This window comes from Juglans regia, chromosome 8 (assembly GCF_001411555.2).
Source record: "Juglans regia cultivar Chandler chromosome 8, Walnut 2.0, whole genome shotgun sequence".
NCBI lineage: Eukaryota > Viridiplantae > Streptophyta > Magnoliopsida > Fagales > Juglandaceae > Juglans > Juglans regia.
Window position 1 is genome coordinate 4,021,616 of NC_049908.1, and position 70,817 is coordinate 4,092,432.

The 70,817-nt window shown below is 35.3% G+C and overlaps 3 protein-coding genes across 7 annotated transcripts; 1 reads left to right on the forward strand and 2 right to left on the reverse strand.

The window, feature by feature from the left end:
• Positions 1-20,640: 20,640 nt before the first annotated feature.
• Positions 20,641-25,963, forward strand: LOC109004624 (glutamate receptor 2.8-like). Of its 2 annotated transcripts, none has more exons than XM_035693262.1 (5): positions 20,641-21,066; positions 22,525-23,846; positions 23,947-24,256; positions 24,366-24,775; positions 24,999-25,963. In XM_035693262.1, exons 1-5 carry the CDS (start codon positions 20,808-20,810, stop codon positions 25,428-25,430), a joined length of 2,733 nt encoding a protein of 910 aa, XP_035549155.1. In that variant the 5' UTR covers positions 20,641-20,807; the 3' UTR covers positions 25,431-25,963. The 2 variants fall into 2 exon arrangements, with proteins under 2 accessions (XP_035549155.1, XP_035549154.1); XM_035693261.1 differs by having other exon boundaries at positions 23,944-24,256; positions 24,999-25,962.
• A 5,501-nt stretch (positions 25,964-31,464) lies between these two features.
• Positions 31,465-43,057, reverse strand: LOC108981498 (conserved oligomeric Golgi complex subunit 3-like). 4 transcript variants are annotated; one of them, XM_035693265.1, is made up of 19 exons: positions 42,919-43,057; positions 42,545-42,737; positions 41,984-42,079; positions 41,459-41,536; positions 40,192-40,279; positions 39,985-40,070; positions 39,643-39,709; positions 39,440-39,502; positions 39,174-39,275; positions 38,850-38,948; positions 38,451-38,543; positions 37,673-37,758; positions 36,868-37,087; positions 33,783-33,869; positions 33,145-33,261; positions 33,012-33,044; positions 32,648-32,734; positions 32,495-32,529; positions 31,465-31,893 (listed from the first exon to the last, which is right to left on the reverse strand). In XM_035693265.1, exons 6-18 carry the CDS (start codon positions 40,041-40,043, stop codon positions 32,527-32,529), a joined length of 1,116 nt encoding a protein of 371 aa, XP_035549158.1. In that variant the 5' UTR covers positions 40,044-40,070; positions 40,192-40,279; positions 41,459-41,536; positions 41,984-42,079; positions 42,545-42,737; positions 42,919-43,057; the 3' UTR covers positions 31,465-31,893; positions 32,495-32,526. The 4 variants fall into 4 exon arrangements, with proteins under 4 accessions (XP_035549158.1, XP_035549157.1, XP_035549159.1 ...); XM_035693264.1 differs by having other exon boundaries at positions 41,454-41,536; XM_035693266.1 differs by lacking the exon at positions 40,192-40,279.
• Positions 43,058-43,476: 419 nt separating this feature from the next.
• LOC108981505 (diacylglycerol kinase 7-like) lies at positions 43,477-57,382 on the reverse strand. The gene is made up of 12 exons (XM_018952702.2): positions 56,930-57,382; positions 55,151-55,273; positions 54,848-54,985; positions 54,679-54,764; positions 53,783-53,870; positions 51,736-51,811; positions 50,723-50,805; positions 48,386-48,456; positions 46,208-46,285; positions 45,837-45,924; positions 45,053-45,169; positions 43,477-43,923 (listed from the first exon to the last, which is right to left on the reverse strand). Exons 1-12 carry the CDS (start codon positions 57,263-57,265, stop codon positions 43,765-43,767), a joined length of 1,443 nt encoding a protein of 480 aa, XP_018808247.1. The 5' UTR covers positions 57,266-57,382; the 3' UTR covers positions 43,477-43,764.
• Positions 57,383-70,817: the final 13,435 nt, after the last annotated feature.

A 70,817-nucleotide genomic window follows, 5' to 3' on the forward strand; every position in this document is an offset into this window, starting at 1 on the left:
TCCTTCCTCCTCCTCCGACAAATCCCGCAACCCCTTCTCCAATCTCTTCCGTTTTGTTTTCTTTGGCACCATCGTCAAACCCTTCCAGTTCTTGAGCCAATTCCTAGGCGGCCTCAAGAGACTGTCTTCTTCCGAGTCATCCACTTCCTCATCGTTGTTCCTCGCTGAGGATGGTGAGGTCGACCAGTGTGGCGTCACCCACCACTTCCCGACCTAGGTTCTCAAAAACTTCAACGACGTTTCGGTTCCTCCGCATTCATTGTTCCTCGAGGAAGAAGAGATGATTGTTAAAAGAAAACAAAGTTGAAATGTGCAGAGGGAATAAAATATTAGAAATGAGGAATATATGGTAATAAAATATTAAAAATAGGAATAGAATATTAAAAATATCAGGCTGTCGAAAGTGAATGAATAAAAAAAAGAAAGAAAGAAATGCTACAGTAGACTGTACACGTCAAGTGGGACTAAAAAACGGTGTCTAATAGCAGTGACCATAGCATTTTCCTTAAGTAAAACTGCAAGACATTTTCATAAAAGTGTAGTTAGAGTTATCCTTCTGGCCAGGCTGTGGTCTATCTGACAAAATCTAGATCTGAGATACGCAACGCATGGTTCCCATATATGCCATATCCGTGGGGCACGAGCTTATGCTTCTCCTGTGAGCAATGCCCAAACCTAACATGACCAGTACTCTCCCTCAAACTATGAGACATGAGAAATATACAAGTAACTTTTATTTAGTAAGAATATAAAAACTCACTTTAAAAATATAAAACCTCACTTCTTTTTTATAGTTCAGATTTTTACAAAAAAATTTATATAAAATTTGAGAAGTATTATTAAGTTTATGACTTATTTTATTGTTATTTTAGAATATAGTTTATGTGTGTGTGTGTGTGTTTATATATATATATATAATTTATCCTTGTATACACTATTCCGAAAGGATACACGAAACAGTACTGGTATCAAAATATTTCATTTCAGTGTCTTGACCGAAACGGTATTCAAAACATTGGTTAGATCACCTGTTTTAAAAAGAAAACTTGACAAACTAGTCTTTTATGTTCTACCGTAAGGCCACAAGTGGGAAGGACTGCCATGTGCACCATATCCCCTTCGTCTACTCCCACCACCGTAATGAAGATGTGCTTCAACCACCTGGAGCATTGTCTGTGGTGGGCGAGAGCCACCCACAAGAAGATGAATTTTTAGTAGCCATATTGCCACCGATAGATATTTACTTCTCCTACCGATACACAAGTTTCTGAATATCATCTGCTTTAGTACAAAATCAGAAATCATAAACTGATTTTGATCAGGTTTTTGTCTTGATCTGCATCATGAGCTAATGTTTTTGCCTTCTCTACATCAATTCACTTGTAGGAATAATTCTAAGCATACTGCTAACAATATCATTTTGTAGCTAATAAACTCTGTTGCCTGCCCCATGATGGGCCTAGGCATGCATGCTTTTCTCCACATTGGAATGAGCAAGTTAATTTTTGGTTTTGGCGTGCCGGGAAGTCTTCTCAGCTTCAGATTATTTTTGGACTTCTCCCTTCTATTGTTTCTTGGCAGCTTTGGAACAGGCGCTGCAAAGCTCGTTATAAGGATAGAACTGATACTATTGATTTTGTTTGGCATGTCATTAAATTTTGGATTTGTAAGATCTTGGAGTCGATTATGAAAATTTCTTAGGTTTCTCATCAGGATGTCATTGTTTTGAATAGAATGGACATTCATGTTGTCCTTCCTAAGCCTAAGATGGTCCGTATGGTGAGGTGGTCTAGACCTCCTCAGAGTTGGGTGAAGCTGAATATTGATGGTAGTAGTTTGGGTAATCCTGGTCCGGCTGGTGCTAGTGGTGTTATTCGTGACAGTTTGGATCAGTTTCAAGTGGCTTATTCTGTTTTTTTGGGTCAAGGTTCTAACAATTTTGCTAAATTGAGAAGTTTGTGGGAGGGGGTTAAGAGGTGCTATCAGTTTGGTTTCTTCTGGGTTGAGATTAAGATGGATTCTCAGCTTCTTTTTAATTGGCTTACTAAAAGTGTTTGTCGTCTTTGGTATCTTGAGGATTATTGGGAGGATTTACTTGGTTATTTAGGGTGCATGGAGTTTCGTGTGAATCATGTTTATCGTGAAGGAAATGATGTGACTGATTTTCTTGCCAAGAGAGGTGCAGCGGGTTCTGATATAGATTGGTACAATGATAGTGATCATCTGCCTAACCAGTTATGTGGCCTTCTCAGAATGGATAGAATTAGTCTTCCTTATCAATTCATTTCGTAGCTTCTATCCCAGGTACGGGTTTTGGTTTCAGTTAGACTAACTTTCTATCATTATTTACCTCTGTGGTTTTTTCTTCTTGTTGGCTTGGGTTTTGTCTTGGTTTTGTCTTGGTTTTGTATTGGTTTTGTCTTTCTGAACATTTAATTTGTAGCTTGTTGTTTGTTGATTTTGATGTCTGGGAGTTGGGTTTTTTTATTTTGCTTATTTGTACATCCCAGGCATCTAAAGTTTGTAACCACGATTTTCCTCCCCCATAAGTGATTGCTATCAATAAAATTACGGTATCGTCCTCTCAAAAAAAAAAACATATATAAGAATTAAATAATATTATAACCAAGTGCTTGATATTTTACTTGATTGTCATTGTAATTGTGATCACTACTCAAATTCAATTATTTATTAAGATAATTAAGGCCCCGTTTGAAACTTAGACGAATTGAGATTAACTAAGTTTGATCTAATATTAAACTGAGTCTGGCATTCAAACACCCAACTCTCAAATCACTAAACTAATCTTAACTCAAAACCTCTTTATACAGGGGACCCACAACCTTTTTTAACTCAACACCTCTTTATACACGAGATCCACAACATTGTCAACTTCTCATAAATACATCTAAACTCATCTTAACATTCAAGCATATCTAAATTCATCTTAGGTGGGCTCCACAAAATTTACTCCACCATTTTAACTCACTACTATTCATAAAGAATTCAACTCATCTTAACTCAGCTCAATATCCAAATGGGACCTAATTGATTTCAAACTCAAACAAACCCCAAAAAACTCAACTCGAGTACTACTCCACGACTTTAGTTTGATTTCTTTAGTGATAAAACTACTACTTACTTGAATCTGACCCATAATTTGTATTTTATTTCTATCTAAAGTCAAAGAAAAATGAGATCAATATTGAATTTCGCTTTTTTTTTTTCTTGACCTCTAATTATATAGGATGAATCACCAAGATGCTAAAATTTCCAATCTTGGTAAACAAATAAGTTTGAAGAAGGAAAATGAACTTGACCATGCCGTTGTTAGAAATTTAGAATGTATTTTGTTTTTTAAGAAGAGGATGGTACCCCGATTTTATTGATAGCCCTCACTTATGGCGAAGGAAAATCGTGGTTACAACCATAGATACCTAAGGAGTACAAACATTCAAAAAATTCCAAAACCAAGTATAAAAAAATCTAAGACTCCCAACCAGACTACAATATACCAAAAGGAAAATGCTTAACAATAAATATATATATATATATATATATATATATATATATATATAACCAATCTAACAACCTGCAAGAAAAAAAGACCAAAGAATCCACAAGCATATAAAGTAAATAAAATAGATAAAGCAAATGCATCTTACCAAGAAACACCTTACAAAATCCGCAAATAAGGAAGACCAAGTTTATCCATGTGAAGAAGGCCTCTTAAATTGCTGGGTAGTCTATCTCTAGCACTTGTCCAATTCATATCTAAAACCGCAGCTCCACTCTTGGCAAGAGAATCAGCCACCGCATTTCCTTCCCGAAAAATATGTTTCACACAGTACTCCATAGACTCAAGATAAACAAGTAGCTCATCCCAGAAATCCTCTAAATACCAAATATTACAGTTATCCCAAGTGATCCAATCCACAAGAGTTTGGGAGTCAATCTCAATTTCTACCCTATGAAAGCCTAGTTGATAGCACCTCCGAACCCCTTCCAATAAACTCCGCATTTAAGCAAAGTTTTTAGAGCCCTGACCCAAGAAGACAGGATAAGCTACACACAAATTACCATTCTCATCCCAAATAAAACCACCTGCTCTTGATGACTTAGGATTACCAAAACTACAACCATCCGTATTAAGTTTAACCTATCCCTGTTGAGGCTTATGCCATCTCACCACACAAACCTTCTTAGAAACGGGAAGTAAAACCGGGATCTCTAACTGATTTAAAATAGCCACATCCTGATTAGGTAACCTCAACACTTTCATGATCATTTGCATAATCTGGCAAAACCATAATTTTATAACATGCCAAACAGACTCAACTGTTTCAATCTTATCTTCAAACCTAGCTTTGCAACGCCTCTGCCAAAACTTCCAAGAAACTATCGACTGAAGGAGACCAAAAATAGTCTGTAATTGAGAAGACTTTCAAGCACGACGAAACCAAAAATTTATTTGCTCCTTCCAAGTGCGAAAGATACCCATATGCACCCCTAACTGAGTCGCAACCAGACACCAAATTTGACGAGCAAATTCACCAGTACAAAGAATATGATTAAGATCTTCAATGTGACCTGTAGCACAACAATTACATTTAGAAACAATGGAAATACCAACCATTTTAATCTTATCATCAACACTCAAACAGTTATTGGAAGCCTTCTACATCATAATAGAAATTTTCTTAGGAAGGTTATTATGCCAAGTCCACTGAGCCCAAGGTAAAGGCGGTGCTCTAATCTTGATGCAATCCCAAGCACTTTTCGTAGTAAACTTACCATAAGAATCCTGCAACCAAACTAACACGTCCTACCCTCCCTTACGAGAAATTAACCAATTCAGAAGCTTTTAGATGACCCACTAGGCACTCCAAAAGAGGAATATCCCACTCATTCTCAATGCGTCACTCTTTAATCTTAAGCAAAAGGTTCTCAATCACAGGATAATGACCATGCGGAGGGGCCCCCTCCTCCCAATTATCAAACTAGAAGGAGATATCACCCTCTCTCACAATCCACTTAGAACTATTCAAAACATCTGGAATACAACGAACGACTTCCAGACCCGAGTACCTTTATTAGGCACCAAAAGGGATAAATGATTACCCCTAACATACTTACCTCTAAAGAAATCCGTCCATAAACAGTGACCCTTAATGAGACGCCAGGCAAGCTTTAAATGCAAAGCTCGTTGAATGTCTCCAAAATCGTGAATCCCCAACCCCCCTTCATTAGTGGGGCGACATATGTGTTTCCAAGCCACCCATTTTCTCTTACCTTTTCCATCAGACTCACCCCAAAAGAAAGAACTCAAGATCTTATTAAGCGCAGTGAGCACAACCTTAGGAACATGTAAAACGGCCAGAAGATGAGTGGCCACACTGGACAACAAGTGCCTTAACAAAATAGTTCTACCACCAGCAGAAAGCATTTTCATTTTCCATCCCGCTATTTTCTTTTTTAACTTTTCCAAGAAGCTCACAAAAGTCAGAGGCCTTAAGTCTCCCAACCACAATAGGAACACCCAAATATTTAAAAGGAAAATCGTGGCGCCCTCGACCCCCACATGTTATTTTTGTGGAGTTCATGACACCGGAATGATGACCACAAGGATCACGCACCCCAACGACCAGTGCTCATAGTGTGTACATCAAGCAATAAGTGTACAAAATAATATTCGCAGTGGAGAAATAAAAGGTCTTTCTTTATTAAGTATCATAATTGTTCAAAAACAATAAAATAACATTACAATGATTATACAGTCATCCGACAGAATAAATTAAAGACAGGAAATAACATAAGGGAAACAAATCTCATAATGCTGAACAGTTTCTCAGCAACTCAAACCTCCGGTGGAGCTGATCCCTCGAGTTCATACTCGGGCTTTGCTTCAGACTCTACGGCGCCATAAGACGGAACCGTAGGGTAAAACACCACAATGAGATTATGACATCTCAGCAAGTAATTAACCAAAATAACATCCAAGAGATTTATAGCACAATATTGGAATCACGCATCCCCATACTGAAAAATATGCAGAAAAACAACATCTCATTTCTTTTTTTTTTCCCAAAATACCGTTTTTACAACTCACGCCAAAAATTCCATTTTGGTCCAATCATAACCATTAATTAATAAGCATGCACCACGGTCTCCCCTATGGACCGTCCGCATGACCTGGTTCTCATCGTCACACCACGGATAACGTCCGTGCATGAGACTTCATAACGAGCGATGCCCAGTTCCGCGCCCAGCGCATACATGGCCAAGCATCCTCTAATCTCGCCAGCCAAAAGGTCACAGAATCGGTACGAGAGCGTTACCGTTTCGTCCGTTTCCGTCATCACCCAGAGACAACTCAAGGGACGTCACGTCAGTCTGTTACGCTCCCGAGTGACCAGAGGAGCTCCACTAAGATAATGTTCCATCTCGGCTTGGGGTCGTGAAATACACGCACCAACAACAGTCTCATTTTCAAACAGAACAACATGACATCATAGCATAATTTATTAAAGATGATAAAAATACATTTCAACAATTTATTGGTTGAAATAACAAATAACATATTTACATAAAATAGCCCTCTATTTACAATTACTCAGTTTCACAATTACAAGCAAAATCCCGCCCTCCAATCCGCCCAAGGCCCAATTCCAACAACTCCAATTTACATCCAAACACTTCAATGGCCCAAGGCCCAATTTCGAATAGACCAACACAATCAACAATTTATGAAGGATAATTACAACAATATTATTTTAAAACTGAAAAATTACATACAAAAATGGAAAATAAATCTGGAAGATCAAGCGAAAAGGAAGTGTTGCCAAAGGTGACGGCACACGACAGAGCTCACGGCGGAGCAGTGCCAAAAGGCTCTTAACTCACGGGTTTGGGTAAAATACAAGTTGAAACACACAGGTAACTCTCAGGGGTGATCAAACAACCAAGAAAAAATACTATGCACGGTGGTTTGCGGTGGTGCACACGACGAAAAGGTTTACACTTACGGGACAACAATCACAAAATTTAGGAACTAAGATCTCGAGTTTAAGAAAGAGAAACCAACAATTTTCCCATCCTCAAAAAACTGGAGAACTTGGCCTATTTATAGGCTAAGCACAGGTAGAGAAAAGAAAATCGACAGCACAAGCCGTAGAGAAGATGTAGCATTTTGTGCGGACGCGTGGAGCGGCGGCAAGGACAGCACAACCCGAAGCCCACAACAGTCGACACGGAGCTGCTCACGGTGGAAAGAGGTGGCTGAGTGAAGCGATGTCGTGACAGCAAGCCTTCGGAGCCTCCACCGAACGACACGGAGAAGAAAGATGGAAAGAAGAGGTGGTGGTTTGCAAGAGAAATGCGTGACTAAGGTCCAACCAGTGTCGGCAGCAAGTGGCAAGAGAAGAAACCGAAGGGAGAAGAAGGAAATAGAAGAAACCAGAAGAAATGGAAGAAAAGAATAAGATGGAGGAAGAAGAAGCTGAGCGGCGCAGGAAGAAGAAAATAAAACCCTAAGGGGCAATCCTCCAAACGGCGTCATTTCAAATAGTGGGAGGGGCTGGGTTAAAAACGCACGGGCTAGGTTAAACACAAGGCTGGGCGGCTGGGTCATTACACATGGGTTGGGCTGGATCTAAATTAAACACACACACACACGGCCCAGCTAAAATAAAAACACAGTAATTAAAGAAATCCATCCCGGAAACACTCCCAAAATAAAATAAAAAAAACATAAATAAAATACCATAAATAAAATAACACAAACAACATAATTAAAATAACACATTTAAAAACATGGAATTAAAAACACAAGAAAAATTAGAGATCTCACAAAAACAACCTTCAGTAAAGCCAGTAATGTTGAGTAAGGAAATTTTCCTGAAAACTAATTTTTTTTTTTAAAAGAAAATAGTACTTTTATCCTTGTTAAGGAATTGACCCTTCCAACTTTCATAGGTGGTCAAAACCTGCATTAAATCTCTCATAGATCTTTTACTCCCATTAGCAAATATAACTATATCATCAGTATACATGAGATGACAAATAAGAGGAGTATCTCCAGCTCGAGAAAACTTCCCAATTTTACGATTATCGAAGGATTTTTTGAGAAGACAGGAAAGCACCTCTTGCATAATAATAAATAAATAGGGCGAAAGTGGATCACCTTGTCGCAACCCACATTCACCTTTAAAGAACCTCAAGGGAGTGCCATTCATCATGATAGAGTACCAAGGTGTAGAAATACACATTCTAATCAGCTCACAAACTTGCAAAGAGAAACCAAAAGAAGCCATGACATGATAACAAAGTCATAGTTAACTCTATCATAAGCCTTAGACATATCAAGCTTGACTAAAACATTACCACCATTCGAATTTTTATGAATAGAATGAACCATCTCCTGGGTTAAGCTAATGTTCTCAAAGATACTACGACTAGGGATGAACACCCCTTGCTCCTGAGAGATAATCTTAGGAAGCAAATTAGTCAAATGATTCACAATAATCTTAGCACAAATCTTGTAAATCACCAAGCAAAGACTAATACGCCTGAATTTATCAAAAGCAGAGAGCTTATCCACTTTAGGAATCAGAACAATAAAAGAAGCAGTATAAAATCTGGGAACAAAATGAGTTAAGAAAAACTCAGAAATTGCTTCCAGCAAATCCTTCTTAACAATATCCTAACAAAGTCTAAAGAAACCCGACCCAAAGCTATCCGGTCCAGGACTACTATCAATAGGGATACTAAAAAGAGTATCCTTTATTTCTTCAAAGGAATGAGCTCTACAAATCAACAAATTCTCATCACTATTAATCACTGGAGAAATCACATCACTTAAATTTGGCAAATTACAAATGGTACATTGACCCAAAAATTGTTAAAAATAGTACACAGCAGCATTATGAATATCCAAAGGGGTATTTAAGACAGTACCATCGGCCAAGCACATATCATTAACCCTTTTATGTTTCTTAGCATTAAGAATAGCATGAAAAAATTTTGAATTTTGATCCTCATCTTTAAACCAACTTTTCTTAGCCATATGAGACAATCTAGTATCCTCTCTACCCATCCAAGTCGATAATTCCAATTTAGAAACCAACAAATCATTCTCATCTTTAGCATTAGAGCAAACTTGAAGGCTATTTTCCAGTCTATCACTACGTTGCTCTAAATCATTAATAAGGACATGAGTCCTACCAAACACACACCTATTTTACTCCCTTAAAGCCACCTTAACCTTTTTTAATTTAAAAGAAAAATTAACGATCCCATAATCAATCCCCTCTTGATTCCACACCCTCTCCACAATATTAAGAAAATCCACATGATCAGTCCACATAAACTGAAATCGAAATGGGCTAGGCCCATACCTAAAAGGATCCCCACCCATTTGGATTGCCAAATGAGAGATCCGAAGTGGTGCGAGCCAGGACCTGGTAAAAAACATTAGGAAAACAATTAAGAGAATTAAAGCATCTATCTAACATTGCCCAACTCCTAGCCAATCCGCCTTGGCCATTACTCCATGTCATCCTTGGATCTTTAGAGCACATATCCAGCAATCCACAAGCTTGAAGACACAAATTAAAATCTTCCATTTCAGAAACGGGCGGGGATGCCTACCTCTTCTTTCCGAATCATCTTTAATAATGTTGAAGTCCCCACAAAGAAGCCAGGGAAGATTACTATTTCCAGTAGATTCCATGTTTGCCCAAAGGGTTCGTCTCTCTATCTAGTTGCACTTGGCATACACAATGGTCAGAATAAAAACATGCCCATTCTCCTGCACCTTCACAATCACAAATTGATTTGACCTAGCCAACCATTGAACAGAAACATCCGAGTTCCACAACAGCCAGATTTTTCCTTCTATCACTTCATTAGTAATAAAAGAATCACAACTAAACCTGCTCAAAAGATTTGGAATTTTATCTTCCAACAAGAATGGTTCAGTCAATGCTAAAATATTAGGCCTATATTTTGTAATAATTTTTCTCACCCGCAATTGAGATGATCTCACTCCCTGAATATTCCAAAAAAGGATAGGACTAATCATAGATTAAATTTAGAGGGGCGAATTACCGCCCTGGTGGAGCTCCTTCTAGGAAACGGACCAGCTACAATTCTTGGAACTTCCAAATCTGTGCTATATTCCTTTTGCATATCTGCATTTAATTTACCTCTCTCAGCTTCATTTTCGGACTGAACTTCATCAACATTTAGACTAAGATTGTTTTCACCAGCAACATCATAAGCCTCTAAATTAATATGATCAATTTCAACTAGCTCCACGTGAGATTTCAAATTAGGCCCCATCTGACCCACTTCCTCAACCATGAATCCAGGCCTAATTACATTATGTGCTTCCACCAACATAAGTGATGCTGGCCCACCAACGAAACCCGCATTTTCCTCTTCGGCAAACATCATGGACGTAAAACCATCACTTGAAACACCTACCCTCATGTTTTGCACGTTGCAGCCATGGCTAGGAACGTTAATTACGGACTCTACTGGCACTAAAGGCCCAAACCCTACACTCACTTCATTCACTAAAGGCCCATGAACTTGATTTATTTTCTCTGCACCGAACGGACTGTTATCAACCACCACCATCTCCGATTGAACAAGCACGGTATTTCCTGCACCAGCGGCCATATCCTCTGCATTTTTTCCTGAAACACCTTTCGTAGCTTCTTTCAAATCCTCCACAACAACAGCAGATCTCACAACATCCTTCTCAAGTAAATCAACCTCTGGATTCGCACCTTCCTTCTCAGCCTGTGCACCATCATCAACTTGCACACTCGAGGCATTACTCCCTCCTTTTTTAACCCAAACCTCCCTCCTTTCAACTGCTTTTTTTTAGAATCATTTCTAAATCTACAGGTTTTTAAATTGTGTCCCTAAAGTTTACATGAAGAGCAATATGCAAGAAGGGTTTCGTAAAGTACCTCTTGCGTCCTACTTCGGTGCACCCCTGGTGTTGTAATTCTGATTTGCTTGTAGAACCAAGATCAAAATCTTAGATGCCAAGATTTGTCACACAGATTTGTTTAATGTTTGTAAACAGAATGCAGTAAACAAAATAACACAAGAATTACGTGGTTCGATCCTAGTGATTTACATCCACGGCAGCAACAGTCAAGATCTTTATTGATGATCAAAATACAATCTTGAGATTACAAGAACACTCTCTCATTTACACCTCACAAGTTCTTGGAGCCTTTTTCACAGATTGTTCTCTCTATTTCTCTCTTGTATTTCTCAGTACAAAAAGCAATACCTCAAGTACAAACTGAAGCCTCTATTTATAGCCTAAAGTAGTAACAAAAGAAATAAGTTTCTGCTTCCTATAATCAGGCCAGTACTCAAGTCTTCCTTCATGTGCAGACATGTGCACATGTGCTTTCCCTTTAAAAAATGATTGACACCTATCATAACAATTCTCCACCTTGGAAATCATTTAGAGCTTCCAAGCTGCCTTTTCCCTCTTTGACTGTTGCTGCAGGTCCCCTCTAAGTGGCTTGGCAATTTTCCATATTGATCAAGTTCAGACAATGTTTGAACTTGACTGTTGGCAGAGACTTAGTCATCATGTCAGATGGATTTTCTTCTGTTGGGATCTTTTCTACCTCAATCTCTCCAGCTGAAATGATGTCCCTCACAAAGTGTAGCCTAATGTCTATATGTTTTGATCTTTCATGGTATACTTGGTTTTTGGCAAGGTGAATTGTGCTCTGGTTATCACAGTGAACTGTGATATTCCCCTCATACATGCCTAATTCGTGAGATATACCCTTCAACCATATAGCTTCCTTTATTGCTTCAGTCATTGCAATATACTCTGCCTCAGTTGTTGATAAGGCAACTACTGGCTGAAGATCTGCCTTCCAGCTTATGGCACCTCCAAAGGTAGTGAACACAAAACCTGTCAAAGACTTTCTTGTGTCAATATTACCTGCATAATCTGAATCAACAAAACCTTCTAGCTCACTTCCTATTTTCACATTTTCACCAAACTTCAGTCCCAGACTCCTTGAACCAAAAAGGTATTGAAATACCCATTTGATAGCATGCCAATGTGGTTTTCCTGAATTGCTCATAAACCTACTGACTAAGTTGACAGCATAGGTCAGATCTGGTCTAGAGCAAACCATGGCATACATGATGCTTCCTACCATGCTAGCATATGGTATTTTCTGCATAAATTCCTTATCTTCTTCAGTTTCTGGAGCTTGAGTGACTGAAAGTTTTGAGTGCTGCCCTATTGGGGTACTAACTGTTTTCAACTGATCCATACCAAATCTAGTTAAAATTTTGGAAATATATGCCTTTTGAGATAGGTAGAGAAGCCTTTTATTCCTTTCCCTTACTATCTCCATTCCCAAAATTATTTTTGCAGGGCCAAGTTCTTTTATTTCAAATTCTGATTTTAATATGCATTTTACTAAATCAATCTGAATTTTATCCTTACAAGCAATTAACATATCATCTACATAAAGCAGTAGATAAATTGGAGTTTCATCAATTTGCTTGTAATATACACAACTATCGTAATTGCTTTTATTGAAACCAATGTTAATCATATGGGAGTCAAACCTTTTATACCACTGTCTAGGAGACTGTTTAAGTCCATACAGTGATTTTTTTAGTAAACACACTTGACTCTTAGTGGTTTCAGTTGTGAAGCCTTCGGGTGGTTGCATGTATATGACTTCTTCAAGTTCTCCATGCAAGAAAGCTGTCTTCACATCTAGTTGTTCTAAATGCATGTCTTGATGAGCAACAAAAGAAAGTAACAGTCTTATTGAATTGTGTTTAACCATAGGAGAAAAGATCTCATTATAATCCACACCCTCTCTCTGTGTAAACCCCTTTGCTACCAACCTAGCCTTGTACCTAGGTAGCTCAACCCCTAGTATGCCTTCTTTCCTTTTAAAGATCCATTTGGATCCAATAAGTTTCTGTTTTTCTGGATTTGGAACCATTTCCCATGTTTGGTTTTTGTTTAAAGAATCCATTTCTTCTTGCATTGCAAGCTTCCATTTTTCAACCTCTTTACTAGCCATGGCCTCTTTAAAAGACCTTGGTTCTAACTCAATTATATCATCAGCAACAGTTAGTGCAAAAGCTGTAAGTTCAGCTTGCCCATACCTCTGATGTGGTCTTATAACTCTTCTTTCTCTGTCTCTTGCCAGATTGTAAGAGTTCTCCCCACCTTGAGTTTTATGCTCTGTGCTTATACTCTCAGCTTTTATTTTATTATCCTGATGACATGGAGATTCTATTGATTTCTCCACCTCAAGTTGTATATGAGTATTGGTAGGTTGCTGTCCTAAATTTTCTGGTTCAGTTTTAGGTCTAGCCATTTGCCCCTCATTGAAGGTCACATCTCTACTAATGATACATTTATGTATCCCAGGTTCATCTATCCATAGCTTATAGCCCTTAACACCATCTGGGTATCCCACAAAAATGCACTTAAGTGCTCTTGGTTCTAACTTGTCAGTTTTAGTATGTGCATAGGCTACACATCCAAAAACTCTTAGATGGTCATACCTAGATGGTTTTCCAGACCACATCTCTTGTGGAGTTTTAAAGATTAAAGTTGAGGATGGACATCTATTTATCAAGTGAACTACTGTGGTGGTAGCCTCAGCCCAAAATGATTTTGGTAATCTTGAGGTTGACAACATACACCTCACTTTCTCCAAAATGGTTCGGTTCATTCTTTCAGCCAAACCATTTTGTTGAGGTGTTTCTCTCACAGTTTTATGCCTAGCTATACCCTCCCTTTTACAGAAATTATTAAAATCATTAGATAGATATTCTAGGCCATTATCTGTCCTTAACTTTTTAATTTTCCTACCAACCTGATTTTCAACTAGAGTTTTCCATTCTTTGAACTTGGCATAGTATCACTTTTATTTTTCAGAACATATAACCATACCTTCCTTGAGTAATCATCAATAATGGATAAGAAATACCTTGCCCCACCATGTGAGTTGACCCTTGCTGGCCCCCAGCCCCCAGAGATCTGAGTGAATGTAATCCAAAGTTTGCTTGGTTTGGTGTACTGCTGGTTTGAAACTAACTCTTGTTGCCTTTCCAAAAATACAATCCTCACAGAAAGGTAGTTCTCCCAACCTTTCTTCCTCGGGTAGGCCTTGTTTTTGTAGTTCTTGAAGACCCTTTTGACTAATGTGTCACAGTCTCAAGTGCCATAGTCTAACCTTGTCTTCTTTTTTGTTTTGCACAGGTGAGGCCTCACCAATGACAGTCTTGCCTATCAGCATGTACAACCCATTTCTTATAATCCCCTTCATTACAATCAAAGAACCCTTGGAAACTCTCAGTGTTTCAGATTCTGACTTGAAAATATAGCCAGATTTGTCAAGCATTCCTAGAGAAATCAGATTTCTCTTCAGTTCAGGTATGTATCTTACTTCTTGTAATAACCTTTCCATACCATCAAACATTTTTAGCCTAACAGTCCCAATTCCCAGAATCTTACATGTTTTATTGTTACCAAGAATTACATGTCCTTCATTCAATTCTGTGAATGTTTCAAACCATGATCTAGAGGGGCACATGTGGAATGAACATCCTGAGTCTAGGATCCATTCCTTTCTTGAGTCAACTTCTGAAACATTCAAGACCTCTGCACTATCTTACCCATCCAATACCACTGCTGCATTTCCATCTTCCTTAGACTTATTTCCCACGTTTTGTTGTCTTTCAGGGCAATCCCTCTTGAAGTGTCCTTCTTTATGGCATGTGAAGCATTTTAATTTCTTCCCTTTTGATTGTGATCTTTCCTTTGATCTTTCCTTTTTATTCTTCCATTTATAGTTTTGCTTTTCTGGTCTGCCCCTAACTATCAAACTTTCTCTAGTTTCAGTTTTGATCTCTGCCATTTTGTGTAGTTCCCTCGAGTGCAATACAGATTGAACCTCTTCTAAAGACAAACTCTCTCTACCATACATCATGGTTTCTTTAAGGTTTGCACAAGAAGAATCTAAAGAACTTAAAAGTAGAATAGCTTGATCCTCATCCTCAATTTTTATGTCTATGTTTGCAAGGTCCAATATGATCTTGTTAAACTCATCAAGATGTTCTTCCATAGACATACCTGGAGTCATTTTGAAAGTATAGAGCTTGGTCTTCTTGTGGAGTCGATTTGCCAAAGATTTGGTCTTGTATAAGCTTTCTAATTTTAGCCAAACACCTGCTGCTGTGTCTTCTTTGGCAACTTCCCTCAAGACTTTGTCTCCAAGGGACAAGATGATGGTGCTATGAGCCTTCTGCAAGAGTTGTAGTTTCTCTTTTCCAGATAAAGAACTCAAGTTCTTTTCACCAAGAAGTGCATCTTGGAGGCCCTGTTGAACCAGCAGTGCTTTCATCTTTATTCTCCACAAACCAAAATCATTCTTTCCATTAAACTTTTCTACATCGAACTTGGCAGTCCCCATTGGAACCTGGGCTCTTGATACCACTTGTTGTAATTCTGATTTGCTTGTAGAACCAAGATCAGAATCTTAGATGCCAAGATTTGTCACACAGATTTGTTTAATGTTTGTAAACAGAATGCAGTAAACAAAATAACACAAGAATTACGTGGTTCAATCCTAGTGATCTACATCCACGGCAGCAACAGTCAAGATCTTTATTGATGATCAAAATACAATCTTGAGATTACAAGAACACTCTCTCATTTACACCTCACAAGTTCTTGGAGCCTTTTTCACAGATTGTTCTCTCTATTTCTCTCTTGTATTTCTCAGTACAAAAAGCAATACCTCAAGTACAAACTGAAGCCTCTATTTATAGCCTAAAGTAGTAACAAAGAAATAAGTTTCTGCTTCCTATAAACAGGCCAGTACTCAAGTCTTCCCTCATGTGCAGACATGTGCACATGTGCTTTCCCTTTAAAAAATTATTGACACCTATCATAACACCTGGTTTCCCGATCCAAAAGTAATTGATAGGCTCTTTGTAAGAATCGATCTCGAGACACACATGAGCACCATCAGTCTTGGTCGCACACTTCGTAGAATTATCTCTTCGAATGAATCTGCCAATTGGTGCCGTGAGCAACTTTAAAACCGATGAGTGAAAAAAATTGGGTGGGAGCCTGAGAAGGAACACCCAAACCGATACACAGGGAGGTTCAACTTCCTCATCAAAGTCTGGCGTCCAGGCGAACGGCCGATAAGGCACGCCATTCACTTCGCATGACTCCCGAGATAGTGCCTTGTTGAAGTCCAATTCATTTGACAACTGGATGAATACATGTCGTGGTCTTTGCATGGCCGATACAACAAGAACACTGGATAGTCCCCATCGACAACGGATAAAGGCAAGGATAGCATCTAGCAACGGCCGATGTCGAAGGAATTTTAACACCAACGAGAAGCGAAATGGTTGTGCTGTTCGTTCCATCTCCTTCGCAGAGAACATGAAGCATAACTCTCTGTCAATGAGTTTCGACTTCCGGAAAGGGATCTCTATCTCTGGAAGCGGTTGTGGCACGCCAAAACCAACTCAGCAAAGGACCTTAGATGACCTGTCGTGGGCGGCAGGGCCTCACCGACTGCCATACAATGTAAGGCAGCAAAGAAAATAACAAAATCCTAGCAGAGCCTTTTTTTTTTTTTTAATTAAGGAAACTTTTTTTTCGACTGTTCATTAGAATGGATTTCGTTTGTAACACGATTAACCTAGTCCAACTCACCATTAATGATGGTAGCGCTCCCGAATTGACTGACCAATATTCTGCTGTTGACATCTTGACCAAGAAAGTGATAATATTGGCCACATACTTGTTGAAACCAAACACAGCATCTAGTTAACGGTCAGTTAATGAATACACGCGCATAAGAGTCTTTGTATTCAAATCATACGCTCAAAGAGTAGAATATTCTCCTCTCAAAAAAAAAAAAAAAAGAGAGAGAGAGAGAGAGTAGAATATTCTAATATATTGTAATCTTGATTAATATATACGACAAAAGTAGTATTAAGAAATTATAAGAAAATTATTTATTTGTAGTTAATTATTTTTTTTAAAAATAATTATTTTTTATTAAAATAAGTCTGTTTTCATCGTAAATAATTATTCTCGTCACAAATAATTTATCACAAATAATATTTTTCATATAGTGAGTGAGATTTTTATTCTTATTTTTTGTAATAGTTTGAATTATTCTTTTTGAAGTATAACTTCGGCGTTTCTTAAACGATATAAATGATATGGTATTAATATTTGGTTTTACGTGGCCGGTCTGATTGATCCCATGCAACGATGTGGTGCCATCAAAACCAATATTAAATTTATACGGTAGAAGTTTGGTCTACTTCTCGGTGAGATTCAATTCCTTGATCAATAAAAAACAAATCTCATACAAGATACAAAGATGCGTGAATCTCATACGACCGACGTTCATTTTGCACTCTAGCGGGGGAATTAGTCGTATTACCACTCTTTGTTCCCCAAAAACTTTTTTGACATACTTCTAATTTGAAAAATGTATTCTTTTATTTAGTTTCAATTTTGTTAACTCAGTCATGCTTGTTACATAATACATTCAAAACACATAAAATTACTTAAAATATGCTACATCATAACTAATTTATCTCCAGAATTCATTATAAGTCTCAATTTATTGATGGTTCGTGTCCTTTGAAGGGTAGGTTTGGAGGGTGGGATGAGATACAAAATTCTCATCTTATCTCATCTCATCATTATACTTTTTTTAAATCCTCATATAAAATATAATAAACAATTCAACTTTTTCAAATCTCAATTCAACTTTTTCAAATCCCAATACAATAATAATACTAAAACATAATATTTTAAACACTAAAATAAAATACAAAATTCTCATCTCACTCCTCAAACCTACCCTAAATGGCATAAGGCCTAATCTCTAAATGAAAGAATTAGGTTCGAACCTCACCCTTAATAAAAAATTGGGTTCAATATTTTAGATTTGGGGCCTCTGTTTTCCTTATTTTTCAGATTCCGTGTGTTGGCCTTCTCTTTAGCTTCTAATCATTTTCTACCTCTTATGCAATAAAAAAAGAAAAGAACTCTTTTTCATACTTCTAGGAAACACCAAGTTGGGCATTGACAATGCTTCCAAATGTAACTTTAAAAATGCTGATTGTGATAGTATTTTACGTTCTCAAAATTGTTATATTATTATAGGTTTATCTTTTTTTTTTCTCTTTTGGGTACAGATACTAACACTTTTATTGAATTGTTTACTCCGAAAATTGATTTAACTTTATGCTATAAATTGATTATGTTTTATTTGATTGTTGAGATCAATTCCCATATTGTTATTGATTGGATTAATAAAGATTCTTCTCCCATTGAAATTACTCTAAATATATTTGGAATGATATTTTACATTTCAAGATCCAATCCCCTTTTAAAAGCAATCATGTCTGAGAAAGTAATGTGCTTGCTAACAATCTAGCCAATTACAACGCAATAGAAGACATGGTAAGCTTTTATTCTCTTCTTCAACTCTCTGGACATATGATTGCTTTGTTCTATTGAATCGGTGGTCCGTAGGCATATGGTCTCAACGGTGGTAGCAAGAGATAGGCAGTTGGATCACCTGTTTTAAAAAAGCTAACTAGAAAAACTAGTTTCTGATGATCTACCGTAGGGGCCACAAGTGGGAAGGACTGCCACGTGCACCATGTCCCCTTCCTCTATTCCCACCAACGTAATGAAGATGAGCTTCGACCACCAGGACTAGCCATTGTCTGTGGTGGGCGAGAGCCACCCACAAGAAGATGAATTTTTAGCAGCCATATTGCCACCAAGAGATGGTTTCTGAATATCATCATCTGCTTTAGTTCAAAATCAGAAATCAGAAACTGATTTTGATCAGATTTTTGTCTTCTGCATCATGAGCTCATGTTTCTGCCTTCTCTGCATCAGTTCACATGTAGAAATAATTCTAAGCATACTGCTAATAGTATCAGTTTGTAGCTAATAAACTCTGTTGCCTCCCCATAGATGGGCCCATGCATGCATGCTTTTCTTAATTAATAAACTATGTTGGTTATATAACATATATAAGAATTCAATAATATCATAACCAAGTGCTTGATATTTTACTTGATTGTCATTGTAATTCTGATCACTGCTCAAATTCAATTATTTATTGAGATAATTAAGTCCCCGTTTCAAATTTAGATGAATTGAGATTAATTCAATTCGGTCTAATTGTAAATTGAGTCTAACATCCAAACACTCAACTCTCAAATTACTAAACTCATATCAATTCAAAACATTTTTACACGTGAGATTCACAACCTTTTTTAACTCAATACCTCTTTACACGTGAGACCCACAACCTTTTCAATTTCTTATAAATACATCTAAATTCATCTTAACATTCAAATACATTTGAATTCATCTTGGGTGGACCTCACAAAACTCTATTCACCATCTTAACTCACTATTATTCATAAAGAACTCAACTCATCTTAACTCAGCTCAACATCCAAATTGAGCTTAAGTCATTTCAAACACAAAAAAACTCAACTCAAGTACTACTCCGCGGCATTGGTTTGATTTCTTTAGTGATAAAACTACTACTTGAATCTGACCCATAATTTATATTTTATTTCTATCTATAGTTGAAGAAAAAGGAGATCAATATTGAATTCCGCTTTTCTTTTTTTTTTCTGACACATAATTATATAGGATGAATCACGAAGATGCTAAAATTTTCAATCTTGATAAACAAATAAATTTGAAGAGGAAAATGAGCTTGACCATGCCGTTGTTAGAAATTTAGAAAGGATTTCGTTTGTCACACGATTAACCTAGTCCAACTCACCATTAATGATGGTAGCGCTCCCGAGTTGACTGACCATTCTGCTGTTGACATCTTGACCAAGAAAGTGATAATATTGGCCACATACTTGTTGAAACCAAGCACAGCCTCGCAAATGTGATTTTTCCTTTTTGTTTTGTACCGGGAAACATATAGGAACATGGTCTAGTTAATGAATACACAGAGAGTCTTTGTACTCAAATCATACGCTCAAAGAGTAGAATATTCTAATGTATTGTAATCTTGACTAATATATACGACAAAAGTAATATTCAGAAATTATAAGGAAAATGATTATTTGTAATTAATTATTTTTTATAAAAATGATTATTTTTAAAAGAAAATTATTTATTTATAATTAATTATTTCTTGTAAAAATAATTATTTTTTATTAAAATAAATCTATTTTCATCGCAAATAATTCATCACAAATAATCGTTTTTCATATATTGAGCTAGATTTTTATTCTTATTCTTTGTTATAGTTTGAACTACTCTTTTTGAAGTATAGTTTAGTGTAATTTCGACGTTTCTTAAACGATATAGATGATATGGTATTAATTGGTTTTACGTGGGTCTGATCGATCCCAACGATCTGGTGCCATCAAAACCAATATTAAATTTATACGGTAGAGGTTTGGTCTACTTCTCGTTGAGATTCAATTAATTGATCAATAAAAAACAAATCTTATAGAAGATACAAAGATGAGTGAATCTCATACAACCGACGTTCATTTTGCACTCTAGCGGGGGAATTAGTCGTATTGCCAAACATGAGTCAATTCTCAGCTAGGCTGTGGCTCCCATAAATATTGCTTGTAAAGATCAAGACTTCTATCGGCAGCATTGTCATCTGTCCATAACTACAGCTAGCGCGCATTGATCAGACCATTTATTTCTGCAAGCCTTAGCTCGATCGACAATGGCGTGCTACCAGAAACACCTCTCTTTCGTTTCCTTTCTCTTGCTGATCTTGAGCCTCCATGTCGAGCACTCAATGGCAAAGGAGTTCGTACCAGTGGGCGTGGTTCTTGATTTGAACTCCACGGTGGGAGGAATTGCAAAGCGTTGCATGTCCATGGCACTCTCCGATTTTTACGCTGTCAAGGATGATTATAACACCAGGATCACTCTTTTGACTAAGAATTCTGGGAATGATGTCATTGCCGCAGCATCTGCAGGTATATTAAATTAAAGTTCAACGATTAATATCGTGGGAAAAAGCATGATAAAGTTGTGAATTGTCTCTTTCTAGATGCAGCTTAACAGCACGCATGTTTGACACTTGTATTTTCTTATAATTTTGTGAATAACATTAAAATGATTTGAGTGTCGATATAAAATGAGATAAAACTTTAAAAAAATATATTATAAAATTATAAAATTATTTAAGTATAATTTTTAATATTACTTTTGTTTGTAAAGTTTATATTGATTTTTATATTTGAATAATGATTAGATAATAATTATATAAAAAATTTAAAAATTTAAAATTTAAAAGTGTTTGTATTTGTGTTTGAGAATGAACTTATAAAAAGATTTAAAAATTTTGAAAATTTTCAGTACCCAAACATAATTCTTGCTACAGTTGAATCTCAAATCTGGAGAGCTACTCTATCAAGCTGCTAAACCATTCTTTCGAATGTATATATTTAGTTATATTTGTTATTCCTACTCTTTCTTCGAAACTAGAAACAATATTATAAAAATCAAATTTTCTTATTTTTGTTAACGTGAGGCAGAATATATTAATCAAAATTATTTTTATTAAACATTTAACTAATTTTTATTAACAAACACAAATTTTCAGTCGAAATAATACATAATTAAATTATTTTATGGGAGAAGAATTGTTCTTATTTATACTACAGATGAATTTTTGGAAATTAAAAACAGTTAACAAATAGAGTTTTAAAAATATAATTAGTAAAAAGATTAAATAAAATAAATAATATTTTAATAGAGTAAAAGAATAGAAAGAATATTTCAATAGAGTAGGGAAATAATGTAAAAGAATATTTCAAAAGCATATTTCAAAACACCTGCATCTCTTACTTGTAAGATGCAAGTGTTTTGAAAACAAGAAGTATTATAGATATAAATATATATTATATAAAAAGAAACTCATAAATTGATATAGTTTCATGTGATTCGTTAAATTTATTTTATAATAAAAATAACTTTTCAATACGAGGACTTGGTGCCAAGATCATTTGGATCAATTAGCAATATATTGATTTCATATTAAGAAAACTAATGATGGAATCTCTCCTCTATATGTATAAAAAAATAATAAAAATACAAGGTCCTGATAAATCAAAGGGGTAGTGATAGGCTAACAATTCATTTACAACTCATAGATAATTCTAAATATAATAATTATATTTAAAAACATCAAATCAAAATTTAAAATAAAATTAAAATTAAAATAATATTATTTTATTACATAGTTGTATGCAAGCTGTCAGAACTCAGAATACAATCGTCTTTGATTTGTGCCATCTGTGCCATCAAATCTTAACGATCCACATGATAATGATAAAGATTATGGATTATCCTGGTTGTTGTTGTACTTATTGAACGTCTTCAATGAAATTTTTTATCTTCTAATTAATCATTCACTATTTACTGAAATCCAGCACTGGATTTAATGATGAATGAAGAAGTGCACGCCATCGTAGGACCTCAAAGGTCAGCACAAGCTAAGTTCGTTATTGAACTTGGACGAAAAGCTCAGGTTCCCATCATTTCCTTCTCAGCCACAAGCCCCTCTCTTTCGCCTGCTCAAAACCCCTTCTTCATACGCACGGCACTAGATGATTCCGCTGAGGTGAAAGCCATAGCAGCCATTGTTAAGGCCTACGGTTGGCGGGAAATTGTCCTTATTTATGAAGACACAGATTATGGAAATGGTTTAATTCCATACTTGATGGATGCTTTTGAAGAGATTGAAACTCGAATGCCTTACAGAAGTGCAATTCCTCCATTTTCCAATAATAGTGAAATCGCTCAGGAGATTAAAAAGTTGAATGAAACTAATGCTAGGATATTCCTTGTGCACATGACTGCTTCACTTGCCTCGAAGCTCTTTGTACTTGCAAATAAGGCAGGAATGATGAGGGAAGGGTATGCATGGATTATCACAGCAGGGCTATCAGCTTTGGTTGATCCTTTGGGCCCAAAGGTGAAGGAGTCGATGCAAGGTGTGCTGGGATTGCGACCATACATACCCAGATCAAAACAGTTGGAAGAATTCAAAAGAAGATGGAAAAGAAATTTAACCTCAAGCAAACCAAACGTTAAGATTACTGGATTAAACCTCTTTGGATTATGGGCATATGATACAGCTTGGGCTTTGGCTCTGGCAGTAGAGAAGGCTGGCATAATGCATTCTGGATTCTTAAAGAAAAATGCTAGCAAAAGTAACATCAAAAGTAACGTGGATCTTGCAGCTCTAGGCATTTCTGAAACGGGTCAAATACTTCTTGATACGATTCTAACTACCGAATTTCAAGGCCTCAGCGGGAAATTTCATTTGATTAAAGGACAATTGGAACCTTCAGCCTTTGAAATATTCAATGTGATTGGAAAAACTGAGAGAATTATTGGATACTGGACCATACAGAGAGGACTTTCACAAGAATTAGACGATAATAATGAAGTAGCATACTCAATTTCAAAGGACAAACTTAAGCAACCCATCTGGCCAGGTGACAGAACAGAGCAGCCACCAAAGTTGAGGATTGGGGTTCCGGTGAAACTAGGTTTTGATGAATTTCTGAAAGTGGAATGGGATCCTCGTACTAATAAGCCTATCATATCAGGGTTCTCCCATGATGTGTTTCTTGCTGTACTCAAGGCATTACCATTCCCCCTTCCTCATGAGTTTATTCCCTTCATGAATAAAGATAAGCAGAGTGCTGGAACATACGATGAACTTACTTACCAAATCAAACTTCAGGTGATTTTTGGGCCTCAGTATTTGTGTTAACTTATAAAAACTTATTTTTTTCAATACATTGAAAGCAATAACCATGCATATTTTTCTCTAAATGCAGAAGTATGATGCTGTGGTGGGAGATACAACAATTATTGCTAATCGCTCCTCATATGTCGATTTCACTTTACCTTACTCAGAATCTGGCGTGTCAATGGTGGTTCTAGTGAAAGATAATGAGAAGAAAAACTTTTGGATTTTCTTAAAGCCACTAAGCTTGGATCTGTGGTTAACTACAGGTGCAGTATTTGTCATTACAGGTGTGGTGATTTGGGTTCTTGAACACCGAATAAACAGTGAGTTCAGAGGCCCGAGAGTTCAACAACTTGGCACGATTTTCGGGTTCTCCTTCTCAACATTGGTGTTTGCTCACAGTAAATATCCTTTAGCCCATAAAAAGATTTCCTTTCCTTTCCCCCCCCCCCCCCCCAGTTTAACATATTTGATTGTGTATATTGATATCGATATATATAATGGATCCAGGTGAGAAAGTGCTAAGCAATTGGTCAAGATTCGTGATGATCATTTGGTTTTTTGTGGTACTCATCCTCACACAAAGTTATACTGCAAGTTTAGCCTCAATGTTAACTGTACAGAGATTGCAGCCTACCTTCGTTGACGTAAAAGAGATAAAAAAGAATGGTTATTTTGTTGGATATCAAAATAATTCCTATGTTGAAGGGCTTCTAATAAAACAGTTGACATTCGATCGGTCCAAGTTGAAGCCTTTTAACACCTATGACGATTATCATGAAGCATTGTCAAAAGGAATCCAAAATGGTGGGATTGCAGCTGTCTTCGATGAAATTCCTTACATTAAGCTCTTCCTTGCAAAGTACTGCTCCAGGTACACTATGGTTGGTCCGACCTATAAGTCTGATGGATTTGGCTTTGTGAGTATCTCTCTCTCTCTCTCTCTCTCAAGTTTATTATGCTTATGAGTATAATGTCTTAAGTGTCATTTTTATAGTGTAACTGTTGGTGATTCCCTCTATATGTTACATAAGTCTGCAGCAAACTTAAAAAATAGAAATCATTCCCATTATAATAGTCATTTTGTCTATTGTTTTACTTATTTCTTTTAAATGTTGTAGTCTTTCTCGTGTGTTTCTTCAGGCCTTCCCTCTAGGATCTCCTTTGGTCCCATACATTTCAAGGGCAATCTTGAATGTCACTCAAGACACAGACAAATTGGGAGCAATTGAGCGGACCTACTTTTCAAGTCGTGGTAGTACTAATTGTGAAGATCCAAGCACCTCAATCTCATCAAATAGTCCTAGTCTCACTCTGCACAGCTTCGGCGGCCTCTTCATCATCACCGGAACCGTTTCCTTGATCTCACTCTTGGTTTGCTTCTTCAAGTTCTTTGGCTCACATTGGCCAACTTTGAGCAACAGCAATCCTGAGAGCTCCTTTTGGTCCAAGTTGATTGAAATGGCCAAGTATTTTGACCAGAAAGAAGATCCCTCTTCACATCCCAATATTGAAAGACATAAATCTAGGGTACATGCTATATCAAGTCCTGACATAATTGAACCTTCAACCTAATATTTGATCATATGGAGAACCACTCATGAAATTCCGACCTTACAAGTGACGGGTTTGTTGGGAGTTCCATATTAATTATATAAAGTATTTCTTTCCCCTTTCTGATAAAATCTTCAGGCAAAATATATACCGCATCAATTTCTAGTATAGATGGTTTATATGCCATCAATAACATACCATTAATGCGGTAAAAAAATTAATCAGATTTTTTTTTAATTAATCAGATACTGTCTGCTCATTGACATGTAATCATCACCATTACATTTTAATACCGTTCTGTATTATCAATGTCGTCGTATTGTGGGAAAGATTTGGCATTAAGTCATTGGGCTTCCCAAGCACCTAACAGCAGATTATCAAGTTGTGCTTGCAGATCCTGTATTGTAAAACTCACTCCATCATAGTGGAGTTCTCATTATTTTCGCACATTTGAGTGAGCCAAGTTTCCCACCTAGTAAAGTTGGCATTGTCAAAAGGGGAATGGTCTCTTGATGAGTATTGCCCCATTCCTGTGGAGTTTATTTTCACACATAAGCGAGCCAAATTTCCCACCAAAAGTCATCTTAAGAGAGACAAAAAAGAAAAAAGATATATCTGATTCAAGAGAACTAAGCCATAAATTTTCTCATGTCTGTCCCAGGAATTTTCTAAGTCACATCAGGTTATTTATTTATTTGCTTATTTTTTAATAAGTGCACATTAAATGGACTGGACCTTCTCCCATATCAACTATTACTTTGATTTTTCTACTACCTCCATACTAATGACCCAGGGTCTGGTCTCTCAATCTGCTAACTAAAAGTTTCTAGCATGGTATTCTAAAGCAAGTCTAACAACAAAATTAATGTAGAAATAAACAAACCTTGGTAACTAAAGAAAGCATAGGATCCACAATTAGCTTAGTAACTGACATAATGAACTCCTCACAAGTGGCTTTCAGGCTTTTTTTTTTTTTTTATAAGTAAGAGATAAACTTTATTGATGTGAATGAAATAGGCATGTACCTAGTACACAGGAAGTATACAGTTGAACACCTAGATACATTCTAAGAGCGTTAAACTAAAGATAGGAATTCATGAATATCATCCCCATTTAATACAATAGCTGAAAACCAAAGCAATAAAGTGTGCAGAAAATAATTCTTCAGCTCCATCATTGTTCGTTCCTTATCTTCGAAGCAACGCATATTCCTTTCCGTCCAAATACACCACATGATACACAACGGAATCATTCTCCAAACTGCTGCCACTTGATGACTGCCCTGCAATTTTCTCCAACAACCCATCAACTCCACCACTCTCCTAGGCATTACCCAAGCCACACCAACCCGTCGAAAAATCTCATCCCACAACCCTCTTGCTACATCACAATGCAGTAAAAGATGATCTACCGATTCTCCATTCTTTCTACACATGTAACACCAATCCAGCACAACACATCCTCTCTTCCTCAAATTGTCCGTGGTCAAGATCTTCCCAAGGGCGGCATTCCAAACAAAGAAAGCAACTCTAGAGGGCACTCGAGACCTCCAAATGTTCATCCAAGGGAATGAGGTGTGATCCTGTAAAATCAAAATTTTGTAATACGCATTTACTGTGAATTTCTTATGATCCTGGAACCTCCATTTCAAGCTGTCATGTTGCGCCATAGTAGACCCTAAAGAATGTAGCAAGCTGAAAAAATATGAAACTATAGATAATTCCCAATTATGAATATCTCTATTAAACAGAATATTCCACTGATGCGAACCATGAGCAAATAATCGCACTTCCGCCACAGAAACCTCCTTGTTAATTGCAATACAATATAAAGTTGGAAACACCATTTCCAATGCATGATCTCCACACCACACATCCCGCCAAAAATTGATTCGGTTACCCTCACTTGCGACAAAACGAATATGATTTACAAAAATAATCCACCCCTTTCTTATAAACTTCCATAGCCCCACTCCATGCCCCCCTCTCACTTCTTTAGAACACCAACCACCCCAATCAACCCCATATTTAGCATCTATAGTTTCCCTCCATAAAGAACCCCCTTCCATATGATATCTGCAAAGCCATTTCCCCAACAATACTTTATTAAAAGTTCTCAAATTACACACACCCAACCCCCCATACTCAACTGGAGAATATACTGTCTTCCAATTAACCAAATTAACTTTCTTATCCTCCCCATAGAAATGCCTTGAAGAGTTTCTCAATTCTATTCACCACCCCTGTAGGCATAGGAAAAAAGGATAAAAAATAAGTGGGGAGGTTTGTGAGGGTACTCTTGATAAGAGTGAGACGATCCCCTTTCGATAGATACACCATTTTCCATCCAGCCAACCTTTTCTCTATCTTCTCTACCACCCCATCCCATATAGCTCTACTCTTGAAAGTAGCACCTACCAGAAGACCCAGATATTTCATTGGGAACGAGACCCTGCAACCCAGAAGACTTGCTAGATTGCGTATATTAGGGACCACACCCACCGGAACCAACTCAGACTTGTCAAGATTCACCTCAAGCCCTGATACTGCTTCAAAACAAAGTAATAATGCACGCAAAGTTTGGACCTGACTCCTATCCGCTTCACAAAACAACAGTGTCGTCTGCGAAAAGGAGATGTGAAATGATACAAGGGCTACCAGAGCCATTTCCCACCTGAAAACCAGATAAAAAACCCTCACTAACAGTAGCCTGCACCATCTTACTCAACGCCTCCATAACTATGACAAAAAGAAAGGGAGATAATGAATCACCATGTCGCAAACCCCTTGAGCTATAAAAAAAAACCATCATGAGTGCCATTAACTAGCACTGAAAACCGGGTCGTTGAAATACAAAAATGCATTCAAAAAATCCACCTATCTCCAAAACCACACATCTTCAACAAATACAAAAGGAAATCCCAGTTCACATGATCATAAACCTTCTCCATGTCTAGCTCGCAAAGAATACATGGACTTCCCTCCCTCAATCTAGCATCCAAACACTCATTTGCAATGAGCACCGAATCAAGTATATATCTCCCACGAATAAAAGCATTCTGAGGCTTGGAGATAATATTTTCCAGTATTGGACTAAGCCGATTAGCAAGAACCTTTGAAATAATCTTATAGACACTGCTAACCAAACTTATTGGGCGAAAATCCTCAATATTCGACGACCCATATTTCTTAGGAATGAGTGCAATAAAGGTCGCATTAAGTGATTTTTCAAACTTTTGATAAGCATGAAATTCACTGAACACCCGCAAGATATCACCTTTCACCACATCCCAACAAGTTTGGAAGAAACTCATTGAGAAACCATCCGGACCCGGCGCTTTGTCCTTAGCCATACCAGATATGACCTTGAAAATCTCATCTTCCACAAAAGGTCTCTCCAAGACACTCACAAGCTGCGGATCAATTGCCTCAAACGGTAAGTCATCAAGCTTCGGCCTCCAAGTTACTGATTCGGTAAGAAGAGTCTCATAATAATGTGCAATATGACTTTCTAGATCAGCCGAAGAAGATAGCACCTGAGTACCTGAATGTAACAACTCAATCGCATTATTACTCGATGAGAATTAGCCATTTTGTGAAAAAACTTCGTACACCTATCACCCTCTTTCAACCAAAGGGCTCTGGATTTTTGACGCCATGAAATCTCTTCTAACAGCAAAACCCTTTCCAACTCTGCCACAACCGTTACTTTCCTCAATAACTCCTCCTCCGAGGCCCTTCCCAATAATTCCTTACCCTCCAATTCCTGCAACTCCTCCAACAAAATAGACTTTTGATTGTCAGTGTGACCAAAAACTTCCAAGTTCCATTTCTTCAGGTCTTGCTTTAGAGCCTTCATCTTACCTGCAAGAATAAAACTCGGAGTGCCACTAAACTGGTACGAAGTCCACCAAGTTCTCACCATCTCTACAAACCCGTTCACCTTAAATCACATATTCTCAAACTTGAAATACCAGCGACCCCCGTGAATGCCACCACAATCTAATAGAATGAGAAAATGGTCTGAGCTAACTCTAGCTAACCTTTTCTGACTAACTTCAGGATAGTGGGCTTCCCATAACGGCGAGACAAGGAATCTATCCAATTTCGACCAAGCACGGCCGTTAGACCAAGTATACTCACCACCCACCAAAAGGAGGTCCATAAGATCCATATCAAAAATGAACTCAGAGAATTCCGCCATGGCCAAAGTGTGTCGATGATGCCCCGATCGTTCACTAGGAAAGCGAGTAATGTTAAAAGCACCCCCCATACACCACGGCACATCCCATAAAGAGTGTATTCCCGCCAACTCCTCCCACAACCGTCGTCTATCTCTATCTATGTTGGGACCATAAGACCCTGCAAAAGCCCAAATCCACCCATCGCTCACATTTTTGAATAACACCGAAACCGAAAACTCTCCAACACACTCCTCAATCGCCTCAACCACTCTTTTATCCCACATTAATAATACTCCACCTGATGCTCCCTGAGAGGCCAAATAGGACCAACCCATATAAGAACATCCCCAAATACTACGCACAAAACTTCTATAAATAAAACCCAACTTTGTTTCTTGCAAGCATATTACATCACCCTTCCATAATCTCAATAGAGCTTTGATACGAAGACGTTTGTCCCTATCATTGAGACCCCTTACATTCCAAGAAATAATCTTAGGCTTCATTAAAACTTAACTTACCCCTCCCTTTTGATCTAACCCTTCCACTACTCCCATCCTTAACATCATAATTGATGGAGCATGTTAAGCGTTTACGTTCCCTATCTTGTTTTGTAGCTGATTTCGAAAGGCTAGCTTCAATAGCCACAAGAAGGGCCATAAATTGTTCCTCGTAACCTCCAAAAGAGACCCCAAAAATTTTCTGTAGCTCCTCTACCTTTTTAAAAATCCAATTCGTCGAACAACTCCCATAATCACTGGGAGGGAGTGTACATAAAGAAGTAAGAGCCCCCTCTTCCCCAACACTGTTATTGGGAGTCACCGAAACATCCAGCTTATTTGTTTCACCACTTAAAACCATATTATTAAGAGGAATATCATCCCCAGAAAATAACTCATCAGGACTACTCATCACCAAAAGTGGAAGACCACTCTGAACCTCATCACTGTCCCGCGAAACCTCCTCACCGCAAAGAGACGTCTCTCTTTCCCGCGAACCAGATTGCTCGTGCACAACTTCTAGACCTTCGTCCACCATACTCAGTTCCGAAAGTTCGCAGAAACTCCTGAGGACCCAGTGTTACTGCACATTCCTTCACCATAGAACCCAACCAACCCAGAGTTTCCCAATCCACTGAAATATATTTCACACCACGATGACTGCTTTCTATAATCCTCCACCACCTTGCATTCTCCTTTCTGAACTCAAACAACTTCTGATCAATGAATACCTCCTTGCACAACCCCATCTAAACCAACCCACAAACAATACAACCCTAGTGATTCAGAGATACACTAATCCCCTCAAGAAGGAAAAGCCATTAATGAATCACTACCAACAGAAAGGAAAAAACCACAACAAAAACTGAAACTGTACGGAGAGAAAATATACTAGAGAGAGAAACCTTTCAAAAAAAATTTTAGCTTTCAGGCTTTTCTCAAGTTCCTTCAAAAAAATGGATTACCAAAGTAAGGGAAATAGCAGTAGATACAAAGATAAATTGCTAACAAAAAATATCACAGTACTGACAGAATTTGAAACCAAACTGACAACTAATCATCCTCAAAACTTCAGTTATTGTCGAAAATCATTACTTTGAGCAGTCAGGATCATAACTGGGAGAGTAACAAAGCAAAAGCCATGGTCTATGTAGAATTTACAACTTGGTAGTTGCACATTTAATATCCGCAGCACATAAGAGATACTGAGTGAAAAACAAAAGATGCACAAATTAATGACATCAACAGCTTTCAGTAACAGGAGCTTTCATAAAAATCATGGCAGTATCACCATCAATTCTAATAGCATAATAATTTTTTTTATATGTGAAAACAGATTTATTGAATCAAGAGAATAGGCATACCCCAAGTACAAAAGAAATATATGAAAGAGAACACCTAGTTAATTCTAATAGCATAATAATTAAACGCTCAAAGGGAAAGATACAGTGAAATTTGCATATAAAACTTAAATTCCAGAATTGACTTCACTAGAACATAAGTTATATCCCTTCATTTGGGGTACACTTACTCTTTTCAATAACCTTTTATCAGCAAATAATCTATTCTCTTGCTTTCGAAATACAACACAGGCAACCTCAAAACATTGCAGTGTAGTCAAGTCAACTAAGGAGTATCCAGTACAACTCATATAAAGGTCGTGTCGTAAGGCAAACTCACAAACCTTCTTTGCATCTACTTGACTTTCCAAAACTCTGGGAGACAAGGTCCTTGCCAATGAAGTTGATCTTGACCAGTCAAATAGTGATGCTTGGCCTCTAAGAATACGTCTTAAATGTTCCTGACAGAAGATTCAACCAAAATGAGGATTCCATTAAGGAGGTAGATAATAGATATTCCCTAATTAGAAAAAAAAATGTTAAAATAACAAACCTAAATGGTTCCTTTATATCTGATCTTAATGCACCACATTTCAGAAAATAGTCCAAGACACTTTGAATGACTATTATCTAATGATTTCTACGTTCTACCTTTTCCTGCTGGCGTATAATCTAACAACTAAACCAATTTTTTCCATTTTAATTCAAAAATTATTTTAGAGTCAACAAAAAGGATGGCAGCACCCTACTAGAGCCTTTTGTTTGACCTTTCCAATGTAGAAAGTACTCAAAAATTGTACAAGCCAAACAAAATGAAGAGAATCCAGATCGCATGCAAGGTTCAGTCTGAATAGAACTAAGTAGTGGAATCTTTTTGCTACAATGCAGAAGAGCATGTATTTACTTGAGATGGAAAAAAGGAGAAATGGAAAAATATGCAGTTAACAAAAGCAGTGCTTGATACTTATCAAAAAAAAAAAACAAAAGCAGTGCTTGAGCACGTGACTTACTTGCATGCAGAAGCAAGAAACATTAATAATAGTCAGCACTCGAGATACTTACCAGCAAATGAGAGAAATCAAGTTCGTTGTGTGTTACTGAAAATTCGATATCAAAAGGTGCAATCAGGAAGACAAAAATTTAGTATTGATAATTAAATAATATTGTCTAGTAGAATAACAACCAGGGGTAAATTTGAGAGAAAAGAGATATCACCTGCTCCCTTAAAATAAGAAGATGTTTTATGAGGAAGAGCTGGCCATTCATTGGGGTTGATCTCTTTAAAACCAGTTTGCTTGCTTTCTGTAGCGGATAGAAGGAAGCACCAATTACAAAACAACACAGCAAACTGCTACATGTAAAATGTGGTTGCTTGTTGACATGCTTGAATGGGAACCATAAAGAGTAGGCCAAAATATGAAGGCCATAACCCCTCCTCTCCGTAGAAGATGATAACATAGTAACATAAAAACAATCACAACTTCCACCGATAGGGATAATATCACAATGTGTCACACAGTATCAACGCACAAAGTAGTGCATTCTACTAAATAAATAATTATTTCTTTAACATACTCACTTGGATAGACATCGAGCAAACTTCTACAGCTTCCTGATAAAAGTATCAAACCACCAAACTTTCAAAAATAAGCAAGAAAGGGAATTTAAAAAATAAATAGCATAACAAATTGATAATCCAGAGATGAAAATACCTGTGCTAAACCAGTGAAAACTCCAGGTTCTAAGAGGCGATACAACTTTGAAAGCAACGATAAAGTTTTCTCAAGTGGTGGATACCAAGTTTTAAATACATCTGGGTTTTCATCAGCCTACAATTTCATAAGCAAGCATAAATAAATATATGAGATTTTTACTCGAGAAGGATTTATGTTTTATTTCAGGGAGTCAACAAGTGAATATATGATATATGCAGGCAAGAACCACAAAAAAGAAAGGAGCAACTCCTGCAAATTCAGCACAACTAACACTCCGACAAGCTCAACACCCAGCAGATATCTGGTTCAGTTATCTCATGCTGTATTTCTTGATTACGTGAAGAAACCATCTCACATGCCATGTGTGTGTGTGTGTGTGTGTGCGCGCGCGCGTGTGCGTGTGTCTACAGATAGGTCGTCAGCATGCCATAATACATCAGTACATTCTGCTCGAGGGCATTGAAGAATAAATAAATGAATTGTAAAATTTTGAAATTACATCCTCCAAATTAGCAAAAGACACTTTGATGCAGGACAACTGAAGCTGCATGAACAAATATCTACTAAGCGACATAAATCGTAAAGTCATACTTCATTATATAAGCTAAAGAAAGAAGCAGTGTGAGGCACATTACAGCAGTAGTCCCCGATTCATTCTCAACAGATTGTTCCAGCTTCGCAGGGTAATCCAAGTCTCCATCAGAAGGCAAATAGTTCACTATCTACATAAGAAGCAAGCAAAAGCTTCAAAACAAAATCCACATATTTGAAAGAAAAGGTTTTCCGCAAATAGTTAGGACAGAGAAAGAGAGACTATCACAGAGCCCCAGAGGAAGAAAATAGGAATCCATTGTCCAAGGAAGCCTTGAGAAGGTGTCTTGTTAGAGAATTTGAGATAAAAGAACTTGGAAGACTAAAGTATTTTCTGGGAATTGAAGTAGCTCATTCCAAAGAAGGCATCTTTATTTCACAACAGAAATATGTAACTGATCTTCTAAGGGAGACAGGAAAGTTGGCATGTAGACCAGTCTCCACACCAATCGAGCCAAACCACAAACTTGGAGAGGCAAATGAAGATCCAGCTGTAGACAAGGAAATGTACCAGAAACTGGTAGGAAAACTTATATATTTTGCTCACACGCGGCCAGACATTGCATATGCCGTAAGTGTGGTTAGCCAATTTATGCACAGCCCGAGAGAAGTTCACCTACAGGCAGTGTACCATGTACTACATTACCTAAAGGCCAATCCTGGCAAGGGAATTCTATTTAGAAGAAATGCCGGATTGATTCTTGAAGCATACACCGATACTGATTATGCAAGCTCACCAGTTGATAGGAGGTCTACTACAGGTTATTGCACTTTCCTTGGAGGCAATCTCGTGACCTGGAGGAGTAAAAAGCAGAATGTGGTAGCTAGATCAAGTGCGGAGGCAGAATTTAGGGCGCTGGCTCAAGGAGTGTGTGAATTACTATGGCTCAAGATAATTCTGGAAGACCTTAGAATCAAATGGGAAGGACCAATGAAATTATTTTGTGACAACAAGTCAGCCATCAACATTGCTCACAATCCTGTTCAACATGATAGAACAAAGCACATTGAAGTGGATAGACACTTCATAAAAGAAAAGTTGGATAGTGGATTAATTTGTACCCCATATGGGTCAACTAATGGCCAACTCGCAGATGTACTCACAAAAGGGCTTAGCAGTGCAGCATTCCAAGGACTTATCTTCAAGCTGGGAATGAAGGATGTATATTCACCAGCTTGAGGGGGAGTGTTGGAAAATAGATAATTGATTCCCTCAATCTTTGGTATATTAGGAAACCTATATATTTGTATCTTTGACTTCCCTAGGATTAGGGGATAACCATTAAGAATTTCCACTGATATAAAAATCTGTTTTAGGAAGGAAAGTTTCCTATTTTATTTCCTTGTAATTAGCTCTGTAAATCAGTCATGTAATCGCACATATAGTCTGTATAAAGGCTACATTGATAATAATACGATTGATTCATTTTTCCCACATACCATGTGAAATCACCACTTGTCCCAAAAGCTTAAGCTGATGGGAAGAGATAGATTTTATTATTTTATATCTTAACACTCCCCCTCACTTGTGGGCTAGACTTCCCTTCAATGAGTAGGCCCAACAAGTGGAATATTTAATTAAATGGGATATAGAGTGTAGAGTTAGAGTTCGAACTTAGGACCTCTGCTCTGATACCATGTGGGAAAAATGAATCAATCGTATTATTATCAATTGTAGCCTTTACACAAACTATATGTACGATTACATGGCTGATTTACAGAGCTAATTACAAGGAGATAAAGTAGGAAACTTTCCTTCCTAAAATAGATTTCTATATCAGTGGGATTCCTTAATGGTTATCCCCTAATCCTAGGGAAGTCAACGATACAAATATATAGGTTTCCTAATAACCAAAGATTGAGGGAATCAATTATCTATTATCCAACAGCATCCATTGTCAAAATCTTGGGCATTATAAAATTCACCAAAATATGCAAGTTACAAACATAAAGTGACATAAATAGGCAACTCCAGAAGGGTAATACTAATCATTCTAATCACTGCACAAGCACATTTATGGTTTCTAAGCATAAAAGTTTGCAAACTTATTCGTGCATAGTTGCATGTAGGGCTGCAAACGGTCCGGTCCGGTCCAGTCGGTCCGCCCTTTTTTTTTTTTTTTTAAATAATTAATAAAAAAATTTATTTAAAATACTAAATTAAATTAAGTGACTTATTAATGTGGATTATGTAACAAACTTAATAAAAAAATATTTTATATGGTCAATGATAATAAATTAGATGAAAATTATATTATTAATTTATATAATTACTATATAATTATCTAATTGATATTATATATTTATTAATTCATAGAATATTAACAAGTGTTAATAGTATATTTAAAATTTTATATTGTTAATAGTGATAGGTTAAATGAAGATATATATAAAATATTATTAATTTATAGAATATTAACAAGTATTAATAATATATTTAAAAATTTATATTGTTAATTGTACAATTATTATATATAAAAATTTTTTTTTTTTTTAATTTTTCATTCGGTCCGGTCCGGTCCGAAAAAACCGTGGACCGGACCGAATGATTTCGGTCCTCTAAAATATGGACCGGACCGGACCGGTCTAAGTCTCGGTCCGGTCCGGTCCGGACCGAAACGGTCGGTCCGTTCGGTCCGACCAGACCGTTAATCACCCCTAGTTGCACGGCATTCAGATGCTAGTTGCAATCAATCACTCAATCCAGAGTCAGAATTTTTCCCATGCAGAAAAGTGAGGGAAAATGTATGTTCTAAAAAATTATCATAGAGATCGATTTAGCATTCAATTTACCATGATGATTTAATATGGACATGATCATATAGGAAGGAATTTAGTTTTCCATTTCTATTTATTTCCCCACTGATAGCTGAAAGATTTAGTGCCTAAAAAAGGAACCAACACCTGCGACCATCTTCATATTCGATCAAATAAAAAGAGTAGTTGTTAAAGTACAACGTCATTGTAGAAGAAAATCAATGCTGTCTCTGACTAAAAAAGTGAGACAATTTAATGTACTAAAGTCAAGTCAGCAAGCTTTCAGAGCTAGTCAGCAAGGAATATCTTGCAAAATGGCAGGCATATACACAGCATAATTAATATGAGCAGTGGCTCAAGAATTAAACATACCTCATCACGAATATGTGTTCGAACACGAAAAGTCAACCTCTCATGAACATCTGCTAGAATTCTTTGTAAGGTAGGGCGCAGCCCGGCTAACAATTTGTGCCGCCTATTTAGCTGTTCTCCTAAGACTTCAGCTTTGAGGATATCAACAAGTTCACACAGAAAATCGAGATTTGTTTCATGAATAAGTTTTGGGCGGAGTATATCATACAAATATGTAGACCTGCAAGATAAGTTCTCACTGTCATAATTATATGAGCTTATAAAAAAGAATCTATATGACCTTATAATGAGAATAAACAATGAAACATTGGTTGAATGACTTGTACATTCCTACATCTAATACCAAGAAAACCAATGGTGGGGACAAGGAAAGACACTATACAAGATTGAAAGCCAATCAGTTCTAGTTAATTCCAAAATAAGTGGATCTAAATTGAGAAAAAGAAAAGCCAAAAAAATAATGAATAAATAAATGTCCAACTCACAGTCTGCCTTACACACTCGCAAAGAAGCTTCTAATTTTCCCCAGAAGAATTCCTTTTTGCCAGAAACATGTGAAAGGACAACCTTTTCCTAGAGTGATTTTAGCCCTGGTCGTGAACATATCATATCAGAGCTTAGCTCATCTTTGTCGCAAGAAAGCTTATGGAATTTTTCTCATTTCCATGGAACCAGGGCACCACTCCCACTCATTGCTATAGAGTTTAGCATAGGTAAAAACAGTAAACCTAAGCCACTTCGTGTTAAACTCAAAAAAAAATTAAAAAGAAAAATCAGCTCCACAAGAACAGACTTGAAAACTCACAGGGGATCTATTAAGGGAGCCAAACTTGAAATGTCCTCAGAAGATGGGAAAAAATGATCAAAGAGCTGATGCTCAAGCTGATAGACCTGCAAATTATAATAGTGCCAATCAAAATGACCCACAGACAACAGAAGGGATATATAAAAGCAAACGGCTTCAAAATAAAATATTGAAATGTAGCATGGAACTCCAATCCAATTGTTAAAGGACATGTTGCTGCACCCTTTCCATGGGGGATTGAGTTGAACCAGGTTCATCTAACCTGATGAAGGTAGAACCCTCGAAATTGTGAATGAGTCAAAGTTTTGATTATTTCTTAATAAGTGCATACAGACAAGAAAGTCAAATGAGAAGAGTCTTTCCATATAGCTTGGTCAAAAGTTGCAAAAACCAAATATTGCTAAGTTGTAGCTTTAGAAGAGTTCAATCAACTGCTTAGATAAATTCAAAATAGAGTAATAACAAATATGGCAATTACATTCTTGCTAAATATGCAGCTACGGTAGAAAATTTGTTGCTATTCACCCATCTAAAATATGCAATTCCTCATACTTGCTTTAATCAACAATACATATGGGGCTGACTACAACCTCTATCTTCATCAATTCAGCAATTCATCAATGACTTTTATGCTGCTTTTCACAGCAATTAGCTTGTAATTAGGTTTTTCTCTTGTATACTTCCTATGTACTTGGGCTTTGCCTAATTATGTGGATTAATAAATTCTTCTTACTTATCAAAAAATAAAAAATCAGCAATTCATCAAAATCAATCCTACCTGCATTAGATATGTACATCCAGATCTAGTTAATGATGGCAAGGCCTCTTTCTTGGCAAATTCAGATATCCGTTGATGCACAATGCCTCTTACCTGGATAGCATAAGATAAAAGAAACAAATGATTAAAACCACCTGACCAGATAAATGAAATAATAATAAAAAATTGATGATATGACACCTCAACCAAGGCGGGCCCTTTGGAACCCACACATGGGAGTAAACCCTGGTCCCCACCCATCAAAATAACGTAACAGAAAATCCAGGGAGGCTCCTAGTGTGGAATAGAACCCAAGATATCTAAGCCTACAACTCATCCCAAGCTTGCACTTTGACCATTAGGCTGCACCCGTAATGAAATAATGAATTTTATCTTCTGAAAAACCAATCATCAGCTCACCAAGGAAAGCCGCTGTTCACAATATAATCTGTGGCATTCTGCAAGAAGTTGAACATATTCTTTCCTCGATGATCTGCTTTCAATTCCCTCCAGCACTAGCTTAAGATGCAAAACAACAAATCTTAAGTTGCCACCACACAAATAAGATATAGAAAGGTCAAAGTTGTGGTACACATCCAATTCCCAAATCAAATGGATCCCAAAAGCGTTTAAAAGGATTTATGCTTTTTTTTTTCTAATTCCAACTCCAATATCTTTAGTGGGTAATCTTTAGATCTCCCATCCATATAACAGCCTTATTGTGAACCCAACGAAAATGGTTACCTCGTTTGCAGCTGCTTTGAAACGAACATATATAACAGATGCCTCTACACCTTCAGAAACAGCTGTTTTGCTGCTGCCACTAGATCGAATTGCTGTCTGGACCTGAAAAAGGAAATCACTACATGACTGAGGCCCGAGCCCTCCACTATCTTGCCCATGCATCTATATATATATGTGTTATTGTGTGTGTGTGCGTGTGTGTGTGTAGTTGTGGGTGGGGGTGCGCGTGAGCTTGACAAACATTCAAGTTCATACGCTCACTTCACCTGAGAAGAAGCACTTTTGAGGATAGAAAATACAAGAGAGTGCATCATGCCCAGAGCTCGAGACTGTCAAACATGTAAATTTCTAGATAATTAGAAGTAAAACAAATCTCACTGACAAACTCCACAGAATAGTAAAGGATGGAAAACTGTTGGCTTTCACTCAATCAATCACCTCACAAAATGTTAACGAGTCACTTGTGTACCTGAAGTTGTCGAAACTTGAGGAAGTAAACACTGGATTCTAAATACTCTGGATTACTTTCAACATACCTAAAATAGGCACAAAGCCCAATAATGATAAGCACACAATTCCTGGTTACCACAAATACCAACTCAACCCCAACAAAAAACTTGCAAGGTTTTTATTACTTTTAACAAAACTAGAATAGGCCCAAAGTTCAGTAAAATGATAAGACCACAACTCCCTGTTACCACAAATATCAATAATTCCCAGCATCAACTACAAACTTGCAAGGCTTTTAACTGAGTAATGCCAGAACCAGAAAGTTATAGAAAATCACTGCTTTAGAAAACCATCCACTTACAAAATGCAGTCATCAAGCCGCTTGAGCAGTGGGACGAAGTTTTCATTTCCAACATTCATATTTGAAGAATAAAAATTGGAAGCAATCTGCACAGTCATAAAATTAGATAAGCCATGATTTCCATGACATAATTCCAACTGCTATCTTAGGTACATAAATTCTATCCAATCACTTAAAAAAAATAGATAGGAAAGATTGTAAAATAACCCTATCTGAATAGTATGTAAGCTTATGGCTGTATAAATACAACTCCTCCAACCATGAGGGATGGAATCCGCAACCTCACCCACCAACCCTGCTTTATGGAAAGTGGAGATGCATTTGGTTCAAAAACCACAGGCAAAAAAGCATATAGGAGCAACTTAAAGTGACTATATTATTGTTAGAATCTTAGATCAAAAGTGCTTATAAAAAAAAAGAATCAGAGATCAAATCTTCATGGACACCCCATAACTCCTTAGAAGAACCTGATCTCAAATGACATCATACTTGATCAATGTTGTATTTTGTTTGAATGAAAAGCCCCCTTCAACCCGTCTATAATTTCTTTGCATATTACTTGTCCTGATTCTTACATAATTAATAAAGATGGTTCTTCCATAATCAATATTGCATTCACATAGCTCCTATACATCTTGGCACAAAAGCTACATGAATGAAAGTTTATTGATGACTCAGGAATCCCTAAGGGAGTACAGTTCTTTTGAACATTTTGGATGATTGGATAAGCCAGAGTGACTCTGGAAGAGGTTTCAACAAACAATCATGACTTAATAAGTAGACTGCTTGTTATTTTTTTTTTGTTTTTTTTTTTTTTATAAGTAATCGATATTATATAAATAGAGATAGGCAAAACCCAAGTACACAAGATGATATACAAGAGATAAGACCTATCTAGGTCGAAGTAAGGGAAACGAGAAAGTCATGAAAATTCAGGCCATTAAAATCAAAAGCAATGGCCCATAGACATAAAGTACGGAAAAAAAGAGTTCTAAGTTCCTCCGAAGACTGCTCCTTGTTTTCAAAAGTCCGATCATTGCGCTCTTGCCATATACACCACATAATACAGATTGGGATCATTTTCCACACTGCCTTGATTTGTTGAGCTCTTCTTGGAAGTGTCCAGCTGGCTAGTAGATCTACCACAGTGGCAGGCATAACAAAAGATAACTCTATCCGACTAAAGACTTCCACCCACATATCAAAATAGTTTTTTATATGTAATTGTAATTTTTACTAATAATTTTTTTGATAAGTAAACAATTATATTGATAAGAATAGGCATGGCCCAAGTACGCAAGAAAATACCAAAAGGCATAGCCCCATATTAAATAATGTTCAAATCTTTCCATCACTTCATCAATATTTTTATATTTTAGGCCTTTTCAGTTGCATAATGTATAGTACGAGAATATTAATTAAAAGAATTGAAGCAAACAGAAAATATTTTTATAAGATAGCATTCAAACCTTACATTCTCCAATTCATCAAAGTACTTGAGCCTACTACGAAGTGCTTCTGCAAACTAAATCAGTCTTTGCTTCTCCATTACCTGCAAGATGAACAGTAAAGTGAGAATACAATTGACTTTCAAACTTGCTCCTTTGCTACATAAGGTAAGTTGTAAGATATGGCATAAATTACAAAGCCAGAATAACCATATCTCCAACATAAGAGGACAGAACCAACAAAACCAATACTACACATGAAAGGTATCGCCTAACATTAACCTTGTTTGTGCTTTTTGTCGAATAACCAGAGAGTGCAGCAGAGCTATTGAATTATATTCAACTAACTAATGAATTTCCTTTACGCCTTCTGACTCTGAAAAAATATCCTGCTCACTCTATCACGTCAAAATGAAGGCATATTTGAGTTTTTAGGACTTGATACCATAAAATTCGTGGATTATGAAGTGACATTGAGATTTACACCAGCCAACAGTGTACATAAGTGAAACATCGAGAAAAAAAGGGTAGGAAAGGAGAGAAAAACACACCAGCCGATCACATGCATCATGAAGAGTTTTAGTCTTCGTAGCTACAGCCTGATGCTGCAGCTGTAGTTCATCAAAAAAGTCTAGGGTGTCATCCACCTGCACCAAAAGGGAACTCATACATCTTAAAAATCCAAACAGGAACCCATTATACAATTAGAAAAATTACAATGTGATGGAATCAATGAGATATGAACAAAATTAGTAGCCCCATAGATGTCAAAATAGCCATACTTGTTTAAGTAAACCATCACATGTCTGTATGCGCTCTGTCAAAGTGTTTACATATTGTAATTATTCACATATATGACAAAAACAAATATGTTACAATGACAAATCACTTCTAACCTCTGACTTCATGGCTGCCTCAAGGCCGGTAAAAAAGGACCCCCCCCCCCAAAAAAAAAAAGAAAATCTAAACGTGTTACATACAAATGGGTGTGGCGTTGATCTTGGGCATCACACATGACCAAGGTCTTAATGAGAGAGTAATCGAGAATACTGTCCCAAGTAGAAGCATGAGCTTAAGATGCAGAACCAAAAAAAATAAGGATAAGACATTACCTGGTTTGTATTGACCAAGAACGGTTGGATGGCAGGACCAGAATGTTGGAGAGAAGAGTCTTTAGCGGAAACAGAGATGGACAAGGCATTATCGGGGTGGGAGACATAGTCCGGTGGCAGATTGAGAGGAAAAGGCCGCTCCGCAACCGTATGAGACACAGTTATCTTGTTGCTGCTCCGTTAGAGGAGCATTCTGCACCACCAAAGTTACAAGCAAACAGTAAAAAAAATCCAAACCAAAGGAAGCGTTTGGGAATCATTCACAAAAATTAGCAAAATTGAGATTCAAACATGTAGATCGTTAAACCAAAAAGCAAAGCTCCAAATTTTCCTAAATAGAGAAAAAGAAGAAATCTTCTGAACGCAAATTTTACCTGTTCCCAAGTAGAGGCGAAGTTGTAGCCTTTAGAAATGGCTCCCGATTTCTGAAGGGTGGGAGGGCTCGGCTTCGTGCTTGCCATTGTGCACCCAGTGCTCAGCTTTCCGAGAGCGAGGACTCTAAAGAACGTTAGACGTTGGATTCTTTAGCGGTAGAAGTGGGGCATCATACAGTTAATTATTGGGACTAAACGGGAGGATCTCAAAACGGAGGGGAGCCGCTTCCGACGATTAAACGACACGTCGTTTAGGTACATCACCACGGGTGTTCTTTATCATTATTTTATGAAAAATCTATTTATGGATATGCAAGTAATAAGCAAATGGGAGTTCATGAGAGGAAATGTAATTAAACCCTAAAGTAAAGACTGAAATAAATTTAAAATATATATATATATATATGTATATTATAAATCAAATGTAAAAGAGTGTAAAGATTTACAATTATAAAATCAAATGGTAGTTCTTAACAAATTAACAAATGCAAATAGACCAGAAACGACAGGCCATTGCAACTAATATGCCTGCAACCCCAAAATATTGAACAGATCAAACAACAGATTCAAGCAGTGTGCCCATATATTATCAATTAGTCAGCATGTTCTATACATGAGATCATTACAAAATACAAAGGATTATTAAACCAGAAGAATACCCGTAGATAGTACCACTCTAAATTGTGTATGACATCTAAAAAGGAAAGGTAATAGTTTAGATTTTCACTAACAAAGGAATTGATACAACAACAGATACACTGTTAGGTGAGGCACATAATTAAAATTTACAAGACCTCAGGGAAGATTTACAAGCACCATTCCCAAATGGAAGGCAAGTAATTGATATCACTCTCCACCTATCACAAGTGATTGAAAAGGGATCCTCTTAATTTCCACAAATGTTGAGTAGTCCTTGCTCATTGGCTGTTTCCATGGCTCCCCATCCATCTGCATATATCCATCTTTCCACTCCCCACCTCTAAATTCCATTCGAATTGCTGCAGCCTGGAGGTACCAAATAAAACCTCATAAGTGCCAATGTTTGATTAACAGGGCTCAACCATTGTTCGCAATCACAATGGCAAAAACACATTATAATTTTATTTCATTATTTTAGTATTTCCATTTTGCAGTTAGCAATAAATTGGAGTAAGCCATTCAGATTTACTTTGCCAAGTAACTAGAGGATGTGGAACATGGTCTGAAAGTCAAACAGCTTTTTTCTTTTTAAGAAAGTCAAACAACCTTACCATTGAGTTCCACTTATGTGGAAAATATCACTTAATCATACAATAAAGTTTTCAAGCTCCTAAAATAGGGATGGTACTTCTTAAAGTAGCTGAGTGGTCCCTAAAGTCTAGATAAATCATAAGAAAAGTCTTGATATCAGCAACAAACAGAACAGAAAATCTTTGAATATTCAGGTGGATGCACTCACACTCAACGGAGAACAGCAAGCATATCAAAGGCCAAAGAATGCACGTAGGTGGTTTTGTAACATAACCAACATGTTTCAATGTGGCAGGGCAATTTTATACATCAAAACCTTTGATGTATAAAATTTCAAAAACAAACCAAGGCTTTGTGCTTTCTACATAGAAGTGTATGCAAATAAAAATTCTTGCTTTAGTTAACATCTGATGCTTCGACAGGATTCATCAATCATTTTTCTTTTATAAGTCACAGCATTCGTCAATCATACAGAAATATCAAGTTTTCCATTCCACTATGTTGTGCCCATCCATCTAATGATATATCCATATTCAGCTATAAAATATTTAGGGGAAAATATATGACACCTGGTTGACAAAATCCGAAAGCAACCTGATAATTTCGGTAAGAAAAAGAAAGAGACAGAAACAATGGGGGAGCCGCCATGCAGCACCTCCACGCTAAATATTTAAGGAAAATATCCAGGTTCATACCAATATTATAAAGACCCTCACCAGTGCCACAGTCTTATCCATTAGCATTTGATAGTCAGAACTTTTTTCTTTCTTTCGGTAAACAAGATTTCTGATCATGGGAATAGAAAAGAGCCCAAATATACGGGACATATACAAGAGCATCGCCTAGATAGTCATAATTTGACATGGTAGCACAAACAATTAAAAGTTCAAATTAGATGCAGTACCTGGGCGATGTGTTTGGCAGAGATGAGTTCGACCATGACAAATGATGCATGCCATCCTTGCTTTAGACCAAATATTTCTAGTAGACCATCATCAGGATGGGCCTCGACAAAGCCTCTCTAAGAATAACCCCAAAAAAAACCAGGTAAGCATCAACTCTTGGAACCACCACACACTGACAAGTATGCTTTCACCGGACTTATTGCTACCACATTTGACAATAGACCATTCTTTAAATAAATAAATAAAAGTAACAAAGACCAAGCTGTCGAGCAACAAAAGAGTGTTAAAAGAAGTCTTTGCATCCTCTCAATAAGTAACCACCAACACAGATCACTCAAACTGACAAACAAACAATTATGAAACCCAGACAACCTTTCAACTACTACAAAATGCAACAAAAATACAGAAATGCACAAGTAAACTATGTCAGTTTATAATGACGGAACCCTTAGGGGTTGGCTCAAGTGGTAAAGGCCTTGGGCTTGGGGGTATGCTCCCCCTAGGTCTAAGGTTCAAATCTCCTTGGGTGCAAACAACCTCTAGGGGTCATCGGACTGGGAGATTTTCCCCTTGAATTACCCGAGGTGCATTTGCGGGAAATTTCTTGCTGAGGGCCTGTGCACCCCAGAGATTAGTCGGGACGTTGTTCCTAGACACCCGGTGCCAATAAAAAAAAGTTTATAATGACAGGGAAAGTAAAACATATGCATGTGTGTGCATAATCATAGCCTACAAATCTCCTGAAAAGCAACATATGTCATCTCAAGCACAAATATATGATACCTTTTCCAAATACTCTGGCTTCAAATTTCCCCATGGATTTGTTCCACTTCCGTAGTTATGAAGATTTAAAGTGACTATTGCCCTTACACTGGAAGAAAAAGGAAATATAACATTGTCAGGAGAAATAAAGTAACACAATAACAAAAAGGCAAGAGCATCCTACTCCTACTAAAAGCTTGTTATCAAGCTAAGTTCAACAATCTATCTTCGAGAAGAAGGAAGAGGATCAACAAGAAGAAGAGATATATGCATATACTCAGAACTAGATGATGGTACTTGAAACTGATGCATGGAAGTAAACATTATTCTGATATTAAATAATAGTACAAGTTTTTTATAACTCAGCAAAAGTTATATCATTAGAAATTTACCTTGACGGAACAGGAATCTCCTCCCATTCTGAGCAATTGACCTTTTTGACATGTATCCTTAAAATGTTCCTTAGGCCCCTACAATGAGAGAGGGTCTTCATTTTTATTTTTTTTTTCCAAATACATATTACCTTATGAATGGTAAGTGTCAATAAAAAATTTACTAATGAAATTTTACTGTGAACAACTTTAGTGCAAACCTTTTAAGCCACAAACAGGAAAGAGTGATTCATCTCTCACCATAATCAGAATAAATTAACCTGCCCCAAAAATTCCTATACTGAGATTATACTTATTTAGACAATAGATTTGAAAACCATATTTGGTGAATGGCACTGCATGTAATTTCCTCACCATATCCTTACATCTATGCTCTCTAAAGAAACAGAGGAGAGAAAGAGAGGCTCTAACCTAAATAACTAAGGCAGAAGAATCAGCCCCAACAGAATTTCAAGGAATTTAAAATAGTGATCCATTGCTGAGCAAAAGGCCAAATAAATTGAACTTATACTCTAAAATTTAGAGAAATGCAACCTACCACAAATTACCCACATCCCCCAAAAAGGCATCCTTTGAAGATTCAATTTTCATTATGCACATATGGACCCAAAAATGTAGAAAATCACTAACTTGATGACTGAAAGATCAGATAGCATGTCAAAGTACCATGAAGAAAGAAATCACATTCACATGAAGGCTATAGGAATCCTTAATGAGGAAGAAAAACCCATTTTTTATAAGTAATAAACTTCATTAAAAATAGCAAAAGGTGCAACCCAGCTACACAGGATGCACAAAAGAGAAACACCTATCTAGAAATAAGGGAGAGAAAACCTTTGAAACTCTCACACACAAATTCAAAGTAATCATAAATGTTAAAGAAGTTTATGTTACTCAGCCCATGACAAAGAAAAATATGATATTGTTCTTCTCCATTATCCATTTCATCTGAAAGAGGGAAAAATCATGAAAACCTTCAGCTCTGGCTCAGTGGCTCCTACCGAGCATAGTGGCAACCCCTAAGAAAACCCATCCTCTAAAATGACTTGTACAAGAAGCTTGACATAAAGCGACACAAGACTACCAAGACAGTGGTCCAGGTAAAAAGTATGATCAACAAAGAAGAAATAACAATGACAGACACATGTCAGGTTCTCCTACCCAATAAGTTGCACATCTGGCAAGTCATTGTTATTAGTCAAGCTAAGTATCACATCAGTTTTTGCAACTGATAGAGAAAGACAAACATATAATCCAGAAAAGAGTTGGAATAGAGAGATAGAGATATGAGAAAATGCTATATCAGTACTAACAGGAAAAAGGTTGGCAGGATGAGTTTCTTGGTAGTTAAGGCCCCTAGAACTTCCAAAAAACATAAGATGGAAGCTCTCATGAAGAGAAAAAATGAATAATCAGTTCGGGAGAAGAGAGATGTAAACCCCAAAAAAGGAGGGAGATAATCGAATTTGACACATTCATTCATAGGCCTTGCCAGTGCTCTCCTCCCTAACAATTTTGAAACTTTTCCCTGGGGAAGTGTAGCCTAGATATTGATCTTCAGCACTCGCAACCCCTATTCTACGAAAACTGCAGGCAAAAAGTCTTTTAGAAGTTCAAGTAACTTCATAACTATGACACTGATATAGAATGTAAAACCCAAAGCACAAACTTCCTCAAAAGAATGTCACTGCCAAAGTAGCCAACCTATCATCACCATTTAAAACACAATACAAAAATCTATATATATTTTTTTTATAAGTACAAAAAAAAAATCTATATATTTGATAATTTCAACTCTACAAAAAAAATTTATATTCTTTATTTTTGAGCTTTCAACAAGTGATTAGGATTTAAGTAAGTAGTTCAAACTACCAGTTATGAGCATATAGAAATGTCAACATTACATCCAAGAAAAACTAGATTTTTTATCGGTACAGCCAAGAAAAACTAGTTGAGACCATTATGGTTCTGCTCATCCACAAAATCAAGAATTTCTTCTCAACCAGGAGAGAATGATACATAGAAGCACTTCTGTCTAATTAGATTTCTTTATGACAAGTTGAATTGGGGACCTACTCATAAGAGTAAAACCATTCCTTTTGTCATTTTAAGAGAAAGTAACAATCGTAGATAGCCATTGAAATAAACACAAACAATGTCAGTTCGAAGATATCTGACCTTAAACTCGGACTGCTCGCACAAGGTGTGAAGAACCAACCTTGAGTGCAACTGTAACCAGAGTAGATAAGCTGCATGACAGATTGATCAAATCGCACTCGTGTTAGAATGACCTAGATACTTAATATCATTTCTTATAAAAAAAACATATAACTTAAGAACGTCATCCTTGTACGCAGCACAAAACTAATATTGTTGGTAACATATGTAATGATTCTTTTTTTTTTTTTTTGGCTGAATAACATGTGTAATGATTCATTCCCAATATAACAACCACAAAAATAACAAAATGAATGAAAGAAGTTCACAGTTTTTGTATATAATTCAAAACTTCAGGTTTCTAACGTATGTACTTAGGGGATGCTTAGGGAACGAGATGAGATGAGAATTTTGTGAATAGTAGTGAAATGATTTGTGAATTGTAGTGAAATGATTTGACTTAAAATGTTTTATTGGGTTTTGGAAAATGAGAGAGAAAAGGTTGAATAAAAATATTATAAAGTTAAAATATTTTTTTTTTATACGTAAAAGATAAATTATATTAATAAGAATGAAAAAGGCCTAGGCCATGTGCACAGGAAGTATACCAAAGAACACCAAAATACATTCTAAGAGCGATGAACTAAAGCCAAGAAGTCATGAATATTATCCCCAACTAACACAATAGCAGAAAACCAAAGCAATAAGGTATTTAGAAAGAAATTCTTCAGCTCCACCACTGTGCGTTCCTTGTCTTCAAAACAACGCACATTCCTTTCCATCCAAATGCACTACATGATACACAATGGGATCATCTTCCATACTGCTGCCACTTGACGACAGCACTGCAATTTTCTCCAACAGCCCATCAAATCCACCACCCTCATAGGCATTACCCAAGCAACACCAACCCTCCGAAAGATCTCATCCTACAACACCCTTGTTATGTCACAATGTAGTAATAGATGATCCACCGATTCTCCATTCTTTTTGCACATGAAGCACCAATCCATCACAACACATCCTCTCTTCCTCAAATTATCTGTGGTCAAGATCTTCCCAAGGGCAGCGTTCCAAACAAAAAAAGCAACTTTGGAAGGCACACGAGATCTCCAAATGTTCTTCCAAGGGAATGAAGTATGGTCCTGTGTTATCAAAAGGTTATAATACACCTTAACAGTACATAACTTATGATCCTTAGACCTCCACTTCAAGCTATCATGTTGTGCCCTCGTAGTCCATGAGGAATGTAATAGGCTGAAAAAGTCAGTAACCATATCTAGTTCCCAATCGTGAATATCTCTATTAAACAGAATATTCCACTGATGCGAACCATGAGAAGATAACCGCACTTCAGCCACTGAAACCTCCCTATTGTTAGAATATTATTTTTTAATATTATTTTTGTTTTGAAATTTGAAAAACTAGTATAATTTTGTGTTTTATTTGAAAGTCTAGGAAAGTTGTAATGATTAGGTGAAAAAGTTGAAAATTTGAAATTAAAAAGTGTTTGTGTTTTGAGTGATGTTTGGTAAGAAAATTATGAAAAATTTTGAGATGAGATGAGATGAGATGTGTTTCCCAAACAAGCCCTTATTCTTTCAAAAATGAGTTTTCTGATTATGAATTATAAACAAAACAGAAGCAAAAATAAAAACAAAAACGTGATTCAACTGAATAACCGTGAACACTGATATCTAAATGCATGCTCCATCCAGTCTATCTACCATCCTGGCTGCTCTGTTTTCTAATGCCTCTCAGAAAATTTCTTCCACCTCAAGAGATTCTATATGTTTGAAATTTCACAAAGACAGAGGAGTTCCTTAAGTTCGAGAACAAGTGGCTTAGGAAAGAGGGTACTCATAAAAAAGTTCAAGAGAAGTGGAATGAATATAGTTTCAACAGTTGAGTCATATTTGTTCAGCCTAAATCAACCAAGCTTCATATCATTACAACAACATATGATATTTAACGGTTGAGGTAATATCTACTTGTGTCCTGGTACAGTGTGCGGCTTATAAAAAAAAGGTTCCGGTGCAGTGTGCAGAAAGGAAAAAAAACTAATGCAGTAGAAAATTAGTTAGAACCAATATTATTCATCAACCAACATGTTTTCTTGGGGGTTCAGGGGAGAAGGAACACAGAAATGTTAAAATATTGTAAGAAACTATTAAAGTGCTTCCCCACCCCTCATATATATTTCCTTGGAGTTCTAGGCAAGACCAACAAATAAATCACACAAGGCAAGTAGTAAAATCTATTGAGGAACTTTAATCAGTAGTAAAATCTAATGTTAATGGTATAACACCTCAAGCTATATGAACTCAGAGATAAAGCAATCAAGAGACTCAACCTGACCTTGTTTGTAATTGGACCTTGTGCAAGATAAGGTTTTTCATTGCGTAAATGGTGGAAGCCATAAGCAACTTGAGCATCCATTCCTGCATAACAAAATGATGACGTATGGTAGTTTGTGAATAGTAGTAAGATAGTTTTGTGAATAGTAGTGAGATAGTTTGAGTTGAGTATTTTTTGGACTTTGGAAAATGAGAGAGAAAAAGTTGAATAAAAAATATTATAAAGTTAAAATATTATTTTTTTTTTATAAGTAATCAAAGATATTGTATTCATAGAACTAGGCAAGGCCCAGGTACACAGGAAGTATACATGAAAAAAAGCCTAGCTAGAGGTTACAATAGATAAAGTTAAAATATTATTATAAGATAGTTTTATAATATTATTTTTGTTTTTTATTTTTTGTTTTTTGTTTGAAATTTTGGGAAAGTTATAATGATTAGTTTGAAAAAGTTGTAATGATTAATTTCAAAATTTTGTATTTGAATTATGTTTGGGAAGGAGATGAGATGAGATGAAAATTTTGGGGTGAGATCTATTTCCAAACAAACCCTAGGGTCCACAAAAACTAATCTAAAGTTCCATATAATAAAGAATCTCAAGTGGCTGCCATTTAGACCAAAGGCTAACAAACAAAACATACTTTAGGAAACTTACCAAAAAACACATCTTCTTTTGTAATTTTGTGTATGTGTGTGTCATGGCATTCTCATTTGAGTGAACATGTTAGGTAAACTAAATAGTACCACTGAATATTAAATTCTATCCGTTCTTAATTAACCTGAGTGATTTCTGGAAACCAAAAGGATGCAAACAAGCACCAGTAAGGGATTGCTGGGCATACAAAAACTTATTTTAGGTTGACCGTTTTCATAAATTTTTGGGTAGTTATTCCGCCATCTAAGACATGCCAATAAGCTGAGAAATGGGCAGATATGATCATGTTATTATCTCCCACAAACCAAGTCAAATACTATGAGTGGATAAATTAAATTGAACCAGTCAGGTCAACATACCAATGCTAAAGTAATTGTAAAACACTCCTTCATAGCAAGTCACTTTATCAGGCAACTCCCCCTCAACTTCCAAACCCTGCATCAAAAGAAAGTTTCCACATTTGAAAAAAGAAAGACTCAGCAAGTTTTTTACCTAAGCACTTCGATTCTTCAAAGTTTCATCTTTACATATACAGTAGACATTTTTTTTTATCGGTAATCAAGAAGTTTTATTCATAAGAGAAGAAGGCATAGACAAAGTACACGTGATGTATACATGAGAAGTACCTAACTAGAGTTTACATGTACAATACACATAATACCAACAAAAGCCAAAAAAATGTTTTTTTTTTTTATAAGTAAGATAAGCATTATTAACAAAAAGGCAACAACTGCCAGTTACAAAAATGTATGCCCTATTTACAAAGGCATGTTAGAAACTAGGAAATCATGAAGTTCCATGCCATTAAAGTCCACAGCAATGGCCCAAGTACAAAGAGTCCTAAAAAAGAAAATTTTTAGTTCTTCCATCGATCTCTCCTTGTCTTCAAACGTCCTCTCATTTCGCTCTTGCCATAGGCACCACATGATACAAATAGGAATCATCTTCCAAATCTCTTTGATTTGATGCACACCTCGAATAAATGTCCAACATGCCAATATATCCACCACGGATTCCGGCATAACCCAAGCGAGATCCATCCTTTGAAATACCTCATTCCAGAGTGCCCTAGCTACCTCACAATGCAAGAGTAAATGATTAACTGCCTCACCTCCTCCTTTACACATACAACACCAGTCTACGATAATTATCCTCTTCTTTCTCAGATTATCTGTAGTAAGAATCTTGCCTAATGCCGCTGTCCACACAAAGAAAGAAGCTTTTGGAAGGGCCTTGTGTCGCCAGAGCCTTTTCCAGGGAAACTGTGCCCCTGGCGCTTGTGTAAGGACCTTATAATAGGAACGAACAGTGAAAACCCCTTTTCCTGCAGGAATCCACCAGAGGCTATCCTCATGCTGGGTATTAGGACTAAAAGAGTATAGATAACTATAAAATTCTGCAAAAATCTCCATCTCCCAATCCTGTGCCGCCCGGTTGAAATTGATATTCCAGTGGATACCCCTTTCTGAAATTCCCATGACCTCCGCCACTGTAGCTTCTTTGGCACTTGCTATCTAGAAGAGAATAGGAAACAACTCTTTGAGGGCACTGTTACCACACCATGTATCCTTCCAAAATCTGATCCTGGCACCTGACCCCACCTGAAATCTCGTGTGTCGATAAAAAACCTCCCACCCTTTTCTAATATACTTCCATAGCCCCCTTCCATGTGTCCCTCTAACTTCTCTAGTACACCAACCTTCCCCTAAACCACCATATTTATTTTCTATCACAATTCTCCATAGGGCTTCTGGCTCCTTGGTATATCTCCACAACCATTTACCAAGTAACGCCCGATTAAACAGCCGCATATTTCTGATACCCAAACCACCATTGGAGATAGGATGGCATACCATAGAAAGCCAAAAAAATGTAAAACTGAAGAGAGTATCCTTGACTGAGAATATAGATTGTAATAAAAACCTTTAAGCAACAAGAATGTTATAATTTATTTTAAAGAAAAACTGAAGTTAATGGCAAACACACAAGACAAATAAAATTCCTGAAACCCATTAACCACAACCGTTATTACCTTCACGAACATAAGCTCAATGTTAATAAATAACAACAACGATTCACTTAAACGTTCATGCATTGTCAGCACACAACACTAGTGAGTGTTTACCACAAGAAGTTTCTCAAATTAAATAAAGCAAATGAGGAAAGAAAAAACAAATATATCATGGTTGATAAACGATATGATATCATCAAATTAACAGATTTAACTGGTATAAAGTATAATCTTTTCGGAACGGATAAACAACTCAACAAGCATTTGCACCCAAAATGCATTAGCAGCTAAGAAGCCCCAGTGTAAAAAAATGCAAGAAGAAACTTAATAGAAAAAATACTAACGTGTTAGTAGCCATCTAAAATAGTAGAATGTGGAGTAAGTAGATCAGCAACCTCATCAAGAGCACACTCTTCTGTAAGCTTCAGGGAGTAGGGTGGATCAGCAACTTCACCGACTGGCATTGACAGCAGAATATGCCAACTGCACCATCAAAAAACGATTTTACATAGCTTCCTAGCCACATCAATAAGCACCCATAGAAAGTAGTTTTACTAAAAACAATGGTGACCATAACAAAGTGACCCTAAGCTAAATCAGATATAAGAGACAAACAAGTATATCATTTGTACAGGAAAGTATAAGAATTGTTTGAAACATTTTTTTTTTCATCGGTAATCAAGGTATTTTATTCATAAGAGTAAGCAAAGCCCAAGTATACAAGGAGTATACATGAGAAATACCTAACTAGAGTTTACAGCTGATAGTAAAAAGTCATGGACATTTAGTCCGTTACATACAATAGCCCCCACCCATGAAAGAGCAGGGAAGATACTCTCTTTTCATATATATATATATATATATATATATGTATAGCAGAGAAGATATTCTAAAAAATAACTTATAAAAAAAGATATTTTACAATAGTGCACTTGCGGTTACCGATGTGTGCAACCCCATGATTAGTCGGGACTTGTTCTCAGACACCCATGCCAATCAAAAAATATATTTTACAATATGTAAGAGATGTGTAAATGTTTAAGATAATTAAACAAACAGTTTTCTTTTGCTGAATAATTAATTAAACAGTCGCTTTTTTTAACAGAAGAGGGACGGTACCCCAATTAATTAAACAATCACTTGCCCGCCAGAAAATTTACAATTATACTTTATATATCTTTAATGCTTTGCTCTTCACTTACCACACCTATAATTGGAAAAAATAATTGGCATTGTCACCCCTAAAATTCAAAATATATTACTAGCTGTTACCAGATAATAGAAAGCTTACCTATCCAAACGGCAGATAGGACCTGTAATAGCTTTGTGGAGTGATCTTTTAACAGCTGATTTCCATGCAAAAGGTAATGAACCACCCTAATGAAAAAATTCAAATCCAAAGTTCAACATACAAGACAGCACTCAGAGAACTCAAATCTTCAGAGCGCATAAAAGCTTACCCAACCAAAACTCCTAGATAGGTCATTTCCAGTACCGAGTGGAATGATTCCTACAGGAGGAAATGGCTCCCTACCCTGTTTCTTAAGTTCTCCGAGGCTTCCCAGCACCCAACCAACTGTACCATCACCTCCAGCAACCTGCTCAAGAAGCTCAATAGCTTACATTTAACACGTATACGTTTTTAAAATTCACTAAAGATACAATTATCATTTTCCAAATAATGGGGGTAAATGCAACTGAGCTATATATTGAAGAACAATATGTGAAAGTGTGCTCCAGGCTAATGCGTCCAGTGACCATACCATAACCCTCATCTTTTCACGAGTCTCTTTGGCACAAGAGTCGCCAAGATCAGCAAGCATCTCTAGGCATTTCAACCCATATTGGACAAACTCAAAAGGCTTCACATCTGCCAGGTCAAAAACCTGCATTACAAAGTATTTCCAGTTCAAAGACCAAATTTCCAAAAAATAAAAACACAAAAATATTATATATAAATAATAACTAAAAGGTCCCCCACCCCACCCAGAAAAAGAACTAAAAACCTTAAAGTAGAATAACTTCCTCGCAGCCTACATTTAAGTTGCACGAACAGAACTAGCTTACGGCTGCATATTATTGAAGAAGTTCCAAGCACGCATGCATGTATTGGTGCGTACTCACACAAACATGTACACACACACACACACACACAGAGTCATAGGCATTAACATTGTGAATTTGTGAGTTATATTAGAGCACTCCCAATGGATTTTTCATCTTATCCTTTAAAATACATCACCAAAACCTACTTTTTCTATTTTACATACTGACTTTTACAATATACCATACATCAGCTTATCTATTTTTTCTTCATATCATTTAAATATTATACTCTTTAATATTTTTTATTCATTTCAAATATTTTCTCTAATTACCAATGATATCCTCATATCTTTTGATATTTGCAATATCTCCTCATATACAATATCATATAATTATATTCTGTTTTAAATTAATCCAAATGTATAAGCTAAATCAAAATGTAAATTAATTTGAAAAATAAAAATAATATATTTTGTCTGCGTTCAGAAAACAGTTCACTTGAAGATATGGAATTGTTATTCGAAAGGAACTCAGAAGCTAAAAATCATTATTTGAGCAAAACTCGGTGCCTAGGGGTGTTATCCGAGAGAAACACAGAGTCTTTGACACTAAACAAAGAAGAAAGCATGGGAAAGAGAGAGCGAGGGGGGCCTAAAATGAAGATAAAAGATTGTGAAGAAATGGAAAAACCAGACGAGAGAGAAATGAATTAAAAATGTTTTACATGGATGAACAGTTCCCTCTAGATGTAGCGGGATCACTGTAGCAAAATGGAAAATAAAGATGAAATACAACATCTATTGTAGGTCATTTTTTAACAAATTTCTTCATATTTTAAAGAAAAATGTACTATAGAGCATCCATTAGGGTGCTCTTAGGATTGTTATTCTTACCCTCGGAGTGAAATTCTAAATTTGTTGGATATCATAAACCAAAAGCTAAGAGGTCACGTTGACCAGGTTGAAAGAAGACACTTTTCCCCTTTTTACCCTCTAAAACATTCCAATTTTCACAAGTTTGTTTGCAAGCTCTCTCAACATGGCCATAAAGTTAGAAACTTGATGGGTCTGACATAGTACCGAAAGATGTAGCTACCACGAGGAAATGTGAATGAGATATCACATGAGGACCAAAGAGCTTGCGTTTCTCCACCGGACAGCCGAGCGGTAAAATGGTTCCCAGCCAATGACCTCAAGAAAATATCAATCGCACGCATTATTCCCACAAAACAAGCAAATTCACACATTGCACAGAGCCACCACTCTAGACCCGTGCTTCTTTAACACTCCACAACTTCATCACACGTCCCGGCATATAATACTTTCATCAACATATAAAAAGTTCAACTAAACTTACCAGACCAAAAAAAAAATCAATCATTTCATCCAATAAAAACAATAAACCGGGACGCATTCATACATATACATAAAAGCTATATGGGAGTACGTATGATAATTTGAATTTATTTAGCAAGAGAAAAAACAAGAAATTGGAACCTGTTCTTCGGCAATCAATTGCTGGAGCCTCTCCTTTAGCACGGGGCCGTGGCGCCCACCGCTGCGCGGGTTGATGAAAACGATCATCGGGGCCTCGGGCGGCTCAAGGTTTTCCTCGTCGCCGCCGCGGTCGTGCATCCAGGTCATGCCAGCGGTCGGGTCCTTGGACCGGATGGAGTCGCGGACGGCAAGGCGGAGGTACTGCGGCATCAGGAGCCTCCTCCGGAGCTCGGCCTTGTCAATCTGGCTCCCCAACAGCGCGCACCCCTTTAAAGAATCAATCATGGATGCCCTCGCCGCGATCCGCGTCGTCTCGCCCGTCGACGGAGACCCCATATCTATCAACGCCTCCCTCCCCACACTGCACTAACGCAGACTGAGTAGAAACTGATTTCTCATCTTGGATAGTGGTTGGTGGGGCAGCCTCGAAAATAGTAGTAATTTTATTTGTTTAATGAAAAAAAAAATTATTTACATCATGTACTGAATTTAAATAAAAAATAAAAAAATATCACGTGAGATGTACTGTTGCTGCATACTGATGTGTAACCATTCTTAATGAAATATCGAATTCCAAGTTCGTCGGTATCCTCGCGGGATTTTACTTCCAAGTTCGTCGGCAGTTGAAATATAGTTTGGAAGATCATCCTCAATTAGTTAAAATTAAACGAATTAATCAAAATTAAAGGGTATTTTTTTATAAATATAAAAAAAGAAAAAATTATTTTTAACTATTTCATTTATATAAATTTTTATATTAAAATAATTATTTTTATTATTATATAATAATAAAATAATATAAGATAAATTTAGTTTTGAATTTAGTTTTAGTTATTCATATCAAATTTTCACATTAAATTATCTATTTATTCATTAAATAATAATAAGTAATTAATAATTTTAAAAATATTTAATTTTTTTAATTATTAATTTATTTTATTTTATCATATTTTATTATTCTATCTATTATATATTAATTAGAAATTATATTCGAATTAAATTAATATATCACAAAATCAAATTAATATATCAATATATGAACCCAGCCCAACACATAAATCCATGCACATGAACCCAGCCATTGTGATAAAATATGTTATAGAAAAAAAAAGTGAGAGACATGATTGGTAAAATATGTATTTAGTGTATATACGATGACTTTCAAATTTGAAAATTCTTTTGAAAATAGTTGTAGCTAAATTCCATTTATTTGGAATCTGGCTAATCCATTATGATCACATTTTGTGAGCTAATAATTAAATACTCAATAGATTTAGCTTTTAGCTAATCCATTGAGGATGTTCTAACCTCATTTGTTTTTAATTAATTTCATCTCATCTTATCTGATCATTAGAATTTCTTGAAATTTTTACATAAAATAAAATAAATAATTCAATTTTATCCGATCTACAAAAACAAACAAGATATTTAAGAATTAAATAAAATATTATTAAAATATAATTTTTATTTAAAATTTTAAAAATAAATAAATATTTTATTTTAAAATTATAAGTAAAAAAAATGTTTAGACAAATCTTATGTTAGAGAAACCTGCACGCGCTCCATCCAATATTGTTTTGCCACTTCTCCAAGTTTATTAACTTATCAGGAAGCAAGTTCGCTTCTAAGCGGTTCCGCCATTTATCTCTAATAAACAACCCTCATATCATAATCAATCGCGTCAAAATTTACACTAAAAGAGAAATAGTCGCAGCCACAAAAGATCAGTCATACCCTTTCAGAATTTCTTCGTCCCTGTCGTTTGAATTTCTTCATCTCACCGAGACATAAGCATCTCTTCCGTCCAAATTCATTGCCCGAGTTCGACCCCACAAATAGTGATAATTTATTCATAGTGATAATTCAGAGTCTTCTTCCTTCTATTCAGCTAGGTAATTTTGATAAACCTGATTGGCTTCCTTTTCAATTCTACTAGTTTATTGCTTCCAAACTTGGGAAGCTATTAAATTTAAATTGCCAGAATTCTGGTTTCAATTCTACTAGTTTATTGTTTTTCTTAATGTTGATGGGAATTTATTCATCTTCTCGAATAATCGAGTTGTTTTATTGAACTATACAATAAACATGATTGTGAAGACGTACCCAGCAATACCAGGTGGCAATCCGATGTAGCAGGCAAAAACAAAGATGAAAGGGACACACTAAAAGCCCGTAGTCCTTCTAATCGGGTGAGGTGCGTTCACACGAAAATAAAGATAAAATGCGTATGTGTCTAAATACTATTGGTAGGCTGTTTTTAGTGAGTTATATGCCCAACCGGTCGGAAGGTTTTCTCATCATGAAAAAAATAAAAACGAAAGAAAAATGTTCGCTTTTGAATGACAAAGAACATTCAAGCTAAAAGAAAAATTTTACTTATCATATCATATCATATCATATATTATATTATATTTTTTTCTTATCAAATATTTAGTATATAGATGATGAGTATAATAATTCAATTGATTTATAAATAATAAAATCAATAAAAAATAAATGTAATATGTGGGAATGGTGAGTAGTAAAAATCATAAGTACTTTCTAGATCTCTATTATTATATATATATTTATTTATTTATTTGAAACAAATAATTATAAGAATCCTTCTACAAATTAATTCATGTCTCTCTATCCGCTACCATTAACAAGTAATCAATACATTATTTCGTAAAATTATGGATGGGAATTTAATTGACAAATTAAAACAAAACAAAACAAAAAAAATCAAAAAAGGTCTTCATTGTGAGGGAATGTCTCTCAAAGCATACGATCATAGTGATTGAGATCATGTCACCAAAATTATTTATATAAAAATTAGTTTTTAATGATATATTATTTTGTAATAGGATGGAAATAATAATTCTCTCTAATGTTTTTATGCTACACACCATGTGGCATAATTTTATTTAAAAAATAAATTTTAAAATTTAAATATTATTAATCAAATTATATCACGTGGTAACATAAAATTCTTTAATTTTGAATTTTGTTATACCAAAGCTATAATTAATATAATTAGAAAATAATAACCTTAGATAAAATGATATTATTTTTATAAATTAATTTTAATTTAAAACATAACTATATAAAAAAAATTGTGTGTTTATATTTTTGTAACCGTTTTCCAAAAGATGGAACAATGAAAGGTATATTCAATCACATCAAACATTCATTTTTTAAGAGAATAATATATAGTTAAGGAAAGGAAGAGATGGACCCGCTTATATCTCTGTTGACACATCCTGAACAATCCAAAATTAAAATGTTCGCAAACAGAAACGGCAGAGCCCAAGATGGTCGGCCCAACCAGTTATGTGCACAAAAATAGTAGCCTTCAGCCCTTCATTACCGGCCCTTGGAACTACGAACACTATACAAAGAAGGAGCAACTAACATCCTCAACGTATAACGGAAACAATCTCTGTAAAAAGATAACTTTACTATGAGAAAGATAATAATATTTTAAAGGAATGATTAAAAACATAACTTCGAGTCATCTATTATTGACGAGACCGGGTAATAATATGCACACAATATATTACATAATAATATTATAAAATGAGAATATTTTTATAAAATGATGTTATTTTTATAAGATGTTTTATAGAAATACCTTTCATTTAAAATATAGTCGTATAAAGTATCGTAAAAAATATTATGTGTAAATTATTTTTCATCTTTAAATATTCTCGATCCGACCTATCTACACGATCAGAAGGGAATGGCTTAAAACATTAATGGGAAAAGTTTAGTATTCGAAACTCATAAAATGGATCAAAGATGTGGTTTGAAATAAGGTGAATTGTAATCCTTCCAATAATATTTGCCGATCAAAATCCTTTACAAAATTCATAATCCATAGCCTTTGATGCACGTATCCATCACACACTAGACACTATTTTCCTTCCAAGTATGACTTGTTACATCCATTTCAGTGACTCAGAACATCGAATTAAGGACTTTCCGACCATGAAGTCCGGCCGTCAACGAACGCGTTTACTTATTTTGGAGGGCATCGGAATGGATTAGGACTGGTCACACGAATAACTTCATGATTAATTTTTGTCCTTTGAAGCCATGTGAACACAAAAGCATAAGGTCTTCAACAAAATGTAGTTAAATTCACCCACACAGGGGGGAGGGGTCATATTAATATACCCTTTAAAAAGTCGTTTTCCTTTCCCATGCAAGAGAAATAGGAATTTCATTGATTCAATCATCAATCCAAGCCAAGACTCGGCACCATTTTCGGAAGTTGCCTGCGATTGCCCAACCCTGACCACTTTTTGCATTTATGTTATGTCACCCTCTTTCTTCTCTCTCTCTCTCTGTTTTCTGATATCTTTTCCGACCCATTTAATGTGAAAAAAGAAAAAAAGTTTGAATTCGAGGCCAAAAGGAATCCAAAACTTCCCAAACAAGGCAAATCAAAAGTCAAGGGAATGGTACCACCTAGCATAAATGCCTAGGATTTCCTTTGAGTTATCGTGTTGAAAGATAGAAAATTTGGTTTCTTTAGTTTAGTTTCTCTCCCACTCCTTTACATTATTGATAAAAAAGAGAAATACTTTAATCATTATATAAAAATAATCTCATCACTTGATATAATTTATCAGATTATAGAGTAGATTTGACGGATCATATAAAATCATATCAGTTTATAATTGTAGCATTACTTTTGATAAAATATACGTTTTACTCAGTAAAAATATTTTATAAAAATAAATTTTACAAATTAACATGATTTGTTATGTTATGTTAGACTATAAAAATTATTTTTATTGTAAAATAAATATAATATATCATATATATAAAGTTATGTACGTCAATTTATTTTATAAATTTATTTTTATGAAATTTCTTTATAGATGCAGTACTTCTACTTTAAATTTTTTTTTTATTTCATAATAAAAGTTTTATTTTATATCTGTTATATTAATTTGTAAATTTATTTTTTTATAAAATCATTTAACTAAATTTATAAATGAATTATTTATCCTTTAATTTTCCTTTCCTGTGGAATTCAAAGGTGTTCAAAAGGTCTAGTTATTGACGAGTGTGACATGCTTAATGCCTTCACTTGTTCCTGACGTACTGAAAGTTCCTGGGCAAGATCATCAGCTTTTGTGGGAGCATCTAGCAGGCGCATGAATCAACTTTGAAGCTTTTTTCTTCCTCACTACAGAAACACAAAATCTGAGCTCTGGATTTTTTTGGGTGACTTTTGCTATCTTCAAAATGTCTTTTTTTTTTTTAATATATTTATTTTTTTCTGCGTATTTGCAGGCTTTTACGACATCATAAGGTATTTTGTCTTTGCTTTACAGAATGTGTCGGTGTTTAATAGAATTGTATTAAAAATGCATCATATCTAAGCATTTAATAATTTGTGTTTTCCAATGCTTTCCACTAAGCTAAAATATCATGTAATTGAAATTGAATTGACAGCCATAAATCACAACATATTCAAAACGAGGATATATATATATATATATATATAGTTAACATAAATTACCATCTTTAATTGGTGAATCATGATATCTCACGTTAGAAGATGGTTAATCAAGATGATGAATTATAGAAATTACAAGATAAGAGGTGTACATATTCAATTCATCAGAGGACAATGTTTCCCAAAATGTGATCTGATTGTCTTTTCAAGACCCCATTTGTATAGAACATGCCACCTAATAGTTTAACTTATTGAATCATGGGGATGATGGATGAGGGAAGAGATCTAGGGATGACCCAATATGCATGCATTTATGACTGTATAGTTGAAGGTAGGGCTCTATTCTAATTGTAAATGGAGTGACAATTTGGGGGCTAAGAGATAATTTCCTTAATTTGATTGTCATATTACCAAATGAGTGGTAGCTTGAAGTTGAGGAGTAATAAAGTGCAAGTAATTTTCTACTTAATTTTAGACTAATGTTGGATATAGTCATGATATGGTGAGCACATTGTATCTCACGTATATCCTTTAAAAAAAGTGAGACATACCATTAAAATAATGAATATTTCATATGAGTTACATATTTGTCTACTTTTTTAAAGAGAGTACACAAGACTTGTATATTTTAGAATAAGTAACTACTAATTCCATTTTCTGTAACCTCCAAAAAGTTCTATACCTGTATATCAATTTTTTTTTTGCCAAAAGTGAGGATAGAAAAATAAATGAGTAATGCTACATACAGTTGTGAAGTGCGCAAGTGTTGTGCAGTCACTTTGAAAAATAGTGAGATTTACTATTAAAAAATTAATTTCTTTTTATATGAGTACGTCCCGTATTTATTCATTTTTTTCAAAGTAATTGCACGGCGTTTGCACACTCATGACTGCAATTATCATTTCTCTATCAAATCATTTTAGGGAGAATATTCACCACTGATCATTACAATTAAATTAACAAGCATATATATAATTCGGTCCCTCTGACGATATTTTGAAGCTTTTTTCTTAATTAACTTTAAATTAAATCGCATTGAAAAACCTGACTTTATTCATGGTTTAATAGATCAATCTCATCAGCACTTCAATATTCCACTGATATATGTAATGCTCGAGTGTTTTACGTACACATGTCTTCCTTTTTAAGATCGATCGATGTAACCCAAAAGGTTTAGTCATTCTTAGAAACTTTTTTGCTAATTTCTATATCAAAAGTTGAACGCTAGCTTGTGTGTAAAGTATAAGGCTAGGGATTAACTATAAATTAGTGGTTGATAAAGCCAAGTTTAGGCATGATTAGTGGAGAAAAAGTAGCTAATTAATTTCATCTAATTGGGATTTTCTATAGTTGGTAACTACTCTTTAAGGATTCCAAGAACTCCCAAAAAAGTTTTAAAAATTAGAAAACAATTAGCTAGCTAGGAGATGCCATGCATGTTCTTTCAACAACAGCTAGCTTTTGAGGCATGCATGGAAATATTTTAGAATCTAATTCCAATATAATATTTAATTTGTCCCTTTTTATGAAAATAAAAAAAAAAGTGAAAAAAATAAATTCAAGTCTTGGATGGGGCGGTGCCTCCAAATTAATTATCTATTTAAAATGAAAAACTAATCCAAATGTAGGTCCAATTAAAACAACTAATATTGTTACTCTTTATAATTATGTGACATATAAAAGCTCAATGTCCCCAATCAGCTTAATTAATTGGCGGATGACTCTCTTTTTACCAATAAATTAGAACCAAATCATTGTAATTAAAAGCTATAAACTTTTTCATCCAAATTGTAGATCAGAGTAAATATTGTTCAGATAATTTTGACAGTACATGATGGAGTTTTTGCAACGAAATCAAACCGATTAGATGCTATTTTATCGTAGCATAAACCCGATAAAAAATGTAGTGACAACGCGCTGATCATCATATAGAATTAATCATGATTTTTTTTTTCTCTTCTAAATAAATCATTTATATATTTGTTTGTTTGGTCGGATTAATTATCATAATTTAGTACATGAACACATTCAAATTACCTGATGATCTCCTTTAGTTTATTTTTCTTCATATTGATAAACTTATAAACATGACTAATTGATCATGATGTATAAGTAGTACTGTGAAAATGGGGAATTACCAATTCATGATCTTTTGCTTGATTGGTGCTTCTCCTTGCTGAATTCACCTCACCAAATTAAAAGCAAGACCAGTACGCTAGCTCATTTATTCTAGACGAGAAAAAGTGGGGTGGGGGGGAAAAAAAGGCAAAAAGAGAGGGGGCTTAAAAGTCTACTTGCTTTGAGTGCAAGAAGCTACCGAAACTTTTTAGAAGAAGAGATCATGATCGATGGCATATTGCCCTCAATTTTTCCCAGCTGTGAGTGATTGCTGTTACATTTTTTGTGTTTGCTTAAAGTTTGACCTAGATGACATGATTAATTTTGAACATGTATATATCCGTGACAAAAGAGCTTGGTGGGGTACTGAATTTGGCTAGCTTGCACTAGTGAAAAAGAATATATTTATGGGACCTACTTCTGTCTCGTAATATTCCATCAATTGATAGCTGCTAGCCCTCGATCGATGATCTGGGCGCGCGGAAATTAAGTTTTACTTAATATTAATATTATGTGATGATCAGGGAGATATATATATATATATATATGGATGGGAGAAGATCATCGATTGATCCTAGCTAGCTAATTAATATATATATATATATATTTATATATATATATATATATATATATATATATAGCTGGGGTCATTGGCTGATCTAGCAATCCTTGCTTGCATGAAAATGTTTCTTGAATTATGGTTCCTCTATTATTGGTGGGGTTAGGGGAGGGACTTGAAAAGTTTTAGCGAGGAAAAGAAGCTTTTTCCCTTGTGAAGGAAACCGAATACATGATCAAAACACACCACCTTTTGGTACGTACTACTACTCATGCTAAAAGGCAAAATAATAAAGAAACCACTTCAGATTTTCAAAACCAGAGAAGATGTAGAATGATGGAAAAGAGATCAAAGGGTTAGGGTTGATGAGGTCACGTAAAAAAGGCTTTTTAAAGTGGAAGCCATTATTAGGGTATCATGCTTAAGATGTCATGTGGGTTTGCTAGCTAGCTAGAGACAAAATAAAATAGATTAAGGAGCAGCTCCTTCAAGAAACCTTCCTAACTATTAATTTCCATTTTCCACCCCGGCCCCATGAATGGGAGAAATAGTACTTATGCTGAATTGCAGATCATCAACTCCATAACCTTAATTCTCCTAATTGCATGTATGCACTGCCCGGATTGGAACAATACTGTTGGACCGGACATGTCTGGTTTGGTTACAGATATGAAATAAGTTGAAAGTTAAATAAAATATTGATAGAATATTATTTTTATTTTGATATTTGAAAAAGTTGATATCATCTAATCATGATCTACCAAAGACTATTTAATGCCTCATGAATAATTTTCTTGGAATTAAGCTGGTTCATTCGCGTCTCCATGCAGTTCTAACATTTATTGTTCTACCTACTGACAACTGATGTCTTTCGATATTAATGCAATTACAATCAAAATATGTATACATATTGTAAGGCGCGCAGGTAACTTTCAAAAAAAATTATCCACAACGATGAAAGATAAAAGTAATGACCCCATTTATATATATGTACCAAGCACGATGGACTTTAGGAGGATGATGGGAAGCATTACTTTTTATACAAAATATTTGTAAACATGATGATGATCATCTATCTGTTCGCGATTTAATTCATTTTGACTTGAAACTATATGTATGTATAACCTAAAGTACTGTTTCCATCGATATGGGACATTTACAAGAAAAACAAAACAAGATACTAGTGATATTATTGTTGCCCTGATCATGATATGAAAAGGGCTGTCGAGTTTGAGAAAGGAAAGTGATTGGATGCACACCAAATGTGTACCACAAACATATGCCCCTCTTGTATTTATTTTATTTTACTTAATGGTTAAGGAATAAATTACTAGTGAATTTGTGTATTTTTTTTTTCTTAATGATTAAGTATGTTTAAAAAATATTTAAAAAAAATTAAAATTGCCCTGGTGTGCATATTTAGAGTACACGTACATTTGATAGTCACCGGCCAGCATTATCCTTTAAGAAAATCGGTTCATATCTACACGAAATGGACACGTTCATTTGACATTTGCTTAATTAGTTTGAATGAATTAATGCAGAAAATGAAAAGAAGAAGAAGGATTTCAAGGAACATTCGATGACTCAAACTCAGCTGATCAAAGGTCATGCGCATGAATGATTTTAATTATATGAGTTGTTCAAAGTCAAAACAACTCCTCACTTTGAATCCTCATCACAAAGTCCAGTCATAGATCATATAGATCAGCATGAAGTTGGGATTCATGGTCATACTTTTCATAATCCCACCCTAAAGCAGGCCGATTACTTTTGAGTCCATCAACAAAGCTACAATTAAGCAGCTAGCATACGACTCTTCAGCTTCTAATTGCCATCTCTATATCATGAACTTCTTTTATTGGATAAGATAAATATCTTTCGTTTATTGACTATATATATATATATGTAAATAGTGCCACTTGTCAAAGTTTCATTTCAGTCAGTAAATAATGACCTTGATTGACCTAATTAAGGGATCAGATCGAGTATCCCATTTTACCTATGGAAAATTTATCAACTTTACCTTGACTAATGGAGAGAGAGAGAGAGAGAGAGAGAGAGAGAGAGAGTGGGTGGGTGGAGGACTATAGTAGGTAGGGGGAGCCAAAGGGTGTGAAAACTGAAAAGTGAGTCATAGTTGAGGTGTAAAAAAAAAAATTTTACTCACCATTTTCAGATCATATAATGCACATAATTTTATTTTATTTTATTTTTTTTAATTTTTTTTTCTTTTATAGATGATAAATAAAAGAAATTAATTAATTTGAGAAGAATAAAAATAAGAAAGATTTAAAAAAATTAAAAAATTATATTAAATATAGTATAGAATAAATGAAATGATGAATAGCACAGTATATAAAGGTGGTCATGTACGTTGCAGTTGTTGTAGGGCGTAAATGGCAAGGGAAGGGGGAGAGGGCGTGCGTTATCAAAAGGGAATATGATGATGATGATGATAATATAGTACAAAGTTAGGAATCCCAAAAAGTTGCAGTAAACTATCATTTTTCATGCCTCCCCTTTCATCTTCACACTATATGCTAATATCCCTAATGAGCAGCTAGGGCTAATCATTAGGGCACCCCCACCTCTCTTTTTCTCCCTTTTGTAATTTGTAGCCATTTTTAAAAATTAAAAATTAATTACCATAAATGATCATGATGGTTAAGATTTGAAGAAGCATGCTGTTTTGGGTCCTAAATTTGCCTATATATATCTTCGGATTGATCTTGTAAATTCTAAGCTGATCAAAGTCTGATTCCATCCTTGTGTTTATTACCCCCATATTTTGCAATTGATCTTGATATTGTGTTAATTAATTTGAAAAAAAGTAGGTCCGATCCGTTATTAAATAAATTGATTTTTTATATGGATCTTAGATTTATTTTTTATTTTTGAAAAAATGTGCGAGATTTATACCGTCTATGACTATAAATTTCATTTATGTAAAAATAAACACTGAAGTAAATAATATCCGAATTATGTTTAATGATGAATATACTTCTTGATAATTTATAGTACTACATCGGTAAATGTAATAATTAGGAAAATGAATGCATTTAATTACATCCTAAAACTATCACTAGTTAGTTATTTATTTTGGACATGAAATTGATAATTAAGAATGCAAAATGATATTTAAGGTGCAAGCATGCATGCTAACTGAATAAAGGTGATAGATAGCTCAAGGTCCCTTCTGTGCTAGGCGCTCGATCAACCATTGATTGATCAGCAAAACTTCACGAGCTAATTTACAATTACGAGATCTTTTTAATGTTTCCAAATCTTACATATATTTTAACCTTGATTTAAGTCATTCCTGCATATATAAGGTCTCCCCTATTTAAATATAAAATAAAATTTATTCATTATAAGAGAGAAAATAGTCTACCCAAGAAGAGGGGCCATTCAAACCAATGTAAATTCTTTTCTAATCAACAGACTATGACTGAGTTGATCTTCAAGTTTTTTTGTTGAATTTATTAGTGTGTTGGAGTTTTAATGGAGCAATTGAGTTCATTCATAGGCAAAAATCATCGCATCTTATCTTAACATTTAAATATAATTCAAATATAAATATTTCTTAATTTTAAAATTTCAGTCTTTTCATTTTATCATTATAAATTTTTAAAATTTTTAAACAAAACACAAAAAAATAAGTCAAATTTTTCTTTTTATTTTTCTAAAACTCCTTAAAAATCTTAACTCGAATTATTTTAATCTTATTCATAAATTTTTTATTTCATCTCATTTGTGTAACCAAACGAAACGTTAGAGCTAACATATTGCAGATATTGAATTTGTTATTCGTAGAGATTACAAGTTAAAGTAATGAGTTAAGATGACTTGAGATGACTTGAGATGAGCTGAAATGAGTTAAGATGGATTGTGAATAATAATGAGATGAGTTGTAAATAGTAGTGAGATTTGTGAGTTAAAGTTGCTGAATAGTCATGAATAGTAGTGAGATGAGTTGAGCTAAGTTGAGATGATCTGAGATGACTTGCGAATCTAAACGTCTCCTAGACTCAGTTAGCACATGTAAATATTTTATGAGTGTCTATAACATATTATAGGTATTTACTTTTAGAATGAATTTATAGATGGCGGCTAATTATTCAAAATAGTTTTAGATTTTAAACAGTTATTTAAACGAGTTTTTCAGTTTTCAAAGTTTTATAATTAAAAATATATATATTTATAAGTCTTATTTTTTACACACTGAACGCATCACTGCTGCGGACGTAAAATTAAACTTCCACATTCAACTATTATAAAAAATAATTAATATTATAATTTTTTTAAAATTATAATAGATATTATTATTTTGCATAGTCAAAGGTCATAGTCAAAATTAATTGAAGGGTCGATCTAAAAAAACAAGTTTGGTCCATATCAGACTCAATTAATTGTTGGAGTTTATTAGGCGGTTGTGTCCCGTGATGGGTAGGATAGCACCATTTTTCAAGGCATTAAATGAACACTTCTCCTTTCAAACGAAACCAACAAAATAAAAAACAAATCAAATATAAAAATATCCAAAAAATATATATTCATATTCTTCTTTCTTTCTAAGAAAGAATTGAAATAATTATTATATCTAACAATATATTATCTACACCAATGACACAAATATTATAAGGTGACATTTAGATAATATAAGTTGAGATAAAAATTAAAAATTAAATAAATATTATTAAAATATTATTTTTAATATTATTATTATTTTATAATTTAAAAAAATTAAATTATTTATTATATTTTATATAAAAATTTTAAAAGATTATGATAATGAAATAAGATGAATATCCAAATAGAGTCGTAGCTCATTACATAAGAAAACACACGAATTCCTTAACCTTTTCACCCTAAAAGAAGATCATGATTGTCCTTACACTAGAAATCTGAAAAAAAAAAAAATTGTAGATTGTAGTTTACGTCAAAGCACACAAACTTTGAAACTTACCAAATTACAACCATTAATGCTAAGGTTTGAAAGAAAGATGTTTGTTCTATTTTCCCTTCCAATTTTATCATTATTTCAATCTTCCAGAACAATCCCTCTAAGAACATATATTTTTTTTTTCCTAAATTAAATTAAATTTATTTCGCTATAATCTATGAAACGTCATATATCAAGTACGCGAGAGGTGAGTACTTTATTAAACGAAGCAATCAGTCGTATTAATACATGAATTCAGCGAAGTACATTTCAACCAACACCTTGTTGTGGTTAATTATATGTTATTGAGAGGATCAACAATATTGTAAATTATTTTACTTTATTAAAATATATAATAATTTTAATAAAAATTATTTCAAGAAAAAGAATTTAACCACAAAAGAGATACTATATAAAAAAATTCATAAATTTATAATAATTTGATGTGTTATATTAGATTATAAAATAAATATAATAAAGAAAATAAATATATATCAATTTAATTTTATAAAAAGAAAGGTTTATTATGCATAGAGAATATAAAGTATAAACTAACGTGTAAAGTTAGAGAGAGAGAGAGAGAGAGAGAGAGAGAGGGTGTGTTTTTAAGTATGAAAAGGTGAAAAGCGGTGCGATACCTTCGTAGAGGTTGCGTGTGAAAGAGCAGAAAATTGGTAGAGAGAGGGAGAAGAAAGTAAAACACTGTTTATGTCTCTAACTAAAAGGCGCTGTCTCTGCCCAGAAAAACAAAAAAGGTACTGTCTCTCTCTCATTATGCCTATATTTATCTCATGCATTGAGACAAGAGACAATT

What these genes read in the sequence shown, in the direction of transcription:
- LOC109004624 (XM_035693261.1), top strand. Translation starts at nt 20,808, where the DNA reads ATGGCGTGCTACCAGAAACACCTCTCTTTCGTTTCCTTTCTCTTGCTG. An exon ending in CTTACCAAATCAAACTTCAG is followed by an intron (nt 23,847 to 23,943) that starts GTGATTTTTGGG and finishes CTCTAAATGCAG; the next exon opens with AAGTATGATGCTGTGGTGGG. An exon ending in AGTCTGATGGATTTGGCTTT is followed by an intron (nt 24,776 to 24,998) that starts GTGAGTATCTCT and finishes GTGTTTCTTCAG; the next exon opens with GCCTTCCCTCTAGGATCTCC.
- LOC108981498 (XM_035693266.1), bottom strand. Translation starts at nt 40,043, where the DNA reads ATGAATGTTGGAAATGAAAACTTCGTCCCACTGCTCAAGCGGCTTGAT. An exon ending in TCAAAGCAGCTGCAAACGAG is followed by an intron (nt 38,949 to 39,173) that starts GTAACCATTTTC and finishes TTGCATCTTAAG; the next exon opens with CTAGTGCTGGAGGGAATTGA. An exon ending in GATGTACATATCTAATGCAG is followed by an intron (nt 37,759 to 38,450) that starts GTAGGATTGATT and finishes TATAATTTGCAG; the next exon opens with GTCTATCAGCTTGAGCATCA.
- LOC108981505 (XM_018952702.2), bottom strand. Translation starts at nt 57,265, where the DNA reads ATGGGGTCTCCGTCGACGGGCGAGACGACGCGGATCGCGGCGAGGGCA. An exon ending in GCGAGCAGTCCGAGTTTAAG is followed by an intron (nt 46,286 to 48,385) that starts GTCAGATATCTT and finishes CTCTCATTGTAG; the next exon opens with GGGCCTAAGGAACATTTTAA. An exon ending in CTGCCAAACACATCGCCCAG is followed by an intron (nt 43,924 to 45,052) that starts GTACTGCATCTA and finishes TGGTACCTCCAG; the next exon opens with GCTGCAGCAATTCGAATGGA.